The sequence below is a fragment of the Phragmites australis genome, chromosome 11, assembly GCF_958298935.1.
Source record: "Phragmites australis chromosome 11, lpPhrAust1.1, whole genome shotgun sequence".
Lineage (NCBI taxonomy): Eukaryota > Viridiplantae > Streptophyta > Magnoliopsida > Poales > Poaceae > Phragmites > Phragmites australis.
The window spans coordinates 31,903,027-31,972,980 of record NC_084931.1 but is presented as its reverse complement, the minus strand read 5'-3'; the positions used below and the strand labels follow the sequence as shown (position 1 = coordinate 31,972,980).

Sequence of the window (69,954 nt, the reverse complement as noted above, 5' to 3'; positions counted from 1 at the left end):
TTTAATGGAATACACTTTCGAAGAGAGTGGCCATGTATGGTGTTCTTTTTTACCTGTATGTACAAAGGTGTCGTGAAGCTGATGCACACAGCGTTTTCACAAACAATTACGTTCCTCCCATTTCTGCTGGCACAATGCATCTTCGGAAGCACTAAACCGCATACATGGATGAATACTTGATTACAGCAAGAGCCTCAAATCCTAAACGATTGATCCCTTTCCGCAGTACACTACTGGACGCTGATGACGAGCTGCTGGGTTGGTTGTGGCAGCGGCTGCGTGCTCTCCGCTCCTGCAGGTTCTGAAATCTGGTCGTGCACAGCCTGCATCGTCACGCTTCATTTCAGCTTGAACTGAAACTGCATGTTGATTTTTTTTGCAGCATGATCTACCGAAAGATCTTTACAAACCTGCCGTTGTGTGTGCCGATGAAGCAGTTCGGTAACCGCGACCAGTATAATGTACACAGGTATGACGATTCCCGCGGTTCTAAGCATCAGCAGCTGGTTTTTTTCAGACACATGAGTTGTGTAGGTTAGTCAGATTGGACGTACACTGATGCATCAAGGTTGCCTAGGACGAAGTATGTGTGTGGCGTCTGAGAAATCAGAGCCTTACAGTGATCATTGCGACGGTATAGGCATCTTGGTCGCCGAGGTAAACCGAGACGGCGTCATGGAGCACCAAGAGAACCATCAACTGGAGTTGGATGTTTCAGAATGTTACTGTGCAGTTGTTGGAACAAACAGAATGTACTTTTACTGGCACTTACAGTTATAGCAATAATGCGACAAAAGATTACACCGTTAGAAGTGGAAGTTTGGTTATCATATTCATAGCTTGTTGATGTAGCAGAAGTTTGATTTCCGGTCTGCATGGGCCGTGCTTGAATGTAACCAGGACTACTGATATTGAGAAGAGCATTAGGTCATACAGAAACGATCAGATTCAGGCAGCATTTTTGTGATTACAGGCAAAGCAGTAAAACCCTACAAGGTACCTGAAGAAAATTGAGTTCCTTCCATGCTGAAACAACTTTGAAGTGGCAGTGTAGTTTGGTGTAAATTGCTGTGTCGACAGAAATACAAGCTATCGGTTACTTGCTCATCGTATCAAGTTAAATTGAAATGGCTACGAATACTAGATGATTTAAATTTCACCTGTAAGCATATCTCACATATGGTGTCTCCCTTCTCATCACACCACCGCTGAATGCATTTACGATGAGCGTGCTGCAAGAAAACATCGGTTCAATCCAAGTTGATTCCTTTTTCCAGTCACACTTGTCTGACAGTACAATCTAACATGTTTCAAATTGCTGAAAACTTCGTCTCAAAAGAATTTGCTGAAACTGAAGTAGGACTAGCATGATGCTACGTTTTACTACCTTCAAGCTGCCCTTGCAGGAGCAAGGGACCTCCATGTGGGCCTCCTCCTCCTCCTCCTGGCAGATTCTGCATTCTACCAAGACACCACTCTTTGGCCTGCCATCTTGAACAGCCTCATCACACGCGGTCATGGAAGAAGCCACAACAGAGGCCTCGTCAATGGCAGACTGAAGAGTCGACTCCGTGAGCAGTTGGCCAGCCATTACCGCGAAATGGTCTGCCATCCCTGGAAGCATAGCAATGATGAAATCAAAATGCACACCGTTGACGCGTGAAGACGATGGTAGTCCGTAAGAAAGGAGAGGCAGCGAAATGCGGTATCTGAACATGTTGAGGCACCTAGTGATTTCTTCATTTGACGCAAAGTGAACAATGGAAAGACTCATTACCTGCAACCTGGAATTCGAAACAAAAATATCTAAGCCACGAGCTTTCGCGCGATATCTGTCATATCATCATATGTATGGTTACTCCAAAGCTAGCTCTTCCTATGCCCAACAGATAGAGGAGGAGGAAAGCAGAGGTTACGAAGGATCAAGAGGAAAATAGGCAGCAAGCTGAAGGAGAAAGCTTGCAATGAGGGATTTTGATATCTGAAGCACCGAGAGAATGATACAGAGAAGCAAGAGATGGAGTAGGCGCCCCTGTTATTATCGGTCTTTGCTTGCTTATGAAACATCTTACTCTGACATGCTTGATTGTTAGTGCATACAGAGGACAAGGCACCCGCGAAACAAAATGTTGCTTATTGACTAATGAAAGCTATTCTTTTCCACTGAAACTCAAGCAAGCAGTTGAGCACAATTGTTGGGGAAAAGGAAAAAGCTTGCATCCTGAAGTTATACCATATATATCGCTCTAAGCATCCAGCTGAGCTGACCCTTTTGGTCAAGAAAGCTACTAGCATTGTTATGATGATATCTTACAGCAAAATTGGGTTGCTCAACAACTAATGCCATGTTCGAACTCCGGTGTTGTACCTCTCCGATTAAAGCCTCCAATAAAGACTCCAGTAACGGGTCAGTTAAAAAAAAAAAACTAATGCCATTTTCGTGATATCCTCCTCCGACTGCCTACTTTTCACTCCTCCATTTTTACATCGATTTGTGATTCTGGTTAGGAGCGGAGATCGGAGAAGTTGGCAGGCGAAGGTGTTGCATGATGGATTAGGCCTCTAGGAATATCTAATCTCACCTCCGTACACGCTTCCATTTCTTGCTGCCAATGTGCGGAATCTCCTCTCCATGTGACACTTCCTTTCCGACCCTGAAACAATTGATAAGTTACAAGGACTCGCGTGATGGGAACAGGCAATGACGTCCATTGCACATCGTCATACATGTAAAATTAAGCCCAATGTATTCCCTTTATGCCTACATTCTTGTTACGAAAAGATTTTTTTTCCTTTAGCGCTTCAACGATTTTGTTTTATGGTTCTCATCACGAAGAAATTCTAAGATCATTCACTCTAAGACGGGATTCTCTACTTTCACTTCGCAATTTCTCTCAAATATAAGCTGTTGGAGATGAAAGAAAATAAAAATGAGAAAAAAAAATCGAGAAGAGAATAAAATAAAGAGAATATAATTGGAAATTATTTCACATGCGTGCGATTTGGCACCAGGACATAGAAGTTGTGTGCTTATTGAGTGGGAAAATACATAGAATGAACACACGACTTTGCCCAGAGCTATGGACTAACCATAACAAGCACTTTAGACCTGGGGCCGAACCCATGTCTTTATGACTGTGCGCGTGTACCACGGTAAAAAAAAGTTTATCCACGGTTAAACCAAAATTGCCACCTTAAACAATACATGTGTGGTGAAATAGTGCATCATTGACGTTTTTGTTCTAGCTTGGTTCCTGATTGAGGCAGTTTGATCTCCAATGGGTTTTTCAGGGTCGTATAGGCAACAGTCACTACTTTAAGGAGTCTCCACACTCATTTTTCTCCGTAGACACTTTCACCCGTAGCTTATCTCCACATCACAGCCGCCATTAGTCCGGCGTTATCTCCACCGCACTCATAGCCCCACACCTCCCTCTTTCGTCGTCTCTGATGGCTCTTGCTGCCGTATTCGTCGTCACCACCCATCTCCTACCGCCACTACTAGGCTGTCTTGCAGCTGCGGGCTTTTCTCTAAGCCCGCTAAACTCTGGTGAACCACCAACCCGAATCTTAATCTTGCCAAAGTGTCGCCGGAGTCAGAGAAGAAGGGCAGAGCCCTAATCTTGCACATGTCCATGGGCTAGAAATTCGGATGTTAGCCTTCCCAAAATACCAGAGTAGATTTTAGCATTTCCGTTTTTTAAGACTATCTCCAATGGTTTTGTGCTCAACTAAGGGTTTGTTTGTTTTAGCTTTAGATTATGAAAAATAGCTTTTGGATTGTGAATTATGAAAACTGGATTGTTAAAAGTTGAATGACCAAAAGCTGAGGGCTGTTTGGCTAACTGAATTGTGAAAGGGTTGGATGTCAACTTATGTTTTGTAATGTATGTAATGTCCTTAGCTTTTGTAGTATATAATTCACCTGCTTATTCGTTTGTAGCTATTTTAGAAGAGTATATTTCAAAAATCTACAAATATTTTGATACATGTTGAAAAAACTATAACTTCTAGTGCACATGTCAAAAACCTACAACTATTTTAATATATATTAAAAAAACCTCAACTTTCTCACCGTGAGCCCATCTGTCATCCTCATCTATCACAAATGGGCTCACGGTGAGAAAGTTATAGTTTTTGCAATATGTGTCAAAATAGTTATAGGTTTCTGAAATGAGCACTGGAAGTTGTATTTTTTTTTTTGCAACATGTGTCGAAATAGTTGTAGGTTTTGAAATTTACTCACTTTAGAAATACGAATTTGCAAGATAAATAGCAAATAAAACATAATTCATACCGCATTATTTTTTAACCATCAAGTAACAACTGATACATCAATCGTACAAAAATTTTTAGTACATAAATTAGAAAATGCTACATCATTCATATCCTCGTATGAACAATCTAGTTTCTCATTGCAAACAAAGCATCAATAAGGTTATCACAAAAGGTATTTATATGTCAATCTTCATCTCCTAATCCATTGCCACCACTTTCATGAGATGAAGATCCTTTGACTATTGGAATGTAGTTTTTATTTTGATCGCATATCTCAAAGTCTTGATCACTAATAACACTATCTCGAATGAAGTTATGGATAACCATACATGCAATTATTATTATTATTTGCTTAACCATAGGATAACTTGGAAAATCCAATAATATTCTTCACTTCATCTTCAAAACACCAAATGATCCCTAGATCACATTGCGGAGAGATGAATGCAAATGATTATAATTTTCTTTTTTACCACTAGGCGATCGGTCTCGTCGAAACTCCTGTAGATGGTACTTCCCCTCTTTGTATGGAGCTAGATGACCCGGTCGATTAGGATAATATTTTACTAACAAATAACATTTAACATGTGGAATATAATTTTTACTATGTCGTAAATAAGATGATAACGAGATGATACACAACCATACCTTGTGGAGAATGTGGAAAATTATTGCCATATTTGCGTAAAACATTATTGAACACCATTATGTCATATACCGAGCCAGGCCATCCGGCAACAATGAAAGTAAACCTCATGTCAAAGTCATATACGGCCAACACATTTTGAGTAGAATATCCATAGCGTCCTACATGTACAACCAAATTTATGAAAGGCACAACAACATGTATATGTGTACTATCTATTGCGCCTATACAGTTATTGAAATGTGGTGCAAAATGAGGATCTTGAAGTATAGCATGCACCCTCCTGAACTCTGGGTCCCAAGGTTTGATAATATCCGCTGCAAGGAGATTGACATTATCCAACATATGAAAGAATTTTCTACTAATTGTTTCAATTGACCTCTCAAACTGGTTTGTAACTTGGATAAATGACTGTGAAGCCCTAATAGTCCATAAAAACATGTCTAAATATTCAAGTTTTTCATAACCCATTCTATACCTGATAGAACAGATTCCCTCTTCTCAGATTAGTTTAAAAATGTGTCACCATAGTAGATATCAAAAGTACTTACTATTCCTTCATATTGTTTGAGCACATCCAGTTGATTATATGCTAGCTCTAATATTTCATCATCTCCATCACTTTCAGTAGAACTCATCTACAAACAAATGGAAAGATCGGTTACACACTAATATGTAGGTTCATGAAGCAATAATGTAGCAAACAGATAAGGCTCAAGCAAATATTACATAACAGTAGTTAGATTCATGAAACATATAAGGTTACAGCAAATTGAAAATGTATCTAGCCTCTAAATGTGATTTTGGTAATTAATAACAATACATGTGGACTAATAATGTTGTTGAGAATTGTTAGTAGTTTATTCCGTAAGTGATGCATAGAGAATAGGTATGCATCAAGATAAATAAGCTCTAGGTGATGCTCATGAGAAGAAGAAGAAGCTCAAGAAGATTGACAATAAGCGTGAAGGCCAAGTTACTTGTGAAGATAAAGTAACTTAAGGTATAAAGTTATTAATAAAGTTTTATGGACTAACCAATGTGCTTTATACTTGAGAGCGAGTTGGTGTTATGATCCATAAGAATGCATGAGTTGAATCGAGATATCGAATATGCAAAGAGTGAAGAACAAAGATTGGACTCCATATATGATAAAGTGAATTCATTGAATATGTCGGTTACAAAGTGGTTTTCTATGGCAAAGATGGTGGAGGCAAAGCAACGCTCGGCTGCGATGGATCATCCAGTGGTGAAGCGCAAGCAAAGGGCTTGGCATCGAAGGATCAAGACGTTGGTGAAGGGCGAATGCAGGTTTTACGCCAATGAAGCGTGCGAGGCTATAAGAAGTTATGGATGATTTGCATCAATCACATGAAGAATCAAGAAGAGATGAAGTGAAGATTATATGAACGTTGGTAACCCTCAATATTTGAAATAAAGATGCAGTACTTGAAGGTATTCAAAGGCTCAAAGTGGTTCAAACTAGTTTTATATTTGAATTTGAGTATAGGTGTGTTGTACTATCAAGATGGGTGCAACGTAGAACAACTTGACATGTCTCAGTGCTCAAGAGTATCTAACCAACCCAAAAATGATAGACACAAAACACCCACGAACACCTAGAACATGTTTCCATCTTGGGTTTGTGTTAAGAATTCGCTTTAGGAGTCCGATATCGAAAGTGTGGAAGTATCCGAACTGGCTTTTGGAGTGTTCCTAGTTTTTATCTAATGTGTTTGAGATCATATGTTCTAGTGGGATATGTAGCCATGTGAATAAGCTTTCTGTAGAGTCTAAAATTATCAAAATCGGATATCGGGATCAAAAGTTATCGTTGTTTTTTAGAGGGTCCATTGTGTTGATTGTAGAAGTTTCAGAATGAATTTGGAAGTTCTGAATTGGCCAGAAGTTTCAGATGACGTCCAGTTTGGGGTTCTCTGTTGTGGTTTGAAGTTTCAACCCGAAAGTTCCAGAAGTTCCTGATTCTGTGGTTAGTTCGGAGGTTCCGAACTTGATCCGAACAAGGGTCCTCGGTTGGGTCTAACTTGTGTAATCCAGAAGTTCCGAATAAATCCGAAAGTTCCATATTGTACTTTCTGTTAGCTTTAACGGCTAGTTTTTTAGGGTTGAGTATAAATACCTCCTCACCCTCTCTTTATTGTGCTGTTGGTGCCTTCACGAAAATACTCAAAGCCAAAGCCATTAGAGCTCTAACCTCTTCGATTTAGTGTGAGATTTGAGAAGAAATGCGAGTTTAGTTGAGAGATTGAAAGATTTAGTGCAATTAAGCTAAACTGCATTCTTGAGCACTCGAGTTTATTACCAATAAGTTCCTCAAAACGTTTGTTATTCTTGGGGATTCAATCCCTTATATGGTTAGACGTCGCCAGCAAGCACCCAAGGTTGTGGTGTGTCACGAGAAAGTTGTGAAGGCTTGATTTTCTTCTCCGCAAGGGAAGAAATCCAAAGTGAAAGCTCAAGTGTGACCAAGCTTGGTGAGAAAAAGGGTTAAAAAGACCCAGCTCAAGTGTGACTGAGCCTCTCAATAGAGACGTAGGAAACTCAAGTAGAGGTGTTCGAATTCGGAAAACAAATTGACACGTCTCATCTCTTGGTTTGCTTGTTATTTTTGTTATTGAGCTCATTAACCTTCATACTTGTTTGTACATGATCCATATGCTCGTACTTGTTACACTACATGTGATCCGTAGAATAGCTACGAAATGCTTCTTGTAAGCTATGACAACTTTTGGTTTTAGCTAAAACTCATTAGGCGTAGCTAGATCTCATTTTGTTGCTTTGTATAGTCAGAAGTTCCAGATTGAACCTGAAACTGAACAATAATTTCAGAACTTTCGATTAGAGTTTTGTTACATATCTTGTTAGATTTAAATAATCTTTATCACACCCTAGTATTATAACCTTTACACTTATTTAGGGTGATTGTGCGCTAGTTGAGCCTAGCATATTTAGGATTTTTACTTGTGAAAAATTTATTAGTTTATTTTTCGCTACAAGTTTAGACCAACGGTAAAAAGGGATGATTTTTTTTTTTGTAAAAACGTCTATTCTCCCCATCTAGACGACATCATTATCCTTTCACAAATATTACATAACAATAATTAGGATCATTGAACAAACAAGGTCCAAACAAATACTTCTAAATTTTATTTTCCTCACATCACCTCTTCAACCAATTGAGTCTTGTTTCATTTGAGGACAAAGTGTTGAATACATCACGATGTTCAGCTTTGACAAAAAGCTTGCTAGCCATGAAATGCTCATTGCTTCCTTCTATTGCCCCAGAGTCCACCGCCAAACTCGTCACTTGTTTAATGAATTCGGACCTCATTTCACTCTATAGCACCTTGTTAGTAACAAAACTAGAGGATTGCATATTATCCTATATACCTTTCATTATCTTAATTATAGGGTTCTTTTTTTTTCTTGGGCTACTAGCACTACTGTCAGTACCACATCACTTCAATAGATTAGCAACATTTCTAGTGCTGGTGTTACGTTGAGGGCTTGTGACTGTCAATTTTTCGACATCAATCGTATTGTTTGTGTTCCCTCTTACTCCTTCACCAGGAATACAAGAGGAAGAATCATCTACTACAATATGCTCAAACATCTTCTCAAGCTCTGAGAGAGACACATGAGGTCCATTTCGAAGCTTCATCTATTCTCCATGATTAAATCCGAAGAAGATAATTTCAGGTAACTTATGACACGATAGAATTAATTATAGTAATGAGTATATAAAAGGGTATAATTCTTTGTATGCCATTGCAATTTTGCACAATCCCTTATTTGCCACTGTTAGTGACATAGGTGGGTCTCACATGTCATTGACACATCGATGGCAAATAAGGGATCAAAAGTGAGTACTTTTATGTTCTCTCTCCACCAACTGTCATTTGCGCCTATCGTTCCTTTTGTGCTATTCCATCCAAGTCCAGTAGTTTTATTGATGGTTAGCCAAAAAATATACAAACCTTTCAACGAATCTCATCAATTTTTAAATTATGTTTTTGAGTGATGCTTCCTGTCCTATAAAAGAACTTATCATACAAGTTCTTGTATGCTTTGTTAGATAGTACACCAAGAGATCTATTTTCATCATCTATTTCTTGCACATAAATTTCACAAAAGACCATTGTGTGATATGAATCTCAATTTTCCTTATCCCAAATAAAATTCTACATCTATTTGTTATAAACAATTATGTAACTAGTAAGGATGCAACAATTGATAAGTATTATGTAACTAGTAAACAAACTGTAACCATTTAATGACAGTTGAAAAAGAAATAAAACTTTGTCAAGATCTAAAATTGTATTGCCAAAAACAGATTGGTTACAGTTAAATCCATGTAAAATATATTGTGAAAGCAGTCTAGTAAAAATTGATAGAGCACCGTCCATTCTGTTATGCATGTAAGAGAGAGTAGAAAGAAGCTACTTCATATAATCACTTGCATTTCATTCTGTAGTTTCAGAAAAGGCATGTTTTGTGCTGTACATATATTTGACAACCCAAATAAACTTGGCAGTGGAATAGAACACATGACACCAGTTTTCCAAATTGTATACGATCGCCATCGTCTGGCCTTGATCTAACAACCCACTCCTACGACCTCTAGTATCTCCAAAGATAGGAGTCAAAGAGGCCCAAATACCTTTTGGATTCTATAAGAACTACCCGCACTAATAATCCTTATTACTCTAGCATTTGTATATTGTTGATTAGTATTAGACAAAAATTCCCCCTCTTAGATCATCTGCTACTAAAGAAGTGGACAACCCAATAAGCACCTGTGTATGTTTGATGGTGGGGGTTGTGTGGCTTCAATCCAGGGAGTTGGATCTTTCTTCCCGACGGTGATGGAGGCGACAACTTCTATGGAGTGTGGTGGCGACGAGTCTTCACTCCAGGAGGCGAGGCTCTTCTACGGATGGCGGCGGCGGGTGGAGTGAGGAACCAACGATTGCTCTACACTCCAACTGGACGACGGTAGGGGATGATGGGGCAAACCGACGGTGGGGAAGGAGGAGATCATGCCGACAGTTGGGATGGTGGAGAGGGTGGGATCAGAGGAGAGCGACGTGGAGCAGCAGTGGAGGTCCTATTTAGATCTAGATGGAGCAATGAGGGATCAGTATGGTTGGTTCAGTGATAATTACAGGTAATTTTTTACTAATTTTGATGTCTAGATTGGTTTGCCCATCCTACACTATCTACATAAAGTTAAGAAGAATTAGATTGTAGATTGTAACATAATCTGATTTTAGATTGTACATTATGAATTACAAAATCGAACTGTTTATTTTAGCTTTTGATTTTTTTTTAAAAGTAAAAGGCAAAAATAGAAAGAAACAGACCTTAGCTCCATGTGAAGGCCACTCGCGGAGTCACGATTGCAACTGACGTCCATGAATAAGCAATGACACCCAGTTTTTTAGCACCCTACAAAACTGGGCGAAAAAAAAGAGAGAGGCATTCACCCTGACCGTCCGATCCTATCCAACAGTCGAGATCCTCCGTCCACCATTCTAGCGTCCCGCAAAACCCTAGCCCCAACTTCTCCCGACTATAAATTCCTCCGTCTCCCAGCTCCGCCCCTTTCCCTTCTATATCCTTCCCCTGCGCCGCCGACGCCACCACCAGCACCTTCGCAGTCCTAACCCTCCACGGCGACCATGGCCGGCGCGCAGGAGACGCTCACCCTAGCGGGCACGATGCACGGCCACAACGGTGAGGTGACGGCGATCGCGACCCCGATCGACAACTCCCCGTTCATCGTCTCCTCCTCCCGCGACAAGTCGTTGCTGGTGTGGGACCTCACCAACCCCGTCCACGCCAACAACGACTCCACCACCGAGTATGGCATCCCCTTCCGCCGCCTCACCGGCCACTCCCACTTCGTCCAGGACGTCGTCCTCAGCTCCGACGGCCAGTTTGCGCTCTCCGGCTCCTGGGACGGCGAGCTCCGCCTCTGGGATCTCTCCACCGGCCTCACCACCCGCCGCTTCGTCGGCCACAGTAAGGACGTCATCTCCGTCGCCTTCTCTGTCGACAACCGCCAGATCGTCTCCGCGTCCCGCGACAAGACCATCAAACTCTGGAACACCCTCGGGGAGTGCAAGTACACCATCGGCGGCGACCAGGGCGGCGGCGAGGGCCACAACGGGTGGGTCTCCTGCGTCAGTTTCTCCCCCAACACCAACCAGCCCACCGTTGTCTCCGGCTCCTGGGACCGCACCGTCAAGGTATGGAACCTTACCAACTGCAAGCTGCGCTGCACGCTCACTGGCCACGGCGGCTATGTCAATGCCGTCGCCGTGAGCCCCGACGGCTCGCTGTGCGCCTCCGGCGGGAAGGATGGTGTTACGCTGCTGTGGGATTTGGTTGAGGGAAAGAGGCTGTACTCACTGGACGCTGGCTCCATCATCCACTCCCTCTGCTTCTCGCCCAACCGGTACTGGCTCTGCGCTGCGACGCAGGACTCTGTCAAGATCTGGGACCTCGAGTCGAAGCACGTCGTGCAGGATCTCAAGCCCGACATCCAGATCTCCAAGAACCAGGTAAATCTCCACCCATTAAATCTTTTGTGCTGTCTGGTTAGGATGTGCAGTTGCTTGCATTGTGGGTTTGTAGACTTGTAGTGTGTCTGTATTGTTTGATTCAATGGGAATAGTTAGGCCAATAGTTAATACCTCTTGGGGATGTGGAAATGTGGACTGCAGTAGTGTTACGCCCTACCTGTATGTAGCATGGGTTAGTCTTTTAACAGGTCGGATGCTTACCTTAATGTTAAGTTAGTTCATTGATTTCACTAAGTCCACAGATGTTGTCAAATACTCAAGTGCAGAATTGTTGTTAATGTGCGTAATTAGTAATGCACGTAAGAATACATTTTGGATAAGATGATGTGCACCACGGTGGTGTGGCAAAAATAGTTTATCAGGGTCTAACTTGGCTGCTATCAATTTCCATTTGTTGTATTTGGTAAGCAGTCTTGTTATTCAATCCTTTATTGTGAGTTATAACTTATAGCATCATCCAATCTATTGTTTCTACTCAGCATTGTACTGTGCACTTTATGCCGGTATCATATCAGTGAATTCTCTTCCGATAGATATTCTGATTTTGTCTATGAATAGAAGCATTCCCTTTTGTTGTGCTTTAGATAGTGATTATAATCTTTATACTGTTAGTTTCATCCTCATTCGCCTGTGTAGCCTTTGGGAAACTTCTTGTTTGTATTTTATTTTCAATTGCACACTGGAACTGTAGTCTATGACGTATTTTCTACCTCTGAATGTTGTATAATGTGTATCCTGTCCTGCTTCTATCATGTAGACATCTTAGTGCATATTAGTCATTCATGGACCCTATTCTCAACAGTTGCGTATTTAATTGTTGTAAACTGTCTCTCCTTAATGGTGTTATACTATGAAATTGATAGAAACTCCTGTTAATGTGAACCTATAAGCTAGCTCTATTTAACATGATGTGTTTTTACTAAATCATTGTTAAATATTTTAACAATGATTTACACATTGGTCTTATTTTTTCTCTCTCCAATGGATATTTGACTGCTTATGGTACACTTGTTCAGATTCTGTACTGCACAAGCTTGAGCTGGAGTGCGGATGGAAGCACGCTCTACACTGGTTACACTGATGGGTCTATCAGGGTCTGGAAGATCTCTGGGTTCAGTTACGCAGTCTAGATGGTGAACCTCTTGGAAGGTCTAGGAGTCTTGGTTCGGCAAAACATTGTAATGTTCGTCAAGTTTTTAACTGTCCTGAGTTATATTTTCTGTTTGGTACTTTCCGCTTGATCTACTATTTATGCTTAGCTTCGTTAATGAGCTAATCTGTACTATGGAAGAATCTGTTTTGCACCATGGCTCTGTTTTGGCTTCTGGTTTATTATAATATTCTACTTATGCAACTCGACGTGCCTGGTTCTGAGCTGTTAATATGCTTCTCCGTTGCTGACACTTTCAGTCATGCGACTATGTATTCTTAGAAAATAAGTATAGTGCATTGTGCCCGAAGCGAAGGAAAATTACGTGTCGTGAGTTTTTCACATCATAGTATGTACCCTTCAGCTTGCGCTTCATCCCAGATATGCTTGTGTATTTTTCTAGATCCTTAACCATTGGCATTAGTACTTGCAAATATCTACGAGTTCATGTTTTAACTTTCAGGAGCCCTAGATTCCTGAGCACTCATCATCGGTGGAACATGCTGAGTATTTTGTAAGCATGGGTGTATTGGTTTCGCTGGCCTGGAGAATGGCCAGTAGGGTACCAAAATGCGGGCGAGGACTATCGCAGATATCGATTAAAATTCAAAGAAATCGGTCAAACATTGCAATTCTTTTATTTTAAGTTTTGAATTCAAATTTGATCAGTCTTTGCCGGTATTTGGAATGCGTTGGTGCTCGCATCATCGATAAGCGTCCAATATCGCGTATTTTCCATTTGCGAACCCTCCCTTTTGTTCATCGACTAGGCTAACCTTATAGATGTTTGTCCTTATTGAGGTTTGGATTGATTAGTTAGCCTAGCCACGAGGAGATGGAGATCTCCCTGCCTCAACTATCCACTATAGGGTAGTTCGGTTGGATAAGATAGCCATGGCCCAGGAGAAAGACCTTGCCCACCTCAGCAACCTTCATCGAACCCAACCTCCCCATTTCAATTTCATCAAGTCCATGATTTGAAAACTTCTTGATGCTTAATCAAGCTCCTGTACAGTTTCCAAACTTCTAATGTAGCTCGTCTATACCCCTTCACGCAACTGCGCCATCGACCAACCAGAGCCCAGCCAGGACCAGGTCGTCGCTTCCCGGTTGTTCAATTATTCAGCTCAAATGACCTCATATACCAAACTCCCTAGCAAGTGCGACACTCCGATTTGTTCTATAAGCATGCACGACATCACCAGCTAATCGTCCCGGCTGCTATCGCCATGTCGTCGTCCCCCTCCTTCTACAAGCAGCTGGGCCTGGGAGCCGGCTCCCCCTTCTCCGGCCGCCACATCCTCCTCTTCATCCTCGGCGCAGGCTTCCTCGTGTTCACCGTCTTCGTCGTCCACCCCAACGAGTTCCGCATCCAGTCCTTCTTCTCCACCGGCTGCACACCTCCCGGCACGGACGCTGCACCACCGGTCAAGGATGCCAGCGCGCCCCATGCTGCCACCACGGAGGCGACACAGACGCCGGCACCGGACGACGTGCGCCTCCTCATCGGCATCCAGACGCTGCCGGGCAAGTACGAGCGGCGGCACCTGCTGCGGACCGTCTACTCCCTCCAGGTCCAGGAGCAGCCGTCCCTCGCCGGCAGGGTGGACGTCCGGTTCATCTTCTGCAACGTGACGTCCCCGGACGACGCGGTATTCGTGGCTCTGGAGATCATGCGGTACGACGACATCATCGTGATGGACTGCGCCGAGAACATGGACAACGGCAAGACGTACACCTTCTTCTCCACTGTGGCCCGCGCGTTCAACGGCACCGACGGCCCGAGGTACGACTACGTGATGAAGGCCGACGACGACACGTACCTGCGTCTGCCGGCGCTGGTGGCGTCGCTGCGCGGCGCGGCGCGGGAGGACGCCTACTACGGGCTGCAGATGCCGTGCGACCGCGAGAACTTCTACCCGTTCCCGCCCTTCATGTCCGGGATGGGGTACGCGCTGTCGTGGGACCTGGTGCAGTGGGTGGCGGCGTCGGAGCTGAGCGCGCGCGACCACAAGGGGCCCGAGGACATGTGGACGGGGCGGTGGCTGAACTTCGCCGGCAAGGCCAAGAACCGGTACGACAACGCGCCGAGGATGTACAACTACAAGGGAGCCTCGCCGGACAGCTGCTTCCGGCACGGCTTCGTCCCGGACACCATCGCCGTGCACATGCTCAAGGACGACGCGCGGTGGGCCGAGACGCTCAGGTACTTCAACGCCACGGCCGCGCTGCCGCGCTCCGACCTCTACCACCTACCGCTGCCGGCCAGCCCTTGAATTGAACCGTTCTTCGGCTTTCGCTCTCCTGGGGCTCAATCGGCCCAGATGCGTGCGTTGAATATTATGAAGGGTTGGTGGGGGGTCGTTAGAAGAAAGGACGATATACTTGTTCATTTCGTGTTGCTGAATAATGCTGATAGAATACGAGATGACATAGCTTTCTTGTGGATTTGTTAGATTTTTTGAGTCTGTAAGGATGTCTAATCGGATTCGTTCGTCTTATCTGATAAACCACGTGCTTATAGACAGAAAGACGGCTATTGCCGGGATGGAACTGATGCTGTTCTGATCAAAAGTTCGGACCAGACAGACTGGGTTGACGTCTTGACTTTTGACACACACACACACAAAATGAATAGTCAAACCGGCACGTTGCACAGTAGGGCCAAAACGAGCAAAGGCCCTGATGGCGAATCCTGTTTGGAAAAGCAGCCCAAACTATAATTAGCATGGGGGGTTAGCATTGAGGCGAAGCCAGTGTGGCACCGTGGCTCCAAATGGATTTCAGCTCATATCAAAGCAATTTTGTCACTGCGTGCTGAGCTTGATCCGAGGCCACAACCCACAAGTAGCCCCTGCCAGCAATGACGCAAATCGAGGCAAACAACCACACCACACCAGGGCTAGATCGAAGCCAAACAGCCACACGCCGTGATCGCTGGCCCCCATACAGCCACACGTTCGCCGACCGGGACAATCCGTGCGATGGCTATAGTGTAGCCGAGGGAAGCCACGCACTCGTCGTCGTCCCTGAGCGGAGCAGAAGGAGCAGGATAGCATAGGTGTCGAGGACGGGGACGGCGGCGGCTGTGTCGCGAGCTCGCGATGAATGCGAACAGCTAGTAGGCCTGGCTAGCTGGGGATCTGGCCGGGGAAGAGAGAACCCACGCGGTGACTGACGCGGATGCACTCCATCGGTTCTGCGATCCAGTATCCAGGCGCGCCATGTGCGCCGCACTGATTAGGAGCACGACCTGTGCTTCTTCTCTCGACCCTCGACTCGACTGGCCGTGGAGGTAAAAGAGGTTATGCAAAACGTACTCGTGGGGTGTGTTTTATTCGTTCGACGAGGTTTTGTGGAACTATATGATATAAATAGGTAAAGGAGATGGATTGGAGTTATATTTGATAAAAATAAGAGTATTTAATTAGTTGTATCTGTTTTAATAGGTTGAACTGAGATTTGGTTGACTAAAACTAAAATCGTATAAGAAGATACAAGAGTTAAGGTTATAATTAAATTACTTATATAAAGATAATTTTATGATACTAATAAATAGACATCTATATAAATAGATGCAGAGTTTATATTTATCAGATAAGATAAGATTATATATTTATATCTATTAGATCAGATTGTAATAGTAAATATAGATAACTAAATATGATTATATTTAAAATTCTACCTATTCGTGAAGTCAGAATGAAAAAGATACATCAATCAAACACATCCATGAGCTCGTTTCAGACCCAATCGTGTTGCATTTTTTTTGAGAGTATAACCAGAACGTGCACATACCCACACACACTTACACCTCTACTACTAAACATAAACGGACACAATAAGTTTTTTTAAAATAATAATATTTTATTAGAAAATTGTAAAAATAATAATTAAATTTACAAAATTATAAGAATAGATATTGTCGGCACACGAAGTATCAACTAGGGATCTATTGACACTCCATATACTGATGTACCACGTGATAGTAGGTCAGGGGCTTACCAACGATATTAAAAAATCATATTTTTTATATAATATCAAATAGAGATTATCCTTATATAAAAATTATGAATCTCGATAAGAACTATAATTTTATAGTTAAACAATTTTACATTTGAATCCGCTTATGTCGAAGGGTGAACTCCTCAAGCAGGGATCCGGAGGGATCCCTTCGAGATTCGACCGGGGGATGATTCTGAATCTGTTTTGCGGGTGAAATAAATGGCCGTAAATACGATGCAGGTGGAATGTAATGATCGGATGCAGAAGGAGTAAATGCACAGGAGGTCTTTTAGACAGGTTCGGGCCGCACTGAGCGTAACACCCTACTCCTGTGTGTATGCTATAAATGCTTTGAGAATATCTCTCAGAGATGTTGCTGGTTATAAGAATATTTGTTTAGCCTAGAGCTTTGGGCTCCTTGTTCTTCGGTGATCTGAGCTTCTGTGCTTGTATTGAACCTCTGCCTTCTTCCTCGACTTGCTGTCCTCAACCTTCTGTGTCCTTCTCACCGGGAACCCGCCCCGCCTTAAATACCCGCCGGAGCGGTAGCGTGCCCAGAAAGGGAGGGCGCGAGTTCCAAGGCACCATAAATAGGAAGCAACTATCATGGCCTGCTGCGCGAAGTGACGGAAAAGGTTGAAAACGCGCCCCCGTCTGGTCTGGTTCGTCATCATGCCGTTCTGCAACGGGCGCCGCGGAGAGGGCCCACCGGGCAGTCACTGAACAGCCCGGCGTGCTCGCTCGGTCTTGAATACCTGACACAGCAGGGCGGCAGGCGGGACACCTTGGGCTTTGCGATGCTATCCCGAGGCGCGCCGGATGTCCCGCGATGAGACCCGTGCATTAAATATTCCCATGCCTCCTGTCAGGCCGTGGCAGGGACTGACAACGAGCGTGGCAGGAGCAGTTGGAAGCGACAGGCCACACTGTCTCTTAAATGCGGCATCAGGTCTTTCACTGGTTGACACCTCACCGCTGGACCTCTGTGGGGGCCACCGGCGAAAGACTTCTGAGGCCGTCAGGGAACCGAGTGCTCGGGGATCACTGTTCACGGCCCCGAGCACTCTCTCCCGGATATGCCCTTTCTTGGTCCTCGGGGAACCGAGTGCTCGGGGGGCACTGTTCACGGCCCTGAGCACTCTCTCTCGGAATTGACTTTCCTTTGGTCCTCGGGGGACTCGGGTGCCCGGGGGCCACTGTTCACGGGCCCTTCCCGGTACTTATCTTTTCTGATCATCAGGGGGCTTGAGTGTCCGGGGGCTACTGTTCACAGCCCCAAGCACTCTCTTCCCCGCACTTGGTCTTCTCGGGTCGTCGGGGAACTCGGATACTCGAAGACCACTGTTCATGGCCCCGAGCACCCTCTTCCGGAACTTAGTCTTCTTGTACCTCGCAGAGATAATCCCCGCGGGAGGGCGCCATGCGGCACACTGCTGATCTGGCCTCAGAACTCGAGAACCACTGATTCCTGTGTCAACGACAGCTTAGATACCAAAAAGTCGTTATAAATTTTAGATTCGAAAAAATAGAACTTCAACTTCTAATTACTTTTTGAGCATGTAAATAGATTCAAAATGAAAATTTTTTAACTATAAAATTGTAGATTTCGATGAGAGACACAATTTTTATATAAAGAATGTCTCCACACGAGATCATATAAAAAATTATATATTTTTTAAATATCATCTGTATGATATAGAATCTGTCGGTACGCTAAGTGCCAACAACCACAGTATATGAAGTGCCGACAGGTTCTATCGGCACATATTCTTGCAAATTTATAAATTTAACTATTATTTTTATAATTTTTTAATAAAATAGTATTATTTTAAAAAATTCATAATATCGTGTTGGGTTGTCCAGTGGAGAGAGAGACGAGAACGCCGGCGGCTGCGCTAGCTGTTTGTGCGGATACGGGAGGCCCACCCTGTCCGTCCGCGAGATATTTTTAGTGTCCGCCGGTCCGTACGCTCCCCATCCGACGGCTCCTCTTCCACCACCCAGTCGCCGGCCCAACCGATGGCCCCTTTTCGAGGACGTGGCCGTCGCTTTTCCTTGTTCCTCCCCTCCTTTTCTCGACGACGGCTCCTCTGCTCCTCTCCTCTCCTCTCCCTCCGCGCTCGGCTCCTCCACTACCTGCTTGACTGCTTCCTCTGGCTTTAATGCCTCCGCCTCCGGGCCACTGGCGCTAGAGCTTGGTGTCTCGCTGTGAGCGGCGTGGGCGGTAGTGCTGCTCGCGGTGGTTGGGATGGGCGGAATTGGCGAGGGGAGTGGAGGTTGAGGAAGCTGTTTGTGGAGCGCGCGTGTCTCTTTGTCGCCCACAGATTATTTCCTCCTGGGGAATGAATACTGGAGAGCGAGAGGGAGAGGGATTTCGAGCTGTTGGGTCGGGACAGGGGGAGGAGCGGGCGCGGGGTGCTTTGATCCATTTGCGCCTGGGCTGGCATCCTCGCTCGTCGTCGCGGCGCAGATTGAGGTGAGTGCTCTTTTGCTCAGGCCATTTCTGCGTTGAACTGTTGAAGTTTCGCTGTTTCCCCGGGCGGTTTCGAGCAAGAATCGCGACAACAATCTTTATTTCTGGTCGGGCTTTCGCTGCTTTGTTTGGTGCTAATTTGCAGTGTTTCGCAGGAACGAGGTGGTCAGGTGGAGTGGTCGCTAGTCGCTACATAGCTCGGTAGTCGGTACGATCCGATTCTGGTTCAACTGAAAGGCTGAGAGGTGCAGAGCACAACCGTGTGCTTGGTAAGGTAAATTGATGACGTGTTTTTTTTTTTGGCTTTATTGAAGTTGAGAAGTTGTTTATTCTGCTGGTGCATATTAGATCCACTTGATTTATGTGGTCATTTTTGAGAATTCTGTGTATGTGGTTATATTAGCATGAGAAATCTGCTTAAATTGGCGCTTACTGTTTTCCGAAGAGCATGTACTGGATGTTCAAGCACCAAGTAGGAGCTACTGAAATGAAAAACTGAACTAACTCTTTGAGATGAAAAAACTGCACAATATTTTCCCCTCCTTCCACACTTTCCCCAATGTTGTACCCGCATGATTGTGCGGCTAAATTTGAAAACTATACCAAATCCTTGATTTTTTAAATAGTATTAAAATAATGGAAGGTTGCAAAAATAATATCCGTTTTGCAAAATTGTAGTAGTAGTACCTTGTCGGCAAGCGAAATGCTGACAGGGTACCTATTGGCAGGCGAGATGCCGATATGTCCTCTCCTCCTCCCCTTCCCCCCTCTCCTTTCCCTCCTAGTCTCCTTTCCCTCCTCTCTTCTTCTCTCTCGCGCACAGATCTCTCTCTCTTCTCTGGAACAAACAGCAACAATGGGAGGCGCCGCGCCCCTTAGAGAGGCTCCTATCACAGTAATAACCACAGTAAATGCGGTGGCCCACACATATCGGCAAGCGAAATGCTGATATGTCCCTGTTGCAGTAATAACAGCTTGCTGACAGGGTACTATTTCTGCAATTTTCCAAAAAGAAATATTTTTTTTTGCAATTTTCCATTATTTTAATATTATTTAAAAAATCAGTAATCCTTAACTAAAACGCATCACTGCCATCACACCCTTTGTAGGTTCAAGCCAGAATCTTTTATGTTTACCTGATTAACTGGATGTTTGGCTTTTTTTTGTCAGGAGTACAAACTTGAAGAATTCATTATGTCTAATGATTTGTCTTTTGCATCTTTGACAGAAGCTTTTGCAACTAGCATTGCAAGATTGTGAGGAAAGGAAAATCTGATTCTATACTTTGTACTTCAATCATGTCGGAGTGCACCGGGAGTAAATGTAAGAAGAAAGAAGATTTTCAAGTTCTTTTGAGCAAGAAAGATCCTAGAGAGTCGTCTCAACACAAGCATTACTTGTGGATGGCTCACTGGACGAAAGCAAGCAGCAGTGCAGAACCCCTGAAGGTCAGCAATCGTTTAGAGGATGCCAACAAGGGCACTAGTACGAAATTCATGAAATCTACAGTGGCTGAAAGGCTGATGGTAGGAGTAAGTCATGGAAGTGCCTCTGTGCAGCATGCACATCAATTTAACTCTACTATGTGGGGTGTGGCACATAATGTTTGCAAAGAACTGGGACAAAAGGGTAATGAACAATGTCATGAGTCATTTGAAAGATCTATGAAGCAGAATGATATGAACTTACTTGCCCAGGCAGTAGTGTCAGAAACATATTCCATTCGTAAGCTTTCAGAGTTACCATTGGATTTCCAGAAACTTGGGAGCTCAGATGATCCGAATTCAGATCGGAGCCACTTTCCTATGTTTGAAATTAATCGACAAATTGACAAAATACTCAACCCAAAGTGTAGGTCTGCACTTGGTCCTGCATCCCTGAATGTAAAAATGTCGGCTTCTCATGTGATGGCATTGTCATCACAGGAATATAGGATGCAGTCTCATCCGATAGCTGATGAGAACGTGGATATATGCAAGCCTGCAGGAGGCACTGTATCTCACCTAAAAGATCCTACCAACCTCGGTACTGATCCTTCAGGGCAAGAATTAAAGGGACATTTATCGGATACAATGTCATGTCCATGCAACAAGGATGATAATAACTCGTCAAATTGTCTAATAGATGAGCAGCAGACAAGGCACTATTTTGCAAACTCAAATCAAAATCCACCGTATGCATCTAGTGAAAAGAAGTCAAAGTATGCAAGAAGCAACAAGAATCAAATTGCTGTTCATAAACAACAAGATGCTGCAGGAGTCATGTTTTGTGCACCAGTACTTGGTAGAGAATTTCAGAATGAACCAATAAATTGTTCCAATAACAGAAAGCAGGATGGTGCTCTTGAGATGTATAAATCTCACGGGAATGTCGTTTCAAGTTCTTTGTTACCTTATGAGCAGCAGCATTTGAAAACACACAGAATGGAATCTGCAGCAAATTTAAAAGACTCTTACATGCCACCTGATCCAATCACGAATATATTGATAGCAAATAGTAATGGTGAGCCGCTGGCACATGGTAAAGAGCCAACAGAAAAGTCTACAGGCTCTTGTAAACGAAAAAGACCCTGTTTATTTGAAACACTAACAATTCCTTCCAAGTCACAAAGTGCATACCCTAAAAATTCAGTGTCATCAGGAAAATCTAGTGGTTTTGGAGTTTGCATGTATGGCACAAATATTGGCAGTCGTCTATTCGGAACACAGAATCAATCGTCAGCTAAAACTGAAACATTGTACAGTGATACTCTTGTGTCAAAATCTTCAGCAGGTGAGGGACAGTATCTGGTATAATACAATATAAGCTAAAAGGCATCCTTTAGTACATGGCTGCTTGTGCTAAAAGGTGCTTCTTGGTGATGGAATGATACATTTGATCATTTTTTTCTAATGTTAGTATCGCCCAGACTCTAATGTTTCACTTTTCTGGACTGTTGCAGGCATTGCTTCACTGTCAGCACAGAAGGTATCAGTGTTGCGTATCAATCTTATACCCTATCTTACACATAGAACGAATGTTGACTTATATGGTTTGATATTCTCAAAAAATAAAAACTTATATGGCTTTATTTGCACGGTATTTAGCACAACTAATAGCAAAAGACGTTTCCAATGCAATGATCTGCATGTACATGCACATGCAAACTTGCCTGAGAAGGCTTGTAAAGTTTATATTTGTCACGAATGCATTTTTCTCAACATTATTTTTTGGTGTTTATGACTTCAATCATGTATGTGATATATATTTCACACTCACGCTCTTTAGTTAAAATTTTGGTCTTTGATTAGATTTAGGTCAATTTTTCCAAAATATATGCTCGCCTATCTGTTGCTTGTTCTTCTACATGATAATTATTTCGAGCTGTACTGTTCTCATTAGTTATGGTCCTGTAGCAATTGAAAAATCTTTGTACTGATATTGTCATTACCAACAAATGTACCGCAGGACTACAGTCGCCCAAACGAAACAAAAACTGAGCAACTGGCAACTCCGTCCATGAGAGGAGGTTCAGGATACAGTAAAGTAAATGGATTCAGTAATGTAAACGAACACCAGTCCGAAGCAACTACTGCCAGTAAGCAATCATGCATGCCCGGAACAGGAAACACGAACCTTGATCTCATACTATTCCAAATGGGAAGAATGAGAAATCGGATTTCCAGCAACATAGTTCAACCAGCAGTAGGTGCTGAGCCAAGTGATCAATGGCTCAAGCGCCTACAGCTTAATACATCCGATCCTGAACTTCCTAGTTCCAAGAGATCAAAACTTGGAGACAGTCCTCCACCTGGAGAAGCAAGTTGCTTGTTTGGCATGGCACTTCATTGCGACAATGATGATGCCGAAATTATCGGCCGTTTTAAGGAGGACCAGGCATTGGATGAAGGGAGTAAACTCCAAGACAACCAAGAAATACCCCCAGTTCCAGCCAAGAGTATGGATCGTTGGGTAGGAAGATGGTGCCAGGGTGGCACTCCTGCTTTTCATGGAGACCCAGGTCAGGGAAGGCAAGCAACAAAGCCTGATCAGGCATCGGAAAAACTTGGATGTCAGTTCCCGAGCATCGCAGCAATGGCGATGATGGGGCGAGCAATGAACAAGCTTCGGCCGTGTGAGCATCAGAAGAAGGGCCCTTTCGTGGTGTGGAAGATAGAGTGAAAAATGTTTGGGTATTGTTTGGTAAAATGTTTGTCTGTTTGTTTGTAGGGTTCACTAACTTCTTTTTCTAGATTAGAAAATCTTGATGGAGTGACTATTGGATCAGAATCAACATGTTAGAAAAGTGACTTAAAATAGCTATTTTTTAATCACATTGAAAATAGACAATCTGTTTTGTTGTTGTTGTTGTGATAGAACTTCATATCGGTCCCTTTCTTTTCATTTTGCTTCGTGGCCTTAATTTCTTTGAGTAGGTTAGTCTAAAAAACAGTTATTTGGTAGGTTGAAAAATATGAAATCGAGCACCTAGGCATTCCCATTTCTTCACCACCACGAAACGCTCGAAGTTTCGAACTGCTGGCTGTTACATAAAACAGAAAAACCAAAAAAAAGGCCGGTTAACATCAATCCTACTTTGCAAGAGATGGATAACGCATGGAGATATGGCTGCTGGGAAAATTCGACCCTACTTCGTTGCCGCGTCATCAAACAGGACCTCCAGATCAGGCATCCGAAGAACCTGGAGGTCAATTCCCATTCCCAAGCATTGCAAAGAAGGCGATGATGGGGGCGAGCGATGAGCAAGTTTTTTTTAGAGTGAAAGGGCATTTTTGTGGTGTAGAAAACAGAGGGATCCTGAGTCACGAACACTACTCTGTTTTGTTTTGAGCGACATGCTGCTATTTGTTTCCTTAGAAAAACGAGATGTACTGCTACCTGTCATTCCATCTTGTTTCCTTTGAATAGTGTAGAGCATTTGCGAGTTTTGCCCGTCATTGTTTCGAAATAAAAAAATGCCTGTGACAAGTTCATCATAATGGTCAGTTGTTGCTATTATTTTCTGGCGTAGTTAAAACCATCAGCACTCAGTAGACAACTGGATGAACTGACCAACTCATATAAAATGATAGTCTATACTTTCAGTATGATCCATGGAGTTCTCTGTAGTCTATACTTTCAGTATGATCCATGGAGTTCTCTGCTGAATGTTACTACTGTTCTTAACATATGTCGATTTATAATGCATTCAGTCAAACTTTAAAAACTTTGACTATTAGTACACATAAAATTGATAGGTTTCGACACATGCAAATAATATTGGTGGATTCGCCATAAAAAATATTTTTATAAGATTATATATTTAACAAATTTTACTAACAAATAATTTTAAAAAGTAATGTTAAAATATGTGTATAAGAGAACTTGTCGGTGTTCTAAATAACAAGTAAAAAAACAGATTTAGTATATATCTGCATTTTCGTCTAGCACTGATAAACATTTTGAATTTTTCCATGGTCTTGACTATTTGGAAGGCTAAAAATATGAGCTCGTATGCAATTCTTAAACAACACAAAGAAACGTTAGAAGTTCTGAATTGTAGGCTGTTATACAACTAAGTAGAGTCCATTTTTCTGCATGGATGGAAAGGCTGGTAAGTGATATCTTATCTTATCTTATTAAAGTGCTACACTTTCTCACCACGAGATTGAGTCACGTCATCCATAAAAGACAGACCGTCCGATCAATCTTATCTTATCTTATCTTATTAAAGTGCTACACTTTCTCACCACGAGATTGAGCCACGTCATCTATAAAAGACAGACCGTCCGATCAATCTATAAAAGACAGACCGTCCGATCAATCCTTTGAGGAAAATCATCCGTCCGATCTCTCACGTGCGACGTTTGCATCAAGGTCCTTCAAGAAACACCGATTACCTGTTCCCTCCTCTTCTCCCTTGTATCTCTGTCGCACGACCCCCTCCCCGTTCGCATTCCTCCTCCCCAGATCGATCCCAATTCCCGCCCGCCCCGACATCTGCGCCGCTGGACTACGGTGCCTCCACCCCGACTCGCGCCGCCCACCTCCTCCTCCGCCACCGCAGCGCAATCCCTTCATCTGCCACCCCTCCGTGGCCTCGCCGTCCTCTCCCGAAACCCTCGCTCGCCTCCGCTCCCGTTCCATCGGAAGGGGGAAATGCCAGTAGTGCCGCCTCCTCCTGCAGCCACCGCCACGGCCTCCTCCTCCCACCAGGTGCTCTCCACGTCGCCCCTGCGCTCGATCCCCCCCCCCCCCCTGGCGTCTTCCCCATGTCCCACCGGCAAGCCCAGGCCGCCCGCGCCGCTGCCTCCTACCAGTGCGCCTCCTCTCGCAGTCACCGCCACCGGCGATGTTGGAGGCCGTGGCGTCCTCCGCCGGCGTGGGAGGTGGTTTCGGCCGGTGATGGAGGGGGTTCGTCCGTGCATGCTATCGTCGCCGGCTGCTCCGCGTGCGAGGTGCTCCGCTGCGATGGCACAGGTCAGTAGCTTGCAACATCGAGCGAGGCCACAATTGTAGCTCACTAGGTTGCTAAGATATGGTGGAAACAGTGGTGCTGCTATATCAAGTATATTGATACACTAACAGCAGACTGGTATCAGTATCAAGTAGATTTGAAACACGATGTAACATCAGGAATTACAATCGAAAATCTGACAATCCCAATTGAACTGTCAAAATACTCCAATGATTGATGGTTTGCATCAGGTTTATCTGAAGTTCAATGGCTGCATTACTGCTTGCATCAGTGTTTTATGTAGTTCTGTTCTAATATTGCTGCCTGTATTAGTTGCAAATAATTCTATCTGCGTTATCCTCTCCAGTGTCACATATGCTGGTTAGTGGGTCAATGCCTGCCTGGTGCCTTCATAAGGGCTGTCTTCACATATGTTGACCATATGCGCTTTCTGCCATGAGTCTGTCATAATTTAATATTTGAGCATGCTTGCAGCCAAATATATCTCTCACAAACCATTTGATCTCATGTGAGTTCCCCTATCTGAGTATCTGAACAAAGAACCAAGATACTTTTCATTTTTTTTATGAAATTAATATATATACTATAGACTAGCTGCAGGGCCTAAATATGATCTTTTCAGTGATTTGGACTCATTTCGTTGTCAATACTAAAAATGCATGCTCGTAATATCTAAAGTGTGTTGTCTTTTTCTCTAATAGAAGTATGGAGTGTACTCTGTAATGATGTGCCTATCTACATACTTCTTGAGGTTTAATTTACTTTGAGTCAGGAAAACCAAATAATTGTGAATATGAGGTGTTAATCTAAGCAATAAGAAAGATTTGAGGTAGCAGAAAATATAAACTTATTATACATTCACCATTATAAACATAAACCTACTTATATTCTGTTGAATCTACTCAAAATACATAGATGGGTATTCTATCATTTGAACAGAAGAAGCGGGGTTTAATTTGATAGAGGATATCATATTGTCAGCTGTACTCTAATTAATTTTGGGAATAACATGTGACCACCACACATATGGCCTTGTTGATAGCGACAGAGAGAAATAAAACAGCTTATTGTTCTTACTCAATTACAAAGATGATCAATTCACACACAAATCCTTGAATATTTCTGCTTACATCGTGAAGATAATATGAGTTGTAGTTCTCGGAAGAGAACGATATATAAGGCTAATCATATATCCAGAACATACAAACGCTAAGGTTCGCTAGTGCACAATTTTAGAAAGATTTGGACGCAAGAACCTCCCAAACCAGAGCCACGACATGAAAACTACGGCTAAACAAATTTTAAACGGCTAAAATGAAAACTATTTTTTTGGATTTAAATCTAAATTTTAAAAGGCCTAAAAAAATTATTTAAAATTTTGTAGAATTATTTTTCAACATAAAACTAGTTAAAACGATTTTATAGAATTTATTTGCTTTTTAATGATTTTTTCAAGTTTTCAACCAAATTTAATAATAGAAGAATATTTATAGAGAAAAAAATACTTATCAGTGCCGGTTCTAAGTAGCAACCGGCACATGTCAAAGATCACATCACGAGGTGGAGTTACGTCAGAGGAACCGCTTAGTGGAAAATCGCTTCAAACACAAGATAAGCATGCTGCCCACCTCACTATGTGAAAAACAAACAAAAGAGATATGAAATTAATGACATATCGTAATATGACCTATTACTTATGACCAATCCATCAGTGACAGGTCATCCTAGAGAGTCATTAGTGATATGTCAAGTTGTGACCCGTCACTAATGATCAGTTTGATAAAACAGAATCGGTGAAGAAGTTTTATTAAATCAGTTATTAGATGTATTAGTCAATCAGTTTCCTATCATAACTTACTTAATTTTTTGCTTATATATTAAATATGTACATAGCATGATGCTATAATTTTTTTGTTTTTATTTTATTTTTCTCTTATTTTTTTTTTCTCACTTCAGCAGCACTAGATTATGAACCATTGTACATTTATGCTCAAGTTTGTTATAAGAGGTGGCAGCTATGGACACAAACACACATTTCAAAAACAGTGCGGAAGCTTTAGAAGGCGAGAACTCAATCTTCCGGACTATTTTTTTCCCTCGAAAAATTTGGCCAAACTTGATGATATAAAAAAAAAATCAAAATCGAAGTTCGTATACAAAATATATCTATTTTACTGAAGGTCACTCCGGATCACCAATCAAATTACAATTCAGAAAAAACAGTCATAAGTGACGGGTCATAAATGTGACACATCACTTATGACGATGTTAAAAGGATAAACTATCTAGCTTCCTTCAAAACGCAGGTAAGGGTGTGGTGGTAATGGATAATGCACGCGAGCGGAGGTCACGAGTTTAATTCCTAAATATGTAAAATAGCGTGTGACATGTAAGGAGTGTTGATGGCCCCTGCATTGGGATGGTTCCGGTGATTTTTTTTTGACTTTTTTATGTTCAAAAATAAAAAATATTTATCAATTATAAGTGACAGGTCATAACTGTGATCCGCTATTTATGATTTTTTATAAATGACAGGTCACAATTATAACTCTTCACTTCTGATCTTTATTATTGACAGGTCAAATTGTGACCCGTTATCAATAATCTTATTGGTGATGTATACTTATTCATCACTTACGACTAGTCATCAATAACGTGTTTAGATGACGGATGCTAATCATTATGCATCCGTCATTTATGTCCTTTTTCACGTAGTGGCTGTTGTCCGGGCAAATCAAAGTCTCTTCTAAATTCGTGGTCACTTGATTTTCGTGATGTAAGAAACACATTATACTTTTTTTTTTCTTCGACACTATGGTTGGATTCCTAAATAGTTCTGTATGACTTAAGTAGTTTCATGTAAAATGGTTACGGTATTGTTGTGAAATCCATGTACCGATGCTTTCTTCACAAAAAAAAAAATTCACTAATGTTTGCATTTTATTTGAAGTCCATTCTCAGTGTTCATTGTAGGCGGCCGTGAATTGGATTGTGGAGGTTGGTGGTTTGGCGTCATACATCGGAGGTTTGCTTTCGGTGAAGGTGCATTTACAAAAATAGCGAGGTGGGCAAATATGTACAACATGACTGTGATTATCTGGAACTGTTGGCTAGACTGCAGTTACCTGGAACTTTTGAGCTTTGTCCAGTACCACTTGCCAGTCTGAAAATTCTCAACCTGTTGTCAAACCACAAACAAGAGTTTCTTGCAGGTAAGTTCGACGTGGGCATGGATAAATTTTGCTAAGACTGAGCCCAACTAATAATCTACGGGTAGTCTGCGCGGGTGCCAATGAATTTGTCAAAGCTTTTGACATGTTGGTCCGTATAGCACGCTAGAACTGCATCTGAAGGTTCGTGAGAGAAGTTCTAGCGTGACGTCTGAAGCACAAGGTTTGGTAACGAGCCCCCATCTTTTAATTCCATGGATGTTTATAAGGTCAATGCTCGTTTCATCTGCCATCATTTTTGACACAAGAATATTTGAAGTCTGACACTAGTTTCATAACTCCCGAATCAGAAAAGGTCAGAAAGATAAATTATGACTCGTGCCCGTTGGTCTCCCGTTCTGATCAGTCAGCTGTACCATGTTGTTAGGGCATCTCCATCTAGTGCTACAGTACCCTGCAAAGTACTTAAAGCACTAGAAATTCATATACTGTAGCAGTACTGTTTATAGAGGCTGACGGTGGGTTCGGAAGGAGGAGAAGAGTAATAGAAGGTACGAAATAGGGTCTCTATTGGAGATGAAAAATATAAGGATGTTATAATAGTGCTAGGGGATACTGTAATAGTATTATAGGGGACGAAATTTTAAAGTATCTGTTTGAGATGACCTTACCCGCTGAACTTTACTAGCTTGTTGCATGATGAGCACACCAAACTAGTGCGTTCTTGGAGCCTACAATGTGAAGTGCAGGTGGAATACATTTTAACCATGGTCTTTCTACGTACAAGTAATCGAGTCGACAAGAGTTTACACATGCATCTCAAGATTTTTTTTTTAGAAAAAGAGGCAAGCGTTTGCATGACCTAGAACAAAAAATATTACACATGATCTATGGAATTTCTTTTTGACGGGGCCAAACTTCCTCTCTAGAGTTCCGTACCTGTGGGGATGCAAAATACAAGTTGCTTGTCACCGAATAATTGGGGATGCAAACTGTTCCTCTTGCTAGGTTTTCTTTTTCCATGCTCATTTCCTTAGCAAGATACTCATTCCGTTTCATAATATTTATTCACGTCTACCATTATGTATAAATTAAGAAATATTAAAATCGAGTGAAAAAAATACAGTAGGATGATCATACTACCCCTAATCAATACAAGTATGAAAACAAGTAACTCATCAGCGTTGGAGTAAATGTATACATACACTCAAGGGCATAGCAGAAAAATAGATTATAAAATATCATTAGTTACAACAATGAACAAATAATTTGAGAGATACTTCCGAGACCATGGACAAAAATTGCGAAACGGAGGGAGTACTTAAAGACAGCAAGCCGTAATATTTGTCCACGTTCACCATTATATATAAATCAAAAAATATTAAAATTGAGTGAAAAATACAGTAAGATGATCATACTATCCCTAATCAATACAATGATGAAAATAAGTAACTCATCAGCGTTAGAGTAAATACATACATGTACTTAAGAACATAGCAGAAAAATAGATCATAAAGTATCATTGATTACCGCAGTAGACAAACAATTTAAGATAGATAATTCTGAGATTATAGACAAAAATTGAGAAACGAAGAGAGTACTTAAGACAGTAAGTCGAGCGTAGCTTAGTTGGTACCGTCTTTCGATGAGAAGCGGACCCATCCAGGCTTGTGCACACGCTAGAGTGTCACCCCTTTGCGGCCGCGTCCCAATCCATAGCAGTCGTGAGTTGCCTATCGAAACGTTCTGAGCCCTCCTGAATGTGTGGGGAAAAAAAGCATGATATCTATGGCAGCGACAGATTCCGTTACCAGTTACTTCACGGACAAGTCCCTCTACCAAACCGCTTTTCCCACTTCCGCCGGGCGCTTACCATTGCCAGTTTGCCACGAAGCTCGGCAGTAGCTCACGCTTCTAACCCGCCCGTGCACGTTGGACATCTCGGTTGCTTGCGCGGTGCGGTCTCCCCTCGCCGCCACCACGAGGTCGATCGCGAGTTGAAAGGCTTTCGGCTTGACCACCACGCCGTGGTCGCGTCGCGTCTCGCGAGCCGTGCCTGCCACCGTGTGGACATTCCAAGGCCCGTGCCGTGGCAATTGGAGCAAAAGGCCGTGGTGCGGGCTGGCGTGGACACATTGCGCGAGGCACGAGGCGGGATTGATCCGATCCGTCGACCTAGTACCTACCAAAGCCGCTCCATGTTCTCACCACGGAACTCTAGCTCGAATGAATCTGAACTTGCATATACCACGCCGCTGAAAAAGTTTCTCACGGCGTGAAGGATTCACCGGGTTCGCAGGGCCACGCAGCCCAAAAGCACACCTCGGACCCGTAGGGGTCGCACCTAATTGATACCCTGGGGACTAGTCCAATCATCATTAGATAACTACAAGATACATGTCGCTTTTTTGCTTGTTTTGCTACGGTTTCATGATAGATACTGCGATCCAGTCGCTCACGCCTTCACGGGAGGAGTTCGTGTACTGTTACAACAAACGACGAGTTTGTGACGCTGCTGCAACCAAGTCATGGAGAACCTACATGTTGGTGGACTTTTGGCGCCGATGGCCGTGATTGGATTCGTAGACCCCCCCCCCCCCCCCGACGCTGCGGTTCTGTAACTGGAAAAACGACCACATGGCACACAAAAGAGAATAGCTTAACAGTGCTCGAGAAAACGCCGTGGGTCATGTGAGGCCGTCAAACTAATCCTGATTACAAAGAGATCTTCGGCATGAATTCGAGTACACATTGAGAAAAAAACTTGCTCGAAGCCATATCAGTTCTGTTGCGTAATTATTCTTTCTAAAGTTAGTACCAGGAACACATGTATTCATAATTAGATAAAAAGGTTACTTATTTCTAGAACATAACAAAACAGATTCTCAGACAACTGGTAAGTTCTAAGAGCAAAAAACTTCAAATATCTGAATTGGTAAGCTTGTTACTGGCTCAACTGCTTCTATAATATTTGATGTACATATAATGCGCATTGATCCTTTCTCCTGTTTGTTGATTCACTGCTATTGATTTGGCTTGATGCAGCCATAGATTAACAGATTTTGAAAAGATCTGTTGCAATAATTATTTAAGAGTAACTTTAAGATGTACAGTTTTACATTTGTCACTTCAAGTCATTGTGCCAACGTGAGTCCTCTAATATGGCATGGTAAACATAAAAAGAAATATTGTCCTCCAAGAAAATAAACATTGAATAAAACCTGAAAACATTAGCAGTGGCAACTACGAAAGAGTTGAGCGAGTTTCATTTCGGCAACCTGCAATTTTTTTCTGACTAACATTGAGTACAAGAATCATTATTTGAATTTAATAATGAAGCAGGAAATAAACGCCTACTCACGACGCATTTCAAACATAATGTACTTAGAACAAACTTGTATTACAACCCTTATGTATCTTCAGGAACTTTTCCATTTCTCCTCTGTGCTCTGCATGCCAGATTCCACTCACCGCATAAACTTCTAGAAATATCTTACAACACAAATTTGACATTTCAAATATAAACATAATGCTCCACGTATAGACTAAATGCTATTCCCAAAAGCTTCAGTACGTTATACTCTTTTATAAACTTTGTACATGAGCTTTTTAGTTGAGCGATGGTATGTGTATGCTATATTTTTACGGACCATTTACGAATGGATCGAGAGAGATCAAATTAATTAACAGCTTCTGTTCTAATCACCGAATATTTAGCTATGATCTTCGAAACTACTATCAACTGAACCATTTCATATGAAGTGTCAGTTTAGTCAACGAAAGCCATAGCCATTGGGAATGACTTAGGAGCCTTAGAAGCTGATGACATTGTCTATGTGAATCCAGGAGCCGTGTGCACTTTGCAGCCGACATGGCCACGAAAGTCCAAGCAGTGTACTCGGCGTTTCCTTGGCTTCGTTCATGAATGAAAGGCCGTTTCTCTCGGCTTGGCTTTTGAGGAGGTCCATTTGGACAAAGTTTCCAACAGCTTCGAGTCCGACTGGCCGTCTTTGATCGAGCAAAACTTTTATTATGTCACGTTTCAAATGCGTTATATCAGCAGTGACGTAAGAGTATTTGTCACCGTCCTAATAATCTTTTGAAGTACTTGAAACAAACTTATTTTTCAATCATCATCCTAGGCCTTTGGATGGGCATCGACCACTTCTACTCATGAGTAGTTTAAATTCTGGACCAATTTAAATTCTCAAAACACTTGAAAGTACAAGATGATCTCAAAACACTTGAAAAATAGTGAAATTTAAATTCCGGACCAATTTGACTTGGACGCCTAAAATGTCGAAGATGGTGAGGAGAGGAGGAACGATGTTGGGGAAAAAATGGCGGACGACCTATGTTTCGGTAGACACATCGCGCGAGGTCAAGTCAAGATGCTAAGATAACGCACCCGGGACCCGGCACTACCCAACCCTCCTGTGATGATTCGGATGGAAGGTTGCTCGGTTCCCTAGGTAGCTTATATATCCACACCACCAGATCATGTCAGGACGTCAGGTGCACTTGACAGTTCGCAGCTTCGCGGACACTGGCAAAGCACTGAGCCCCCGGTTCCAGCCGTCACACTTAGTCAGTGGAGTAGTGAAGTGAAGCAATCGACCGATGTCGGGAACCAGCGAGCTCCCCCTCCTGCAGCCTCGGCAGCCGCCCAAGCCCAAGCCTGTTCTGCGCTGCCACGTTCTTGTTCGCTTCCTCCTCCTGCTCGGCGCGCTGGTGGTGGTGCACTCCCTCGTCGGCGAGCCGCCCGTCCACGCGCTCGCAGTCGCGGGCTTGCTGCTGTGGTTCCTGGGGGTAGCGCTCGTCCTCTTCCCGGGAGTTGCGGCGGGGGCAAATCTCGCCGTGGAGAAGCTGACGCGTTTCTGCTTCAGCCGGCAAGCTGCTGCTGCGCAGCCTGCGTATGCTCCCGGCACGGCGAAATGATCTGCACGCGTACTGAAATCAAGTAACCAGCCTTGCATCGATGGGCTTATTATAATTGGTATAGCACTTCAGGTTGCTGCTGCTAATTTCGAGTTTGCACTTCAGGTTACAAGTTAGCATGTATTTGAATGGGTGAGATGTTTCTCTAATTATATATATGCAGATGTAAATATGTAATATTTTTCTCTAGAAGCATAATCTTATTTTTACTATTTAAATTCGTAATATTTATTATTATCGTGCTGCAGTGTAATGATATAATATTGTAATATACTTCAACAACTCGTCCACTTCCTACGTACAATTTTATATTAAAAATTACTATTTAGTACCATTTACCCATCGTGTGAACATTAAGAATTTAATTTAATATTGTTAAAACACTATCTTAAACAATAATAATAATACTAAAATATATAATTCGTGAGCATAGCAGTGAACATAAGTACAGAACAGAAAGTCTCGACTCTTGCTCCTCTCGAGCTCTGTCCCCTACCCTCCCTGTATCCCAAATCCTCTTGCTTCCTACCCTGATCCTCTGCTGCTCCATATAAACTCCGTCCAATTCTCCGTTCCAGACTCGATTTTACCATTAAATACTTTGCGTGCAGTGCTTGTTTGTAACAAATGCTCACTTTTGGATTCTTGTGCTTTGAAGAGATAAAACTCCATTCATTTTCCATCTTTTCGTTTATGGCCTTACTATTTGTTTGGCTCAAAATATGAAATCGAAGTCGTGACCATCACAATATCTTCACCACCACGGAACCTCGGAATTCGGAACTGCAACCTTCTACATAAAACTGCGACCACCAGTCAATGTCGTTTTCGACATCGACAGATGTCTTGGAAAGTTGGATCCTACTTGCTCGCTGCATGAATAAACCGCAGGGTCCTGTGTGAATTCTAATCCCATGCCTAAACCCAGTGGTGGCTTTCTGAATTCTGATCCCACGAGGCCATGCCTAACAAACTGCAGGATCCGTTCGCCGTGCCGCGTCGATCAGACGGCCAAGGTTGGCTCACGAGCTGTGGCCCGGAGAATATCGCCCGTCCGTGACACCATCTCGTCTCAATTCAGATCTCACATTCTCACTTTGGCACTGGTTCTTTTATAAGTACCATCTATTAGGCTTACCTTAGCCCTGCACCGTGGATAAAATGTGATTTGGTTCATATGTGATAAGTGATTGATAAGTTTATGTGAATTAAAAAATTCGACGATTTTTTAGATTGCTTATCTTGTATATGTAATGAAATGTTGATCTTGACTAACCAAAATCGCGGAAGAATTGAAGTCGGCGTTTCTTGTTTCTGAGTGCAAGAAGATTATACACGCGGATGATCCGGTGCTGTGGAAAATGAATGCGCTAGATGGTCTGACATTCAAACAGACACACCAGAGTAATGCAACTCAGAAGCAATATTTCAAATACACGTCAGATGATCCGGTGATGGAGTGATATGAATACTGGAGTATTTCTTACGGAGAGCCTGTAAGATTAGCTCTGGTGGGTCAAGTGCTCACTGGATGGTCCGGCAATGCTATGTATGAATGTCGGAGTGATCGCCGAAGCAATTCTTTCAGAGAGGGTGCAAAACTGCGGTCTGTAGAAGTTGAGTGCACTAGATGTTCCAACGATGGGACGAAGAACACGCTGGAGCATTTTGTACAGAGAAATTGCAAAACTTGCCGGTTTGTTAAGTTACACACTGGATGATCCAGCGTTTTATTAATGTGCTTGTGGGACTATCCGGCGTTTACGATTTCTCTGAGATATGCCTTAACTGATGATTTTGATTATTGACTAATCTATAATGAAATTGGAAATACGTATTTACTTGTCTAATGTTGTGCATGTGATGGATGCAAGTTGGTGGCCAACGACGGGATGATCGAGGCCAATCCGGGTGCTTGGTGCCGAACCATTAGGGATGTCGGACGAAGTTAAGGGTGATCCTATTTGTGCACATGGTGCTCAAGCAAAACATAAAATGATGGCTGAAGACGACGTGTTAACAAAGTCAAGCGAAGAGGATATCGGTGCAAGTGATAAGACGGTCTGAGTGATCGAGAGCGGAAGAGACTTACCAGCAGTCAAAATCGTAAGATGAAGTACACACGGCGATATCAGAATGCTTGCTTGAGGTCAAAGCAAGCACCTGTGAGTTACGCTTTGAGAAGCGTTCAAGACGATTTCGCAGCTTGATCTCAAAACCTTCGAAGGCTAGAGTGCACGTGTCATCATCGTAAAGCTTACATCGAGGCAAAGCTAAGTCATGAAGACGTCATGGTCGTCTAATAGATGGAGGAAAAAATAGATTAAAATATCATCAGTGGTAGATAGAAGTGTACTACAAGATAAGGGTATTTTAAGAAAAAACTAGAAAACTTAGAGGTCAAATAATCTAGTCCTATAAATAGATGAGAATCTAGTCCTATAAATAGAGGGATATGGTTATGGGAGAGGAGGAACCATACACTTGAGCTCCCTGAGCTATCCATACGAGAGTATTGTGCTAGAGTTTTAGAGAGAGTAAGAGTGATTAGTCTATGTATTAGGTGAGAGTTTTGTGCGAAAAAAATCTTTATAATCTGTTTAAAATTGGACTGACATTCGGTAGTAATGAAGTTTATTTTTCTTTATATGATTGTATTCACCTCCTTCTAGTTTTTCTCTATTGGTTCCCTTTAAATTTGCAAATTTTTTGGTTTTTATTGTGATTTTCATTTTTATGCTTATGCTATTTTTTTTAATTTTGTTGGAGTCATTCTTCTCTTTGCTAGAGATATAAAATTCGCCTACAAATATATTGAATTCTCTCGGCTCTATATCATCAACTTGTAGAGTTTCATCCCCCGGTGTCTAATTTTTGGATCAAAATATTTCTTCCTTCAAATTATAATCTTTTATGGCTATGACTTAGCAATTTGTTATAATGTAACCTATGTTCATATATCTATGAGAGGCATGATTTCATTTACATTCTTGATTGTAACTTGTTTCTTTTCTAGATTTTGTTTTCGTTTGGGTTTTTAGTGTGTTGGATGAAATAAAAGAAAGAAATCATCCAATTCGAAAGAATTTATTACTATACATATTCACACTCTCTAATTGCGGTTCTGGATCTTAAAAAACACAAGCACTGGCTCCAGTATTCCACTCAAGCAATCGATGGCACGGGTGCATGAATAAACCGCAGGATCAACTTGTGCTTGCTATGCATTTCGATTCCACGAGTTTGCCTACCACAGTTCAGCATATGTTGCTCCTGTTTATGCATATGATTGTGGAATAAATTTTATAATTTCTAGTTCCACCGCTGTCATCTCTGTTCACTGGTCTTCTATAGTCTTTTTTTGGCTGAATGCAAAGCGAACAGTCCAGGCTTATATATAACCTTTAAAACAGAAACGTTTGATAGCTGATACATACAGCGACAGATCTTTAGCACCCTCACCCACCCAAACCATTTGACCGGCGCCCATGGGAGCCCTCGAGCCTCCCTTCAAAGGTATGAATATATTCATTTAGTCTTTTGGTTATATCGGCTACTGTCATGTTAGTAATGTAGATCTGATTTTTTTTATAGAGTTAGATTTAGTTTGACAGAGCTCCTCCGATATTTATATATAATTTAGAATTTATAAGGTAAAATAAAGTAGTTTAAATATATAATTATAATCTAAAATAAAAATAAGATGCTTAAAAAAAATTCTTACTCTATTACAAATTTAGTTTTAAAAATTTGTAGAGCTAAATATGACCGACTTAAAAAAATTTGGAGACGAAGCTCTGCTAACAGACCTTAATCCACTCTAAAAAAATTTGGAGTGAAACTCTGCTAACAGACCCTTAATTACAGATTTGCAGAAGCAGAACAAGTTACTGGACCAACTAATAATACGGCAAAAATGAATGACGATTCACCCATTTTCGTAAGGTAAAGCTACAATTTTCAATCATATGTTATACTCAACCGTAATACACCCAAACAAGCGAAAATATCCCGGCCCCTTATCCATCACCACACCACGCCCAAAACCCCACACGCGCTCCGAGTCTCACCCCATCCATGGCGCCACCGCGCTAAACCCCCACACGCCCCAACCACCTCTCCCCGCCTCAATGGCGCTCTCCGAGCTCCCGCTCCACCACTCCTTCCGCCTCTCCTCCCGCCCCCACCTCCGCCTCCTCCCGCTCCGCGTCCTCTCCTCTTCCCGCCCCGCGTCCTCCTCCCCCGCCGCCGCTGCCTCAGCCTCCCCGTCCTCCTCCAGCGGCAACCGCGCCGCCCCACCCGCTCCCAGAAGTGGCTCTCCGTGGCTGAAGAAGTGGGCCCCGTCCGACCCCGCCCCGGCCCCCTCGACCTCCATCGACCGCATCGTCCACCGCCTCCGCAACCTCGGCCTCGGCACCGACGACGAGGAGCCCTCCACCGCCATGGCCACCCCTCCCCCCGACGGAAACGAGCGCCTTGGCGACCTGCTCGACCGAAGCTGGGCGCGGCCCGACCGCCAATTCGCCGCCTCCAGCTTCGACGTTGACGAGGCCGTCCTCCCGTGGGAGAGGGACGAGGAGACCGCTGGGGGGAGGAGGGATGAGGAGGATGGGGTCAAGAGGAGGCGGGTGAAGGCGCCCACGCTGGCCGAGCTCACGATCGATGACGAGGAGCTGCGGCGGCTGCGGAGGCTTGCGATGACTCTTCGGGACCGCATCACCGTGCCCAAGGCGGGGGTCACTCAGGCCGTCACGGATAAGATCCATGACGCGTGGAGGAAGTCGGAGCTGGTCCGGCTCAAGTTCCACGAGGACCTCGCGCACGACATGAAGACCGCCCATGAGCTCGTTGAGGTCTGCACCATATAGCCCATGTCCTCTAATATCAAATTATATGGCACTGGCAGCTTTTCCGTGAATACCGCTTAATTTGGTGATGCATAGTGACAACGGAACTTGCATTGTTCTGTTTATTGCAGTGATTGTGAGTCTCGTGTAGAGTTAATGGTAGTCTTCCGAAAATGGATCCCTTACATGATGTTTGTGTGTATTGATCAGCGGCGCACAGGAGGATTGATCATATGGAGGTCTGGAAGTGTAATGGTGGTTTACCGAGGGAGCAATTACAAAAGGCCTCTGAAATCTCAAACCCTGAATGGTGCCTCATCACCAGTGAAGGGGGAAGATGGTGCATTGTTCATCCCAGATGCCTCCAGCCCTTCTGAGAATGATAATCAGGGCAAGGATTTGGCTGTGCAGCATGCAAATGTGTTCCAATTGAACACACAGAATGCCGATGACATGACAGAGGAAGAGCTGGAGTTCAATCAAATGCTTGATGAGTTGGGCCCTCGTTTTGTCGATTGGTGGGGAACGGGTATTTTGCCAGTGGATGCTGACTTGCTGCCTCAAACAATCCCTGGTTATAAAACACCATATAGACTTCTTCCAACTGGAATGCGTTCGACGCTTACCAATGCAGAGCTGACTAATTTGCGAAAGTTAGCAAGAAACCTTCCATGCCATTTTGCTCTAGGTATTGATTTTGACAGTGTGCATATCACTTTTTCCGGTCATAGATTTTACCTGTTGGCAGCAGACACCTGCTTATAGCTTTCTAAACTTCATTGAAGGGAGAAACCGGAATCATCAAGGCTTGGCAGCCGCAATTGTTAAGCTCTGGGAGAAGAGTTTGGTGGTGAAAATAGCTGTTAAACGTGGAATACAGAACACAAATAATAAGCTAATGGCAGAAGAAATAAAGGTTTGAATGCCATGCTCTTGATATTCCCTCGTTGACTGTGACCACTTTGGAACATTTATTTCAAGGAACCTTGAAAAGGTAGTTATTGTCAGATTATACTTAGTAGCAAAGCCCATCACAGCTGAATATATCATCGAAACACAGTTTAATCATAATCTAAGGCAACTAAAGTGTCTATAACACTATTCAAGATTTTCTTGGCAATCTTATATTTTTTCTTTTAAAACATCATTCAAAGCAAAGCCAAAAGTTCCTAAAACGATCACCAGAAATTAGTTTTGAGTAACTATTGGTTACAAATTTTGCTTCCCACACATGTAAATTCCTCTACCTTCCCCCATTGAAGTTGAGAATGCTTCAATAAGGTTGCAGTAGAGAATGCTTTAGCTTTATATTCCTGTGTTGAATTTGTATATAGTTCTGAAAGCATGTCCTTACAGATACAAATTAATTCTGTTGATGCACCGTATGTATGTTAAGGCTTCGTGAAATAGCTAATGTCTGACCATGTTCCTTTTCATGTTCCTTCAGAATCTAACAGGGGGTACCCTGCTTCTTCGAAATAAATTTTACATTGTAATATATCGTGGAAAAGACTTCCTTCCAACATCTGTTGCAGCTGTGTTGGCTGAAAGAGAGGAGTTGACAAAAGATATCCAGAACATGGAGGAGCAGAGAAGAAGTATTTTGGTTGCACAACCACCGGATGATGATTTAGATGGGCATGCTCTTGTGGGTACTCTTGCTGAATTTCAGGAGGCCCAAGCTCGTTGGGGAAGAGAAGTGACTGCTAAGGAGCAAGAGGAAATGAAAGAAGCATCTTCGAGATCAGAAAAAGAAAAGCTTTTCAGGAAACTCGAACACAAGCTTTCCATCGTAAGCAATTTCTATATTTTTTTCTTAGATCATTGTAGCTTCAAAAGGGAAAATTGGGCTTACAATTAAATTAGGAAAGCTCATTTTAGTGTGCATTTTAATGTAGTTAGCATGTTATCCATTGTCTCTTATAATTACGAGGTTGAGTTTCTCACCTTCTTCTAGGTATGCAATGGTGGTTGTTTGGCATAGTTTACTTCCTTTAGTTGCCATTACTTGTTTCTTGATTTATTCTTCAAATATACAGGCTCAGGCAAAAATACGTAGAGCAGAACGCTTATTATCGAAGATTGAAGCTTCTATGGTCCTCGCCGATCCATGTGATGATCGAGAAATGATTACAGATGAGGAAAAGTCTGTTTTCCGTAGGATTGGTTTACGGCTTAAGTCATACTTGCCTCTTGGTAAGTTTCTTGAACAATCATCTCGGAACATGCTCCACTGTTTCTATTGACCAATTATTCTATTTGTCAATTTCAGGAATTCGTGGTGTCTTTGATGGTGTCATTGAAAATATGCACTTGCATTGGAAGCACAGGGAAGTTGTCAAATTGATTTCCAAGCAGAAGACCTTATCCTTTGTTGAGGAGACAGCACGGCTTCTAGAGTATGAGAGTGGTGGTATGCTTGTTGCGATAGAAAGAGTTCCAAAGGGCTATGCGCTCATTTTTTACCGTGGAAAGAACTACAGGAGGCCTATTAACATAAGGCCTAGAAACCTCTTAACAAAGGCTAAGGCATTGAAACGTGCAGTTGCAATGCAACGCCATGAGGTTAGTTTCCCTGAAAAATGGAATTCTTCTGTCTTTGTGTTTTCATTGAAATCTCTTCTGCGTAGCATTAGCATCTTTTGTTTTTCCTTTGAACTCATAACTTGTCATGCAGGCCCTCAGTCAGCACATAGCTCAACTGGAAAGCAATATAAAGCAGATGAAGTTGGATTTGGTATGTAATTTTTCATTATCCAGAGAAGTTATACTATATCCTTGAAAGCAACCTTTTAATGTCAGGATTTCTTTTCTTTTCTTTTTTGTTTTTTGGGGGGGGGGGGGGATTTCAACTGTATTTTTTCAATGGCATTAAAGTTGATTTTTGGAGAAATAAAAATATACACCACAGAAGTGGCACATGTCACTATTATTTGTTGATACTTGTTAGCAAATGCATAGCAGTCCCTCCCCTTCCACACTTCGGATTTACCTTAAATGTTCTAATTGTAGTTGCACTAGTAATTATATATGTTCTCTTTGTTAAGAATCTTATTCATTGATTAATGAATGATGTGAAACAAAACAGGGTATCGAGGGCTATGAGGAACAAGAGGAGGATAGCTCAGATTCAGAAAATGAAGATGTCACAGTGGGTACTTCTGCAAGCTATGATGAGGTATGTGTTCTCTCCAAAACTGATGCTGGCTGTTTTCAAACCACCATAAGTCACTCAATACTTAAGTGCATCCAGGACCAAGACGATTTTGATGAGTCAAGTGATGAAGATGAATATGATGATGAAGATGAAGATGAAGATGAGGAGATTGACAGCTAGAAATATAGAATTGTGTTTTTGTGATGTGAAATTCCTCTGGAGTGCTGCCCTTAGGACATTCATGGTAAGAGCAAATATACTTGCTTCTTTTTGTCTACTAGCGCCTTTCTGTGCTTGTATAGCATACACAAAACCATACACGCAGAAAACGCTCAGTTGTGATGTTCATGTTTGTATTCTGGCATTCTTTATCACGGACAATATGTAGCAACACATAAATTTAGAATCAACCAACCTTAATGTAACTTCGCTACTAGTTTTTTGCTAGAACATTTCATTGTCCTATGTTCGGAATAGACTAGTTCTGAAATAACCCCAGTCTTCAGCTATACTTGTATAAATGGAACGCTCTTACTAGCTGTCTACTAAAACCTTTTGATTTTTTCCCTTAGAGCCTTACACAAGTTGCATCTTTTACTCCTTTTGTATAAGTTTTTGATGTTTCACATTCTTTATGCAAATTTCAACGATTGACATGTTACAGGAGCCAGGTTCGGAGATGGACCTTGATGACTGTTTATTCGGAGACGCACTCCCTTTGCCTCATTCTTGGCAAAATGGTTCCTATTGGGATCTGCCTTAGAAGTTTTAGAGCTGGGTTGGGTATAAACGATGATCTGATCTCGGGTCTTCCTTTTTTAACCATTTCTGTTTGTGTACCTATTTTGTAATTATCATTTAAGATGAATCGATGTAGGAGGCTCTTTTTAAACTTCTCTCCAGAAATATACCAGGACACGAGCATTGTGTAACTTATTCCCGATGAAACAAACAGAACAAACTTTATCAACAAGTTGCTGACAGATGTTCCATTGTTCGTTACACTTAGCTTTTGTACTCTTGTACACTTCGTGGATGATTTTGCAGTTTACATTTTTGTTTCCTTGTAAATTCTTCAGGTGAAAGTGTGATGTTTAGCTCGTTATCATTTCTCCTCTCTGTGCTCACTGACCTTCCTTGCCATCCAACGTGTCTGCGGAGATCATATCAGCTCATCTTTGGTCCCCATTATGGCCAATCTGCCAATCCTGTTTGAGAGGCGTACGGATTTTGATTTAGATCTGGAAAGCTTGGACGAGCACATGAGCCGAGGAAAAAAAATATCGAGTTCGAATTCAATACATTTTCCAGGAACACGCTGTATGTACACGATGCATCATTATTTTTATATTTTCTTAATGTGTCATTTACTTTTCATGTGTAAAGATATGTATATTTTCACTATCTTAAGTTGATAAATTTTAGAGATGCATCCTCAGTTCTTTGTTTTTAATTATTTTTTGAAAATTTTTAGCCTCCGACACAATATTATTAATTCAACGTGTATGTACGACGTGCCTGTTGCTAGTACACAGGAGTTGCAGAGAGGTGGTATTTGGTGCAGTTTGAATGAACAGCTTGAAGCTCCCGCAGTACCGTGCGAGGCTGGAGTGCAAAGCATTATGCTTCCTGGATGAGACGGCGTACTAGCATACTGCGGTGGCAGGGATCGGCGGCCGAGGCCCGAGAGCAACCAGACTCGGGTAGGTCCGTCCGTCCGGCGCCCTTGTGGTGTCCGCTCGTGCCGCAGCGGCTGTCAGGTTACACACGACGCAATCACGGAACCCCCGCGGCCCAGCGTTGGAGTTGGACGTGGGTTGGGCACTACCGGTCATTTTATATATTTTATTTTTTTTAATATTTATAAAATTACAGGACTGTTTTAACCTATTCATCTGACGAGATCAAATATCTCCTGTCAATAAAAAAATAAAAATAAAAATATATAGTCAGACCCATTTAGCGTGCGTGACCCCACTGGACGGACGAGTTGCACTTCCATGCTGCTGCCTCGTACTTGTTGTGTTCGTAAGGCCAACTCCAACGGGAGCCGTAAATCCAAGCCGCATCCCTGTAGTTCCGATTTTGCCGTTTCCAGCTGCTGCATTCGGCTCCAGCGGAAGAGGCATCCGGTTCTACAGTGATGCAGACGCGCGACTGTAGCACTAGGCAGCCAGCAAATTTGCCGTTGGTTTTGAGGCTCCCGTAACCCTGTAGACTGAGTATGCGTGTGGGCCCGAAGGGAGGAAGAGAGTAATGTAAGGTAGAAAATAGGGTGTCTGTTGGAGATGAAAAAAATAGAGGAGGCTGTAACAGTGATAGAGGATGCTGTAATAGTGTTATAGGGTGTGGATTTTTAGAGTTTCTGTTGGAGATGGCCTAAGAGTACATGAGTAGTTTAAAAATTCTAAATATTTTTATAAGTAAATTTTAGTAATTTATTTTAATTGGTTTGATCTAAAAATAATTAAAATTCTAAAAAATATACTTTTATAACTGCTAGCAATTTTTAATGTCTCAAATAAATTTTTAAAATTTGAAAAAAATTCACTAATATTCTTTTCATATAAATTAATACTTTATAAAAATATTTTCAACCCTAGCTTATTTGGTGAAAAAGTAAGTTTCTTTTAATGCTCTATTTATATGTATTTTTATCATTTAATGTGATATTCTATTAGTGAACTTATCCTAGGTTATTTGATCATCAATACCTTGATCTCTCGTGGTGGAAAAAAAACAAGGGCATGTGCCTCCATTGCTATAATAATGGCTCACATAAGCTTTAAGTTATTGTTTAAACTTTGGCTATGATTCGAATATAGCTTTTGTAGGTAATGAGATTGCTCTGCACAATAATAAGGAGCTTACCTATTATTCATGATTATATTTATAGCTTATCATGTGCTATATATCTGTCTCAATTATTTTAGTCTAACTATAAGTTAGACATTGAATCTAAATCCTTTCAGTTGTTTTATTGTTATTTTGTTTAGCTTTGTGGTTTCAATTATTTATGTACATTATACGTATAAGTTATTCCTATCATACATTGCAAACTTGTGATTTATGAAGCGTATATCAGTTATCTTTCATGATAATACTTTCTAAATATATGTATATTAGGTATCTATCTCAACTGTCTATCACTTAATACTGTATATCGATGATCTTTTATTTAACTTACCCTAGGTGTGCAATTCTTTATGGTAATCTTTTAGTGAACTTACCCCTTGATTGCGTAGCATTTGGATGAATTTGTGCAACTTAGAATTCAAATTGAATTAAAAAGAGAATATCACATGAAATGATAAAAATACATATAAATGAAGCATTAAAAGGAACTCACTTTTTCACCAAATAACTTAGGGTTAAAAATATTTTTATAAATTATTACATCACATGAGAAGAATATTAGTAATTTTTTACTAATTTTTGGGAATTTGTTTGAGTCACTAAAAATTTCTAGAAGTTACAAAAATAGGTTTTTTAGAGGATTTTAATGAAATATTGGCTTAGTCCTTTTGAATCAAACCAAATAAAATAGGTTGCTACTGAGCTCTAGTTTACTCATAAAAATGTTAAGAATTTTTGAACCACTCGTATACTCTCAGGTATCACGAGTTAAAAAAAAAAGACACGTACGAACACAACAAGTACGGGGCAGCAGCACGAACGTGCCGCTCACCCGTCCAGTAGGGTCTCACCTATTGAATAGGTGAGACTTGGTCCGATCGTATTTTTCATATTTTTTTTAATCTTTTGATCGTCTGTCTATTAGATGAGACCTTAATCTCGTGCAACGGTGGACTATTCTTGCAATTTGTTGCTACAGTTTAATTTTGTGAATATTGAAAAATTAAAATATATATAAATAAAATTTCTACTTGTCTGGTCTCGCAGGGGCATTTAATTTTTTATCACTCTGCTATTTGATAGAGTGAAAAATTTATCATCCAAACCATAATTTATAGACTTTGATGACCTATTTATCAGGCTCAATGAAGAGTTGCTACTAAAAAGTTAAATATTTTGATCTCGCGCGGTCGGCCGTCCCGCCGTGGTAGGCAACCCGCGGCCCCACAACGACGGAAAGAGGCCTCTCGGCTTCTACGCTTTTGACTCACATCGGCTCAACTCTAAGGCCCACACAGTGCCTACGAGGTTCCAGAATGCCTTTCGGCTTGATACCAGAATAGGCCCAAAAAGATGATTCGAAAGAAAAGATGAATATGTGAAACGAGGTGATGGGCATATAAATTGCATCCACCGGGTGTGTTTGGTTACCGAATTTGCTTTACGTTGGTACGGTGGATATGTATAATTTTGAAGGGAAAAGAAAAGTGTTTAATTATTTTTATATATTGTTGTAGTCTGATTTGACAAATGTAAATATACAATTTTATCTTATCTGATGGATGTTGTCTCCTACATCCACTCATGCAGGTGAAACTACTTATCAAAATCATAAGATCATCTTCATTCGAATAAACAATCATAATATTAACTCTTTTATCTACTCATGAGATCTTAAATTCGGTTAGCTAAATAAAAACTTAACTCAGCATGACAAACAAATACAATTAACTAAATATTTTTTTAACAAATATAACTATACTCAGTATATTTTTCCTCAACTTATATATACGATGAAGCTCTACCAAACTTTATCCTCGAGACCATCCGCACCTAGCTTAATAATATTGGCACCCGAGTAACCCGACCCACTACACGGTTTTTCTGTTCAAACATCCCTTTAGCACAACGGAGTTTGTACTGTTTTCAAGAAACCACCTTATACATTATTGGAAGGAAAGTATATTGTGATTGGATCCAACGGGCAAGTTGGGGGGGGGGGGGGGGGGAACCAGCCACGGATTGACCATTGTTCGTGTTGATGCGCAACTTGCCAGGCTCGGGCGAAGGTTATATTTGGGTGTCCAGCTCGTATTGCTACTTGCCACGCGAGCAGGCGACGGCACGACGAGCCACACCGCGTTAAACAACTGAGCAACTGGACTGGGAGTTGGTGCCGGCATGCCGGAGGCCCATCGTTAAGCAGCAAAACTATCAAGATAATGCTTTGGATCTCGTCACTGATTCCTATTTTAGAGGCACTGGTACGTCGACGTGTGAATCCTTCCTCATCCTGACACGACATGCCCTGCGGACTTGTTGGAAGAGAACATATTACCAGAGGGCAGTAGCACAAAGTTATCAGTCACTATCAAGGTCACACAGTTGTTACAATTATTAGGCCAGCCTATAAAATAATTTTAAAAAAAATCTTAAATCTCTATATTATAGAGATAGCCTATATTAAAGTTCACACGCTATTAATACTATATTGATAATATAAATAGAGTGATGATTTTTCTTTCTATATATATATATATATATGAAGAACTCCAACTCATCAGGTACACAAATAATATAAACTGTTAATTGAGTAGCTTTAAAATTAGAAATGCTCTTATTATGTGGGTCTATATAAGAGTTAATATTTTGTTTCTTTCTTTTTTTTTTTGTGCTGCAGCTGTAGTCTACTTTATTCTGGCGTCAGCGTGCATCGGTAACCAGGAGAGCAGGTCTCCGAAACCCTCGCTCTTGAGATCTTACACTGAAAGAGGGTGAATAATGTTTTTAGGAAGCGTTCCACGTAACTGCTCAAGTTCTTCACCACGACTCGTCTTCCTGTTCGCTTGAGCGCCGCCCACTGTCATCGTCAACAAATTCGGCGTGTCATCAGCAGGATCAATCGTGTTGTCAACACGGTGCAACCAGCATCTTCAGCAACCTCCACAACGCATGATCAGTATGTAAAAACCTTGTTACTCGTACTTAATTTTCTGTAGTTACTAATTTTTAGTATAGTAGATATAGTCATATGTAATGCTTTCGTATATATATCTAGATTATGCTCTGATAATGCGATCATATCAGTTTATCAGTTTTTGCTCATCAATTATTTTTGGATTAAATTAAAACTAAAAGTGTCTTATATTCTAACAATCCAAAAACCTTATAGTAGGCAGTTAGGTTTATCAATGGCTGGATTGGTCGATGCACTGAGACTAGACAAGTTTTCTGGTATGCACTTTAAGAGATGCCAAGTCAAGGTCACTGTGTGGCAGACAGCTATGAATATCTACTGAGTGGCTAATGGCAAGACAGAAAGAATCCTTACTGTTGAGCAAGAAAAGACGTTCACAGATGCGAATACACTCTTTGTAGTATACATTCTTAACGTTCTTAGTGACCATCTTTGTGATGTGTATATGCACATGCAAAACACGAAGGAGCTGTGAGATATACTAATTGCTAAATTCGGTGCATCAGATGCAGGAAGTAAATTGTATATCATGGAGCAGTATCATGACTATAAGATGGTTGAAAATTGCTTTGTAGTCGAGAAGGCTCATGAGGTTTAGTGCATCATGAAGGAACTCTAACTCCTCAAGATCAATGTACCCGGCAAGTTTGTGGCTAGAGGCATCGTTGCTAAGTTACGTCTTTCGTGAAGAAACTTTAACATTGTTCTAAAGTACAAGAGATAAGAAATTACTGTTGAGAGTTTAATCACGTCTCTTGATGTTGAGGAGAAAGCTCAGACTAAGGATGTGAGTCCAAAAGGAGACGAGTGGCAGACTAACGCCAATATGATGCAAAATCCCTTCCACAATAAGAACAAAAGAAAAGATAATAAGCCAAATAAAACTACCACCTTAAAGAAGAAGAAGATGAAAATAGCATAATTACCTTGTTTTGTGTGCGGTGAGATTGGGCATTTTGCCAAGGATTGCCCAGACTACAAGGGAAGAAAGGATTCACAAAAACAGAACTCGAAGACCGTTAATGTGGTGACCATTGGCGAAGCTGGAAACAAAGGTGCAGGGTATAAAAATTTACCTTCAGTGTTTCAGTATTTCAGTCTACTAATTGTTGGATTGATATAGGGGCCAATGTTCATATGGCGCTGATATCTCAATATTCTCTTATTATCAGGTCGCATATGATTCTTCTGTCCTAATGTGGAATGGGTAACAGGTTTCTGTTCATAGTGTTGGTACGGTAGATCTGAAGTTTACTTCGGGAAAGATCGTGCAGCATGTCCCTACAATAAACAAGAATCTAGTTAGCGATTTCCTTCTCTGTAGAGATATGTTTAAGGTGGTGTTCAAGTCTAATAAAGTAGTAGCATCAAAATATGGATAATTTATTGGTAAAGGGTATGAGTATGGAGGCTTATTTCGTTTTCTGTTTCTGATTTCAACAATAAGTATGTGAACCATATTTGTGACAATGTTAATGATGATGCTAGTATTGGGCATTTGTAGTTATGTCATTTGAATTTTGGTTCTATGACTCGACTTTTCAGCATGTGTTTAATTCCAAATTTTTTCATGTCAAAGGTTCTAAGTGTCATAGTTGTGTGTAATCAAAATAACCTTATAAGCCCCACAAGGTAGCAGCTGATGAGAGAAATTTGGCACCTCTAGAATTCATACATTCAGATCTATGTTAAATGAATGGTGTGTTAATAAATAGTGGAGAAAGGTATTTTATGACTTTGATTGATGATGCGACTAGATTTTGCTATGTTTATTTGTTGAAAACGAAAGATGAGGCTCTAGATCACTTTAAAATCAATAAGGCAGAAGTTAAGAATCAACTAGAGAGACAGATCAAAAGAATTAGGTCGAATAATGATTAAGAGTATTTCTCTAGTGATTTTGATTTATTATGTGATAAACATGAGATTATTCATAAGAAGACACCTCCCTATTTACCCCAATCAAACGGAGTTGCCGAAAGGAAGAATCGCACATTGAGTGACTTAGTTAATGCTATGTTAGACATTGCAGGATTATCTAAGGCCATGTGGAGAATTGGTGGGGAGGTCATGTTAACTTCATATCATTCCTGAGTAGGGGGAGGTCGTGAGGATAAGGAGAAAATCGCATATGAAGAATAGGAAGAGAGAAAGTCATTACTTTCTTATTTGCACACTTGGAGATGCCTAGCGAAAGTCAATGTACCAATAACTAAAATGCGCAAGCTTGGACTAAAACTGTGGATTGTGTCTTTTTAGGATATGCTCATCGGAGCATTTCTTATAAGTTTTTAGTGGTTAAATTTAAGGTACCTGACGTGCATATCGATATAATGATGGAGTCTCGTGATGAAATATTTTTTAGCACATATTTTATATAAAAGATTTACATAACATGTATAGACTATTTTTTGAGATAATTTCTGAACCTACTCTACCTCTTGAGTTTATTGAATAAACACATAAGCAATATCTTAAGGAGGATGGCAATGATACTCTTAGGAGAAGTAAGAGACAAAGGACTGCAATATCTTTTGGTGATGATTTCACTATACATATTGTGGATGACACTCCCAAGTCTATTTCAAAAATATTTGCATCTCCAGATGCAGACTACTGGAAGGAGTCTGCTCAGAACGAAATGAATTTCATCCTCGCAAAACGGGACTTGGGATGTCACAAAACGACCATATGGTTGCAAATTTGTGGGTTGCAAGTGGGTGTTTAAGAAGAAGCTTAGGCCTAACGGTACTATTGAAAAGTACAAGGCTCGGCTTGTGGCCAAGGATAATATTCAAAAGGAAGGGGAATACTTTTTTGACACTTATTCATCTGTTGTGAGATTGACTATTATCTGACTACTACTTTCCTTAGCTGCCTCGCATGGTTTTATCGTTCATCAGATGAACGTTAAGACAATTTTTCTTAATGGAGAATTGGACGAGAAAATGTATATGGAACAACCTAATGGGTTTATCGTAAAAGGTCAAAAATGCATGGTGTGTAAGTTGCTGAAATTCTTGTATGGTCTTAAACAAGCTCCTAAGCAATGGTATGAAAAATTTGATAGAACTTAAACATCTGCAGGCTTTTCGGTCAATGTGGCAGATAAATATGTGTATTAGCGCCATGGTGGGGGTGAGGGAGTTATATTGTGCTTGTATGTTGATGACATACTGATATTTAGGACAAATCTTGACGTGGTTAATGAGGTCAAATCTTTCTTATCTCAAAGCTTTGATATGAAATATCTCAATGAGGCTGATGTAATCTTAAACATCAAGTTAATCATAGGAGAGAATGTAATTACTCTTATACAATCTCGTTATGTTGAGAAGGTCTTGAGCCGCTTTGGCTACCAGGATAGCAAGTCTTCTCCAACACCTTATGATCCCAGTGTGATACTTCGAAAGAATAAGAAAAGTAGCAGTGACCAACTGAGATACTCTCAAATTATTGGATCGCTCATGTACTTAGCTGGTGCTAAAAGGCAAGACATCTCATTTTTTGTGAGCAAATTGAGCCGGTTTACTTCTAATGCAGGCGATGAACATTGATGTGCGCTCAAGCGAGTCATGCGCTATTTACTTGGAGGGTTATACTGATTCAAACTGTATATTTGATGCTAATGAGATTTTACGTCATAAGTGGATATATATTCACTCTAGGTGATGATGATGTCTCATGGAGGTCTTACGAACATACCATCTTGACGAGTTCAACTATAGAAGCAAAACTCACTGCATTAGACACAATCACTGTTGAGGCAGAATAAGTGCGTAAGTTATTGATGTACTTATCTGTGATTGAGAAACCGGTACCGGCTATCCTTATAAACTGTGATAATCAGACAGTTACTATCGAAGTAAAAAAGTTCTAAAGACAATAACAAGTCCTCATGGCACGTACAGAGACGATGGAAGTCTGTCAGAAAATTAAGAAACTATGGAGTCATAACCTTATATTATATCCAAATAGCTAAGAACCTGACAGATCCCTTTACAAATGGACTATCATGAAATATGATAGATAATGCATCAAAGGAGATGGGTATGAGACTCATGCGAGTTATACTATAGTTGTAACCCAACCTGTGTAATCAGAGATCCCGTGAATTAGGACCTAAGAAGAACAAGCAATTGGTCTAACTGGAGGAGAGTAACTTTATGTTTAACCCACTCGAGTGAAGATGCAATACTCTCAGAGATCTGCAAGACAGGTTGGCTATAGTCTTAATGTATTCTGTTGGCTTTAAGTAGTGAAGATGCTGACCTAGAGGGCATCATTCTTGTAAGAACATACCTATATGAGTCTGATTGCTGGTTATATGCTCCATTCGTGGGGTAGTCAACTGACAGCTAAGTATCCGTTATGACTTTAAGTGAAACTTATTTGCACAAAACTTATAATTCAAGGTATAGTCCATTGTTCAAGTTGTGAATGAGTGTAACTTGATATTCTAATGAATGTTCAACTTAACAGTCTCTACTGAAACACTAGTATATCAAACAACAGTAGAAAACTGACAATTCTCTATAAGTCTTTGAGATCTGGTGAGGGATTGTTAGAATTATTAGGGGTGGTCAATGAAATAATTCCTAATAAATCTCAAAGCTCTCTGTTGTGGAGAGGTGACACATGTTGAGACTCACCCTATATTAGTACCATATTGCTAACGAAGGTAGATGTGAGAGGTTTTTGTCCCTATATATATGAAAGTACCCTCACCTCATTTGATACACAAATAATATAGACTACTAATTGAGAGTAGCCCTAAAATTGGGAACACTCTCATTACGTGTGTCTATATAAGAGTTAGTGTTTTATCTCTTTCTCTTTCGGTTGTGCTACAACTGTAGTCTATTCTATCCCGGCATCGGTGTACACCGGCAACCGGGAGTGCAGGTCTTCGAACTCAATCTCTTGAGATCTTGCACTGGGAGAGGTCGAATAAGGATTTTGGGAAGCGCTCCGTGTGACTGCTCAATTTCTTTACCACGGCTCGTCTTCTTGGTCGCTTGGGCGTCGCTCGTTGTCATCGTCAACATGCTGCAACCAGCATCTTCAGTAATCTCCACAACATAGGACTAGTACGTAAAAATTATATTACTCGTACTTTATTTTCTGCGGTTCCGAATTTTATATACAGTGCTTTCATATATATGTCTAGATTATACTTTGATGATATGATCATATCAATTTATTATTTTCTGTTAATAAATTATTTATAAATTAAATTAAACTAAAAATGTCTTATATTCCAACAACAATGAGTCTAAAGAATTATCTGGTCCTAAAAGAATTAAGTGTTGTCCTCTTCTCTAGCTCAACTTATCTCCAGAAGACAACATGGAACAGCTGCTCTGAAGAGATTAACATGCGCCGCCGACCACCAAATATACATATGACTTAGTACGAACACGCAGCAGCTTCTTTCTGAAGGAAAAATGACAAAGGGAGTGGATAAGCAGGGACTGCATGGGTCATTAGACAGGAAACAGAAATCTAGCATCCATGCACAGGTCCAAGCAGAAGCAGCACAGCAACAACTGCTAGAGGACACGCTTCGGTTGTGGTGGCGACTTTCTGTTTCCCTTGGTCTGCGCAAGCTTTCTCCTACCCGCCAGCTCTGTGAGTATGACCCTGGTCGATCTCGCAACGGTCCAAGGCCGAAAAGGCCGGCGCGTCGTCTCCTTCAACAGGAGCATGCCAACGCAGCGACATGATGGCTGCCGCTGGGATAGAAACGAGTCGAGCAGAGCCCTCGTATTTAGGCGAGCTTAACAGGTTCGGCTCGACTACTTGGGCGAGCTTTAAAAGTGGCTCGGCTCGAGCTCGAATTTAGCTCGAGCCGGCTCACGAGCCAAGTCTGTTGCAGCTAATTTTGATTTGTCTCTTCATAATCTTTGTGTAGATATAATACATTATTTCATTAATAGTATAGTATAATATGTTTCTTTATTGTGTACTGTAACTGAAGTACAAAACAATTGAACAAGTGCCTATACTGACATACACATCCAGTCATCCAGATTTCGAACATCCTGCTAGATTTAACACCTTAACCAGCATCCCAGCAAGGCAGCAACAGACCTAAACCTAACCTGGCTAAGTTCTAACCAAGTAACCTCCCTTCTCAATGCTCACCTGCTGGAGCAGTGCTAAGTGCTCACCATTGAGTAGGAATGCTCAGTGCTCAGTGCTCAACTGCTCATTACCACTTACCACACGCCCAGCAGAAAGGTAAGAAAACAAAACTGCAAAAGCATATGTAATATTTGCGCAGAACTGAACAACTGAATATGCACATTTCACATTTCAAAACATAGGTAATATTTGTGCACCATTTGACTAAACCACACAATCCAAAACATGAAAAGGAATTAACTTTCAATTTCCACATCCACACATCCAGCCATCTGTCCATTCCAGAAGTACTAAGTTATATGAAAATGAAATAGGCTGTAAGCTTAACTAGCAGGCACACACTAACCAAGTTCCAAGTTCCACATTTAATAAGAATTAACTTACAAGTTTCACACATACAGCAGCCACATACTAACACAGAGGCACATACCACAGTCCATAACACATCCAAAATCAAAAATAGTAAAAGCAGTATCAAACTAGCTCCAGTAGACCAATTCTAATTACTCTCTACGACGCTTTTAGGAAATGAAATGCTCTTCACATCATTCTCATCTTCTTCTTCCGGAGAAGTCAATTTCATAATGATCAAGTTAGCCATGAGCTCATGATGTCAACAACAAAAAAACGTTAAAAGACATATATAGCAAAAATGAACAATTTAACATACCACAAGCATTGGAACTCTAAAATCATTACGAGAACCTCTGGTCCAGCCAGAAGCATACACTAATGCCTCCATCATACATGACTGTAGAGAACTTCGATAGCCATCTAAAACTCTACCTCAAAAGTGGATTCTAAAGACACCGAGGTTGTTGGTATAGTCAAGAAGTTCTTTGCCATCTTTGACACTACTGGTAATCTATGTGCATTCAACCTCCACCACTAAAACAAACTAAAATCCTTGTTTTGTAAGATCTCATTCTTCTCATCTAGATAGATGAGAAGCTCGCTCTTAGATGGCTCCATAGAAGATGATTGCTAGAAGGATTGAAACTCATTTGAGCTTGATAGTAAGAATGTATTTGTATGAACCACATTTATAAGCAACCATCTTCTTGTGCTATTAAGCATAAATGAATTGTTTCTGATTTTGAAACAAAATAAACTCATAAATAGTGAATTTGTGCAATAGGCTACAACATCCTTGCCCGAAATCCCCAATGGTCCATTTGTGTGAATCGACCCAGTGGTGTACCTAATTTGTATCCGCTATTGGTGAAGAAGTCCATCATGGTGCCAGATCGGGATGCACTCGCCTTCACGATCACAGCGACCTTGGCACCGACAGACGAAGCGCACCCCTTCCGTCCTTGTGCGGAGGCGGCTAAGCGTGAGACGACGCTTCGCTGCCGCTCCAGTTCCATGGACTGCGGCAGCACGCCTGCGCGGTCAGAGAGGCGGTGGGTAGGCGGCACGATTGAAGTCCAGAAGGGCAGCGGGTTGGCGACTTGAGGGCGACATCCAGAAGGGTGGCAACAACTTTCTCTAGGAAACTAGGCTCTGTCGGGCGGCACGATCTCTGCGGCGACAACGTCAACCTTGGGTGGGTGGTGTTGTGGTGGTATGGATTGCCAGGAAGTGGAACCCTAAACACATCGCAGATATTAGCTAGCGCGCTTGGTTGTGGCCTGTGGGATGCAAGCTTGTGGCCTACGGAAGAGTTTGGGGGCGTGTGCGCTGGTGGGCTAGGCTGCAAAAGAGCCATCGAGCCGCTCACGAGCCAGCTCAAGCTCAACTCAATTTGTAGCCAAGCTAAAGAGACAACTCGAGCTCAGCTCGTTTCGGCTTCGAGCCGAGCTGAACCTTTTTGAGCTTGAGTTGGCTCATAAGTCTCGAGCTATATTTCCAACCTTAGCTGCCTAGATTATACTACTAGGATCTCTCGTATGGATAATAGTTGACGTGCTCCATCGACCTCCTCTTCTTTTTTAATTGCGTGCTTCACGTTCGACGTCCTTTTCCTGAAGCAACTCAATGGTGTTGTTAAATAGACAGTTCGTGTTCATGCATGCAAATCTCAATCGTTGATTGGTTATTATATGGTTGAATGACCAATCATTTTGGCTTGCGCAGCTTGGAGATAGAGTATTTCGTTTTCCTGTTCATCTTGCGTTGTTGTTCTTCGACCACAATCTATCTTAGCTATCTAATGCACCCAGTGGCGCTACTATGAGCATTTCTTTACTCAACCAAACTAATAGATTGTTATGAGGCGATATAAAACCATCGCATGTATAGTGATCGATCTCCTATTTCCTTTTTATAGTCACATAATGCAAAATTCTCCATATTAGTTGGCCATCAGATCTAAGATCTATGGGTGGGTAAGACATCCAACATTTTCGACATGTATCTCCTCTCTAAACCGCCGTCGTCCCAGCACAAATGGGCTGGACCCGAGGCAGTAAGAACCAGTTACCAGGGACCGTTTAGTAGAGCTCCTACAGTATTTTCTCGAGTAAAATTTGAGGAATTTTGGTACACGATAGTTTTTAGTTTTCAGTTTTTTGAGTGAAATATATGAAAGTGGTTCATGAAAATGAATTAGATGTTAGAAGCGGAAAAAAATAACTTCTCCAATTCACTTCGCATATAGAATTATTTTCTTCGTAAAATTTACTATAGAAAATAATTTTTATATAATAATTTTTCTCAAAGAATCATTCCCTCCAAATAATTTAGATAAAAAAACTCTATTAAACAGACCCAAAACATACTATGTCCCGATCTCCATGACATCGCTCAATGCACACGAACGACTAGTTACTTTCACTGTAATTTTTTAGGATATTTTTTTGAGAAAACACTGCAATTAGTCGGTTTCTCTATATATAACATTTTGTCCTGCAGATGGCTACTTCATCACGGCTTTATATATTTCACATTTGGCTTTTTAAATACATGGATAAACACTTATCGTCATCCTCGAAACCTGTCGATTGATTTAAATAGGATGTGAAGTCGTCATCACCTTATAGTCTACTGTCCTACATGCATGCACATAAGGACGGAAAACGAAAACTTGTCAGCTAAATATTAGTTCGAGGATATGATGGGACTGACGAAACAAACAAACAAATCATTTGAAATGGTTTCAGCTCCAAACTTCAGCAAGCATAACAGCAATGATTCGCTAAGTACTGAGCACAACTTATAAAAAACAAATTTTGCCAGTGGTATAAAATAGCTGTGTGCGTATGACGCTTGCTTGATGTAGACAGAAACTTCAGAGACACGTATAGGAGTTTTCCCTGCAGTCCGTGTGTGTGTGTGTTTCTATTGGACGGCTTCGTATTTTTCTATGTTGCTAGAGCTTTCGCTACGTCGAGTGTCAGATGCTATGTACATCGAATATATATATACTCTAGATATGGAGATGTGTTAGTAACTTGGTACGTATATATATGTGCGTGTGTTTTATGATTTTTTGCGATGCGTATGAACCATCATGGACCTGTCGAATCATAATTTATCCCGCAAAACGATCACACGAGATATGATTCCGGCGATGCAGTATGCCAGTACATATATATGTGTGCCTGGAGATAGAAAGTTCTAGCACTCCACGCATACGTTCCACACAGCTAGAGGCAAAATAATCGGGGGGGGGGGGGGGGAATTATTTTAAGAGAGTTCATATGCATGCTAAGGGGTGGTGCTAAGCGTCTTAATTTTCTGTTCAAGATAAATATTACAAAAAATGTATGTAAATATAAACAACTGGTGGCATTCAATGCACCTAAGTAAACCTCAAATAAGAAGAAAAAAATAGAATAAAAGATTCTTAAAAGATACCCTCATTAACGAGAGAAAACGAGAGGTATCGATATATACCGGTTATTCTGGTGGAACTAGATTACCATTATTGTGTGCGTTAATTGGAGCTGTTACATCGTATCACTATACAGAACGTGTCATATATAGTACCTCATCAGTAACGGTTCAATAGTAATTGCTACTGAAGACGTATCAATACCGGTTCTTAAACTCTCGCGCGCGAACAATTATATAGGAGCTAAGAACCGGCGCTGCTAGTCACTATCGGTGTCGGTTTCAGCCAGTAACCGATACTGATACATTAGTGCCGGTTCCAACCAAAATCCGACACTGATAATTGATATTAGTGCAGGTTCTAGCGTAGACCGGCAATGATGCTTCGAACCCGAATAAAATTTTCAATCCAACTTTAGCTCGCGATCCGACTCTCGAGCGCCTCTCTCTCCCTTGTCTCTTTCGTCCACAGCGCCTCTCTCTCTCTTATCTCTTTCCTTTCTTCCACAAGCGGACGGGTGGCACACGGAGATGGAGAGAGAGGCGGAGGGGCGGAGGAGGCGAGAGAGGAGCCAGGGAGAGAGACCGGCTGAGCTCGCTGGTGGCCCGAGGTTGAATGGCTGGCTAGCGGCACGATTCTCGATCGAGCGGTTGGTGATGCAGTTCTCGGCTAAGTGGCTGGCGGCACGGGAGGACACGCGAGCTTCTGGCGGCACGGGATGCCAAAAAGGTAAGTGGAGTGGCTGTTATTGAGTTCTTTAGTTTTGACCACCCCTCATTTCTCATTTGATTCTCACTTTTTTCGTTGATGAGAAGCTGCTTGCTTTGCGTTCTTACACGCCTACCTTAGCGGCCACTTGCATGGCAAGGAGGGCGCTGCGCTGGCGTCTAACCAGGAGCACGCCAAGAGCTCCCACTATGAGCTCTTGGGCGTTGTCCTGCGCAGCGAGGAGAGGGCAAGGGACGCCATCTTCTACTTGTACACAAGGTACATCAACGGCTTCGCCGTGACGCTAGAGGAGGACGAGGCAATGGAGATCTCAAGCATGTGTTCTCTTCGGTCGTATGTGATTCTTCAGCTATTCCCTTGTTCATTTTGATTGATGGTGATCGATTTGGGGGTTTTGATGGCCGAGCTGCTGCTGCTTAGTCGTGTGTGGAAGCTTAAATTACCTATGAATCAAGATCTTTTTATGGTCCCTTCTGAGCTATAACTTGTATGGCATCGTAACCTGATAAAACTATATGGGGTGAGTCGATTTAACTGTGAGATGTGTTTGTATAATGAGACGAGTCAATTTGTGCATGCGGCGGTGGCGGCAGCAGTAGGAGCACGGTGACAGTGGTGGCGACATGAGCGGTAGCCGAGCCGGCTCGTTTATTTTTTTTCGCTCAAGAAACCTTTTCAGCGCCAGTTGTAGGCACGAACCGGCACTGATAGTGAGTGACTATCAGTTAATCAGTGTCGGTTCAAAACTCACCACCGATGATGATTTTAAACCGACACTAAGAAGTGTGCACTGAACCTATGAATTTCTGTACAATTGTAAATAGGTAACAAGTCAAGAAACTTGACTGCATGCAAAGTTGCTAGAGAATCTGATTTTTTTAACCATTTTAACCGTTGATTTTATTTTATTTTTTTATCAAACCGCGCGTTGGGCACATGGAAGTAACCAGTGTGCCAATAACGATTGGCATAGGAACGACGATCTTGCGGCCGAGGAGACACGCACGTTTTGGTTCGATTCCATTGGAGTGGCCGGACACGTCACATTGGCCGTAGGAAATGAGAATCCCTGCACGTCCTTTTGGCAAGATCAAGATCAGGTCCCAATATACCCCTATCGAGGCGTACGTGCTTTGCTGCTTTCCGTAGCAGAAAAAAGCGCCCGGCCGGCAGCAGATACCAATTCACCATATTCTTTTGGTGATGAACAACTCCAATCCGTCACCACCACATATTCCAGCGCCCAAAATTATAGCCGCGCGCAATCGTATCATATCTCCCTCTCTTTCGCCTCATCGTCGCTTGCGTCCTCTTCACTAATGGATGAACTCCTTTGGAGTTTGCACTCTGTCTATTTGATCGATCATCTATGTAAAAATTCAAAATTAGATAATATGTTATTGTATTTATAATTTTAGTATTTATATTCGGCATATCATTTATCGAAAATATAATTTCGGTACATCGTACGCCGAAAAATCATAGACCCAGTTATATTCGGCACACCATCGAAGACCATACGGCAGGTAAAAACCATATTCGGCACACGGTGTGCTAAATATGATACTGTAGCCCATATTCGACACATCGTGTGCTGAATACGGTTGATACTCGACACACGGTATACCGAATATGGGCTACATTGTCGTATTCGGCACACGATGTGCTGAATATGGATTTTTCGGCGTACGGTATATCGAAAATCCATTTTCAGTAAATTATACATCGAATACGGATACTAAATTTGTAAATATGATAATATATTATCTATTTTAATAAATACACTTATGTATATTATCTAATTTTAGATTTTTGCCGTGTGCAAGTTGCGTTGAGCTTTTTGACCATGGCTTTCGAGATTCCCTGCGTGCATCTATAATTGCGATAGATACTCCTCTCATTTTCGTCCTATCTTGCCCTCGAGATCTTGATACCCCTCTCGATTTTCTTCATTTGATTTCCAGCCGAGTTTGTGCTATCTGTCGACCAATTGCAGATGTGCCAATTGTTGTTCCATCGAATGCAAAATGATGCATGTGCTATAACTATAAGCTCATGCATGCACGCGAGGAGGAACCGAATCTATCTATTATCTTATTATTTAAGTATTAAAAGAAGTTTTCATGTTCTCTTAAAATTACAAAATTATCATATTAATCAAAAAAAAAATTAAACAACTCATTATTATGAACTTCTAACGATTTAGATTAAATAAAAATCTATATCAAATATAATTAATAAATAGTTAAATGTTCTCGGCCCCTTTTACAAAGTGTTAAAATTAATAAATAGCTAAAGTGTTAAAAGGAGCCAGACGAACTTTCCAAATGTTCTCCGCCCCTTTTGCAAGTTGCATGTATGTAGGCAGCAGCGTTCACTAGAAGCGTCGCAGTCCAAAATGTCAACAGGCTTAAGACCACCCGCATCTCTCCCTTTTTTTTGTTTTTCTTGGCATTATCTTATATACATTCCTTTTCTTCTTTTGCGAATATCATCTTATATATTTTATATAGGATATTATTAGCATTAGTTTATTACTGTTTTCCCCTCGGTGCGACTCCAAATCCAAGAGTTAAATTGCAAGTGCTTGACTCTAAAAAAAAATGTTTAGTTTCAAGACAAGACCGGGGGACATGAACCATCCAACTAATCCTGACAATTGCAGACAACTCTTGCTACGCTTGAGGCAGGGCAGGACACATGGAGCCACGGAAACTAACGCATATGAAGAGCCTGCATACCTTGGGCGAACCATCGAAAGGACGAGCACCATACCCTTTCGTAGTCATTAAAGTGTATGCAAAGGCTGGCCGAGTTCTCCTACGATGTTTTGTGAGATGTATGTGTAAGTGGACACGGAATATGAGTCTGTGCTACAGTCCTCTGCATTAATTAATCACTGTTCACTAAGGATACTGTAGCTACAGTGTTTGATTCTGCTGTCCCGGCCCTGTACTGCGGCCCCAGTACTGCAGCGTTACTGTAGCAGTCGATCCAATCCATCCACCTCCAAACCAACGGCTGTGGAGTGCTCCTAATGCACTCCACTGTAGCTCTCTGCAGTTGTCACTCTGTGTCCTGTGTAAGTAGGTTGGATAATATTATATTTGTTTAAAAAGAATTTTTTTTAAAGTTATATCTATCTAAATAGTTTGGGCTAGATTTCTATTTATTTGGTTAAATTTGAGGCATATAAACAGATATAATAGTTGATATTATGATTGATTATTTATATAAATATAATTTTTATGATACTGACAAATAAATCAGTCTACATGTGACTATATATTTATATCCGTCAAGTCAAATTAAAACAGTAAATACGAATTATTAAATTTTTTTTTAAGGTTATAGTATCTATTCTACCGGATAAGAAAAATTCAGACATCCAAAGAGCCATGCGGAAATGGCTAAGTTACCTAGGACACGCAAGCCACTAGACACTAGTGGCCTGATAATAGTACTAGGACGAGTAAACATGTGAGTGGCCCGGGACTGATGGGACCCGCGGCTCCAGAGTCTAGAGTCCAGACGTAGCATCAGATTGGGGCTCATCGGGGAAGGCACATCCCCCATGCCCAGTCTCCTTTCTTTCTTCGGCTTCTTCCCCTTTCCATCGTGTGCCAGAAGGGCGCAGTGGGGACTGGGTGAAAAGCTTTCCTTTTCCTGTAGGAGTTGGAGTACGCCCACGCTTCACAAATGCGTCGGTAACCGCTCAAAAATCACGGTTACTGACCTTCTCGCTTCGGTCCGATTTCAAAAACCGAATGGTAACCGAAATTTGAATTCAAAAAATTTTAAAAAATAAAATAATAAAAAAATTCAAAAAAATCTTTAAAAAACTAGACACAATTCTAAGACCTCCTGTGAATTTTTTTTTCAAAAATAATATCGTTTGTATCATATTCTATAGGGAGAAAGTTTGAAAAAAATGAAAAAAAATTGAAACGTGCGGCTCAGTTATTAACTCATGTTAAGAAAAAAGTGTAACATACAAACACATATTTTTCTTGTGTAAAACATATTTTAAGAGAATCTTTAAAATTGATTTCACTTTATTTAGAGTTTTATTAAATTCTCTATGATTTTTACAAAGTTCACAAGCATAAAGTGAATATGTTAAGAAACAACACTGTAATTAACTTTTTCATGTCTACTATTATTTTTACTACGTAAATCATAGTATAAATAAGCTAATGAAAGTGGTTTCACTAATTTTTGAGGTGTGATGGGTCAGTTATGAAATAATCTAGTCGCAACACATTTACACAATCATGCATGTTACAATAACTAATAATGAGTTCATGTATTTTTAAATACATAGGATCATGTAAGAAGACTAAAAAAATTAGTTTCATGATTTTTGGATTAGCAAAGAGTAAACTATGCATTTAACTTGGTTTAACAAATACAATTTCTCACAGAAAATTTTGAACTTTTTTATGAGTGTAAATACTTTTATCATGTAGATCATGTTACAAGGAAACCAACAAAATTTGTTTCACTTGATTTGAAGCTCAGATGAATTAGTTATTGATTTTACAAGATTAAGCCATTTTTTGGGTTTTTTTTGTTGAACTGCGCTGAAATTCGATAAAACCGTTCGATAAATCGAGAAAACCGAGCGGTTACCGACCCAAACCGCTCGGTAATCGACCAATTCAAAAATACGAGAAAATCGCTCGGTAACCGACCCAAACCACTCGGTAACCGACCCAAACCACTCTGTAACCGAGCGATTACCGTTTTCAAATTCTCGTCGAATTCTCTCCGAATTTCAAATTTTACCAAGTGAATTTTGAGTGAATTCTCATCGAATATTCTCCGGTTATCACGATAACCACGATTTTGTCGGTAACCGTCGGCGAGCGATTACCAATACCAAAACGATTTTGTTAACCTTGAGTAGGCCTCGCCCTACGCGGACCAGAGTCTCAGCCCCATCCTCGAACCTAAGCATCAAGCGTGACACTCCCTCCGTACACACACCCGTTTCTCTTTAACAACTTCACCATGTAGTGTAGGCAGGCCATTTCGGATCGTCCGATGAAAATCAACAGCTGATCGTGCCGATTTGGAGGACAGCAGAAATTACTTGAACCGTCTCGCGCGGCATTTTTTGTTCTAGGGAAACTGGAGGGAACAGGGCCCTACAGATTCGCGCGGCATTGTTGTTGCGTTCAGTTATGTTTGCTTCGTGCGTGCTCGTCTCTATCCTCCACAGCTGACTTTGAACCAAAGACTACTAACTAGTTCAGCACTCGGAAAAATGAGTGGACGGTGCGGCACTGCCATGCCGTTGCATCAGTGAAACAGAGGACTTCATCTGCTTCACCTCGCGGTCAAGAATCCCCTGGACGAGATGCGACCGTCCATGATCCATCCCCTGGACAAGAGCGAACGCCCACCGTACGACACCGGAGGCAAACCCAACCGAAAGGCGGGAAAAAAGAGAGGCAAAACCAGTCGTGCGCGCGGGAGAATATAGCAATCCACTCGCCCGCCGACCAAAACTGGACGTCGACCCGGGACGGAAAGGCGAGTCGGGACCCCGATCGAGCAAGATGCGGCCGCGCGCGGACCCGGCACGAGGGAAGAAATTCCATAGGACCTTTAACACAAAAACCCCCCGAGATCGAGATCCTGATCCATGTACGAGAGGCACTACCAACTCACCAGGATGGGTTTGATTGTCTGAATTATTTTTAATCTAGTTCAGTAAATACATATAATTTTTTTTAAAAAAATGTGTTTGTTTGCTTGTATTTACTGTTTTTGTCTGTACGAGAGAATGTAAATATATGGTCACATATTGGCTGAGGAGTGAAGTTCGATTTGAGCTTCACTCCTTATCCTGGTTGAGCGGATGCAGACTCATACAGGTGAATCTATTTATCAATGTTACAAAATTATGTTTATACGAATAAATAATCACAAACTCAACTTTTATATTCACTCATACAGCCTCAGATTCAGTCAACTAAACATAAAATCAGTTCAGTCTGCCTAGACAGATACAATTAACCAAATATATTTTTTAACACATATAACTCTACTCAGCCTGCTTATACAATATAGCTCCTAAAAACTTGTTCAAGTAGCCAAACACACTTTTAAGTGGCCCGTGCGTATAGCTAAACTGGCAGGGCAGAGCTGGTTTGCAAAAGTCCAATGTCGTGCCCGTACATGCACGGGCCACCACTACAACTCCACCCGTGTGCGGCCCCTTCCCATCGGGATAGCCACCACGCCCATAGCAACACACCAGTTCGGCTCTGGTCGGCATGGGCAGGTGACCGTGGCACCGCCCTTCGTAGGATTGACATCGTTTATTTAGGGCTAGTTTGGTAGTGTGATCGAGTGCTCAAGCTAGGCTTCGATCGTGCAAAATCCCTGCACGAGCCAGGTCCTGCAGAAACAGATTTCGATTTTGTTTCCGTCGGGCCAAGCTCGCTCGATGCAGCTTGTGTATGTGGGTGTACATGTGTATTTTTTTATTTAACTCTCAATTTTATCTAGGAATACAATAGTGGTTCAAAAATTCTAAATATTTTCATTAGAAAACTAGAGCTCACTAGCAATTTATTTTAATTAGTTTGATCCAAAAAATCTAAGCCAATATTTAATTAAAATTCTCCAAAAAAAAAATCTATTTTTATAACTTCTAACAATTTTTTATACTTAAATAAATTCCTAAGAATCTGAAAAAATTCACTAACATTCTTATCGTGTGATATATTAATTTGTAAAATATTTTTAATTCTAAGTTATTTAGTGAAAAAATAAATTTCTTTTTATGTTCTATTTATATGTATTTTTATTATTTCATATGATATTTTTATATAAATAACTAAATATAATATCTTTATAATCAAACTAAATACATATAACTACCTAAACAGACTTCATTATATCTTCTCAACCTAACTACTCTTATCCTGAATGAAGCATTAGGGACTCTGCAGCCCCTGTCTGCGAATGCGTGCGTGCCCTCTGTTTGTTCGTACTCCCTGCGCACGAGCAGAGGAAGCGATCGCGGCGTAGCAGAAATGCAGAATGACGGGCCACGCATGGTGGAGACACCATCATGAACTGACAATCTAGTTGAATATACCCTATGCAATGTATCATGTCAATCACTGTCAAAGTCTCAACAAGTACTGCTCTCACCTGGCCTGTGTCGCTCTGTCGGCAAAAATCCGAAATCAGACAATATACTTTGCCAAAATAAATAATATATATAGCCATATTTACTAATTTAGTATATATATTCAGCACATCGTATACCAAAAGGTCACATTTAACACACAGTGTGCTAAAATATAGCATTGTAGTCTATATTCGGCACACCGTGTGTCGAATACAGATCGTATAAGCACACAGTATGCTGAATACGAGCTACAGTACCGTATTCTGCATATGGTGTGCCAAAAATGCTTTTTCCTGTGCGGTCATGTTGCGGTTCATATTTCGATAGAAAAAAGGCATACTCGGCACATCGTGTGTCAAATACGATATTGTGGTGTGTCGAATACGGTTCATATTCGGCACACGATGTGCCAATTATGACATTGTAGCTCATATTCAGTATACCGTGTGCCGAATATTATTTTTAGGTACACGGTGTATCGAAATTTATTTTCGGTATACGGTGTACCGAATACAGATACTATATTAGTAAATACGACTACATATTGTCTATTTCGGCAAATATGCTCATGTATATTATCTAATTTTAGATTTTTACCTTATGTCTGGCCTATATAGGTACTCGTATACACGGACCGGCACACCCCCCGCCAGCCAGCACCAGCGAATCTTTAGATTTGGGACATTTTTTTAAAAAAAATCCACTCATGGACACATGATAAATAATGTTAAAAAAAATTCTACGGCACTATAACTATTAACATCTTTGTTAAATAGCACATCATCGTAACAATTAGCGCTATCATAGCTATGAGCTAAGTTCAAAGTAGAAAACCATATATGATAGTTACCACGATACCGTATTATTCAAATACGACGTCAAATATCATGACACCATTCAAAATGATTTATTTTCAAAAATTATTTTCGCATAGATCTATTTATATAATATGTTTTTAAAAAGGGCCAACGTGTAAAAATCCCAGCCGTATATAGTACCAGGTACTCCTCCCTGTTACTGGTACAGACTACAGAGCAGAGCCCGAGAACCAAGCAAAGCGTCCACAAAAAAACGCAGACTGAGGCATTCAAGAGAGGAGGCGGTCGGGCAGAAATACGGGGGGGAAACCTGCCAAAAATCAAAAAACAGGCGCGCAACGCAACAACAGAAGCAGAGAACATGAGCGAGCGAACGCCGTGTTGATTTGCCTAGGCAAGACACGGTGTGGCATCGCCTCGTGTAGAAAGCCCAAGGCGTATTAGGAACAGACAAAACAGGGTCATCGGCGGCTGATTCGGATCGGGGGCACTGGCTACATGACCAGCCTCCTCGCCAATAGGATCACTACCCTCGTGCGCGCTCCCATGGCCGTCGCGGGGAGGCCATTGCGGATCCCGCCGTGGGAGGAGGAGCACCGCGCGTACCGCGGCAGGGGTTTGCGTTGTTCGGCTTGCCCTGCTCCATCTGGCAGCGAGCGGGTGGTCGTGGGGAAGCAGGACGAGGCGGAGGCGACCGGGATGGTGGTGATCGTCGGCGCGACGGGCACCGGGAAGACGAAGCTGTCCATCGACGCCGCGAAGGCGCTCGGCGGGGAGGTGGTGAACGCGGATAAGATCCAGCTGTACGCCGGCCTTGATGTCACCACCAACAAGGTATCCCTCGCTGACCGCCGCGGCGTCCAGCACCACCTCCTCGGCGCCATCCGCCCCGAGGCCGGCGAGCTCCCGCCCTTGTCCTTCCGCTCTCTCGCCGCCGCCACGGCCGCCTCGATCGCGGCGAGGCGGTGCGTCCCCGTCGTCGCCGGTGGGTCCAACTCTCTCATCCACGCCCTCCTCGCCGACCGCTTCGATGCCTCCGCCGCGGATCCCTTCTCGCCCGCCGCCGCGCGGTATCACTACCGCCCGGCGCTCCGGTTCCCTTGCTGCCTTCTCTGGGTCGACGTCGAGGAGGCGCTCCTCGCGGAGTACCTCGACCGGCGCGTGGACGACATGGTTGACGCCGGCATGGTTGAGGAGCTCCGGGAGTACTTCGCCACGACCACAGCCGCCGAGCGCGCCGCGCACGCTGGGCTAGGCAAGGCCATCGGCGTCCCCGAGCTGGGCGACTACTTAGCGGGGCGCAGGAGCTTCCGCGCCGCGATCGACGACATCAAGGCCAACACGCGGCACCTTGCCGCCGCGCAGGTGTCGAAGATCCGCCGCATGGCCGACGCCTGGGGCTGGCCCGTCCACCGCCTCGACGCCTCCGGCACCGTCCGCGCCCGGCTCGACGGCGCAGGCCCCTTCGCCGAGTCCGCCTGCTGGGAGCGCGACGTGGGCGGCCCCAGCCTCGCTGCCATCCGGAGCTTCCTCGGCGACCGAGCACCGCGATGACGACATCCATGCCGATGAGATGGATGCAATGCTGCGATGTGGTGGGGTGAAGCTGCTTTTACATTTTGGGCGGAGTTATTCACGTTACGGCGCAAAGGGTGAGGGGCTTTTGGGTTCGAGGGTTTAGGCCGCCGATTTTGCTGGGTCCCGGCGGCGCCCTCTGCCGCTGGCCGATGGGGTCAGAGAAGGGCACAGTCACAGAGAGGAGAGAGATAAAAAGCTCGGTGTGTGGGGGAGAGATAAAGGGCGCCCTCTGCCGCTGACCCGTTTAGATAGTTTTTTTAGTTTTTTTTAAATAGTCAGAAGCTATATAAATAGTTAGTTTGTGCTCTTAGTTTTTAATGGCTTTTTACTTACCGAGAAAACGGACGTGGCTGAAATGTACTAAGTACTAATAAATAGGTTTTTGTTGGGTTTTTTTAACTTTTGGATATATTGAGAATCTAAAAATGTATTATAAAAATAAATAACTAAAATTCAACAGTTACTATCATTTTCTCAGCTAGTCAGAAACTACAAAGTACAACTTATATAGACAGGCTCTGAGAGAGCCTATGAATTCTTTGGTGGAGAGAAGAGGGGATAAGAGGAGAGAAGGGGTTTCTTCTTTCTTTGGTTCGTCCGTTTGCTAACTGCACCACTGTATGTGCTGCTAATCCACTAGACTGTTCAAATTTTGAAAATATATCTTGCACAGCCTCCTTGATTTTTCAGAACGTTTGTCCCGTTCCGAAAGCGCATTTCTCCGTTACCGTTTCGGCTTTCATGGTTCGGAATTTGCGTCGGCTCACCTGCTCCATCTCTCAAACTTTTTATCTCTCAAACTTTTTAATCTGCTAGAAGTTTGGTTTTGACGTGGCGATGCCATGGTGGATGCTGGAAATAAATTCTATGCAGCACAGGTGTATTCTCAGGTAGCATCACCAGATTATCGTTACTTATTTTTAATATAGATCTCAAAGGGATGTTGAGGTTCACAAAACGCTGATTATATATATCAAGTAATTAATATATATATAATAATTTTTTTATTTAGGTGAGATCTACCGTTTTGAGATACACGTTGGGTACAAGTGACGGTTATCTAAGTAATGCTGCACGAGGATACATATACAATGTCACTGTATAGAATTTATTTCCGTGGATACTTGATGTGTCCCAGCAGGGGTTGCGGTTAACCAATTTTTGGAGCTACGCAGGGATGATCATCCCACTCCCATGCTTAGCGTGTGATTTGCTAATCAGGGGGAGTTGGGCGTATGAGTTGGTGCCTGGTGTTCTTGCTGTTGCCAGCTAGGAAAACAGAGCAGTTCAAGTTTGCTTCCATCCTTCCTACTTCTTCTTTCACTCTCCCATTTTATCGGTGTTCAAGGCTTTTTTTTATCGGGGTGGATAGGCATAATTCAATTCAATGAAAGAATTCGCTAGCATTACGAGGTTTTACAGTCATCCTATTTAGGTTTATAAATTTTCTTAGTTAAGGAAAAAATAATCTAAATAGTAATATAGAACTATTATTAGATACCCACTTATATCTCTAATTTTTCAGAATCTCACCAGTTGCGTACAATCCTATGCTGGTTATATGCTTTCTGGATGGTTACTAGATCTCTAGGTTTTTTAGAAACAAAGGTGTAACCCCTTTCGATTTAAGAAACGAAACCGTCAGTGTGATGTTCATTACAGTTCAGGCGCACCCGGCGCAATTTCTACCGACTCCTACTCCCAGAGCACCGATCAGAGTTTAGTACGTACATCGCAGCAAACATGTACACGATCTGCACTATTCCAAGGTTTTGACAATTTCTTGTTTGGATACTCGCACAATCTGCATTCTTGTCCTCGGACTCGTGGCTTCCAAAACACATGTGAGTATTTTTTTTTTTCCCCTTCGATAAAGCAGTACTCCCCCTCATCAATATAAGACATATTTTTATTTTTAAAAGTCAAATTTTATAAAGTTTAACTAACAATTAATCAAATTATGTATATGTTTAGTTTACAAAAATTGTAATAATAGATTCATATTCCAAAGTATTTTAAATATTATGATATTAATTTTGTAGCAATTGGCAATATATCTAAGAGAAATTAGATGTCAAAATCTACTTTTTGAAGTCTTTTTTATTTTAAAATACGCTTTACATATGTCGACGAAGGGAGTTCGCCGACTGTTGTTGTCGTCACGTTGACGTGGGTTCGCTAGTGTTTAGTGT

At 41.8% G+C, this 69,954-nt stretch overlaps 7 protein-coding genes across 13 annotated transcripts in view; 6 read left to right on the top strand and 1 right to left on the bottom strand.

Moving 5' to 3' along the window:
• The window catches only part of LOC133885523 (uncharacterized), a 2,247-nt gene extending 172 nt beyond the window's left edge, over positions 1-2,075 (bottom strand). The window contains exons 1-8 of one of the 2 annotated variants that reach the window (XM_062325249.1): positions 1,778-2,075; positions 1,388-1,614; positions 1,161-1,232; positions 1,001-1,068; positions 773-905; positions 619-699; positions 411-503; positions 1-323 (exon numbers count right to left, since the gene is read on the bottom strand). The exon at positions 1-323 is cut by the window's left edge and continues 172 nt beyond it. In XM_062325249.1, coding sequence (XP_062181233.1) covers positions 231-323; positions 411-503; positions 619-699; positions 773-905; positions 1,001-1,068; positions 1,161-1,232; positions 1,388-1,612 — 765 coding nt within the window. In that variant the 5' untranslated portion in view covers positions 1,613-1,614; positions 1,778-2,075 and the 3' untranslated portion in view covers positions 1-230. The remainder of the gene's footprint in view (positions 324-410; positions 504-618; positions 700-772; positions 906-1,000; positions 1,069-1,160; positions 1,233-1,387; positions 1,615-1,777) is intronic. The other variant, XM_062325250.1, reaches the window with a different exon arrangement.
• An 8,472-nt stretch (positions 2,076-10,547) lies between these two features.
• Positions 10,548-12,886, top strand: LOC133884806 (small ribosomal subunit protein RACK1z-like). The gene is made up of 2 exons (XM_062324366.1): positions 10,548-11,511; positions 12,549-12,886. Exons 1-2 carry the CDS (start codon positions 10,627-10,629, stop codon positions 12,660-12,662), a joined length of 999 nt encoding a protein of 332 aa, XP_062180350.1. The 5' UTR covers positions 10,548-10,626; the 3' UTR covers positions 12,663-12,886.
• Positions 12,887-13,580: 694 nt separating this feature from the next.
• On the top strand, positions 13,581-15,235 carry LOC133885590 (beta-1,3-galactosyltransferase pvg3-like). Its single transcript, XM_062325319.1, has one exon. It carries the CDS (start codon positions 13,912-13,914, stop codon positions 14,956-14,958), a length of 1,047 nt encoding a protein of 348 aa, XP_062181303.1. The 5' UTR covers positions 13,581-13,911; the 3' UTR covers positions 14,959-15,235.
• Positions 15,236-18,664: 3,429 nt separating this feature from the next.
• On the top strand, positions 18,665-23,543 carry LOC133884803 (uncharacterized). 2 transcript variants are annotated; one of them, XM_062324363.1, is made up of 5 exons: positions 18,665-19,163; positions 19,316-19,429; positions 20,389-21,932; positions 22,102-22,127; positions 22,608-23,543. In XM_062324363.1, exons 3-5 carry the CDS (start codon positions 20,459-20,461, stop codon positions 23,319-23,321), a joined length of 2,214 nt encoding a protein of 737 aa, XP_062180347.1. In that variant the 5' UTR covers positions 18,665-19,163; positions 19,316-19,429; positions 20,389-20,458; the 3' UTR covers positions 23,322-23,543. The 2 variants fall into 2 exon arrangements, with proteins under 2 accessions (XP_062180347.1, XP_062180346.1); XM_062324362.1 differs by having other exon boundaries at positions 18,695-19,163; positions 19,316-19,434.
• Positions 23,544-24,832: 1,289 nt separating this feature from the next.
• LOC133883892 (uncharacterized) lies at positions 24,833-29,316 on the top strand. Of its 4 annotated transcripts, XM_062323283.1 has the most exons (3): positions 24,836-25,619; positions 28,579-28,681; positions 28,830-29,316. In XM_062323283.1, exons 1-3 carry the CDS (start codon positions 25,412-25,414, stop codon positions 28,831-28,833), a joined length of 315 nt encoding a protein of 104 aa, XP_062179267.1. In that variant the 5' UTR covers positions 24,836-25,411; the 3' UTR covers positions 28,834-29,316. The 4 variants fall into 4 exon arrangements, 3 of the variants coding, with proteins under 3 accessions (XP_062179266.1, XP_062179265.1, XP_062179267.1); XM_062323282.1 differs by having other exon boundaries at positions 24,833-25,619; positions 28,591-29,316; XM_062323281.1 differs by having other exon boundaries at positions 24,834-25,619; positions 28,579-29,316.
• Positions 29,317-37,725: 8,409 nt separating this feature from the next.
• Positions 37,726-42,731, top strand: LOC133884802 (CRM-domain containing factor CFM3, chloroplastic/mitochondrial-like). 2 transcript variants are annotated; one of them, XM_062324361.1, is made up of 11 exons: positions 37,726-38,578; positions 38,783-39,260; positions 39,358-39,488; positions 40,020-40,364; positions 40,612-40,768; positions 40,845-41,137; positions 41,250-41,309; positions 41,661-41,750; positions 41,826-41,844; positions 41,923-41,973; positions 42,394-42,731. In XM_062324361.1, exons 1-10 carry the CDS (start codon positions 37,856-37,858, stop codon positions 41,931-41,933), a joined length of 2,307 nt encoding a protein of 768 aa, XP_062180345.1. In that variant the 5' UTR covers positions 37,726-37,855; the 3' UTR covers positions 41,934-41,973; positions 42,394-42,731. The 2 variants fall into 2 exon arrangements, with proteins under 2 accessions (XP_062180345.1, XP_062180344.1); XM_062324360.1 differs by having other exon boundaries at positions 37,727-38,578; positions 41,826-41,973.
• A 23,672-nt stretch (positions 42,732-66,403) lies between these two features.
• LOC133885132 (adenylate isopentenyltransferase-like) lies at positions 66,404-68,125 on the top strand. The gene has a single exon (XM_062324784.1). It carries the CDS (start codon positions 66,683-66,685, stop codon positions 67,736-67,738), a length of 1,056 nt encoding a protein of 351 aa, XP_062180768.1. The 5' UTR covers positions 66,404-66,682; the 3' UTR covers positions 67,739-68,125.
• Positions 68,126-69,954: the final 1,829 nt, after the last annotated feature.

Excerpts from the sequence above, each read along its gene's own strand:
- LOC133885590 (XM_062325319.1), top strand. The coding sequence starts at position 13,912 with ATGTCGTCGTCCCCCTCCTTCTACAAGCAGCTGGGCCTGGGAGCCGGC.
- LOC133885132 (XM_062324784.1), top strand. The coding sequence starts at position 66,683 with ATGACCAGCCTCCTCGCCAATAGGATCACTACCCTCGTGCGCGCTCCC.
- LOC133884806 (XM_062324366.1), top strand. The coding sequence starts at position 10,627 with ATGGCCGGCGCGCAGGAGACGCTCACCCTAGCGGGCACGATGCACGGC. Across the intron at positions 11,512-12,548 it reads TCCAGATCTCCAAGAACCAG|ATTCTGTACTGCACAAGCTT; the intron begins GTAAATCTCCAC and ends ACACTTGTTCAG.
- LOC133884803 (XM_062324363.1), top strand. The coding sequence starts at position 20,459 with ATGTCGGAGTGCACCGGGAGTAAATGTAAGAAGAAAGAAGATTTTCAA. Across the intron at positions 21,933-22,101 it reads TGTGTCAAAATCTTCAGCAG|GCATTGCTTCACTGTCAGCA; the intron begins GTGAGGGACAGT and ends GGACTGTTGCAG. Across the intron at positions 22,128-22,607 it reads CTTCACTGTCAGCACAGAAG|GACTACAGTCGCCCAAACGA; the intron begins GTATCAGTGTTG and ends AATGTACCGCAG.
- LOC133883892 (XM_062323281.1), top strand. The coding sequence starts at position 25,412 with ATGTCCCACCGGCAAGCCCAGGCCGCCCGCGCCGCTGCCTCCTACCAG. Across the intron at positions 25,620-28,578 it reads GCTCCGCTGCGATGGCACAG|TGTTCATTGTAGGCGGCCGT; the intron begins GTCAGTAGCTTG and ends GTCCATTCTCAG.
- LOC133884802 (XM_062324360.1), top strand. The coding sequence starts at position 37,856 with ATGGCGCTCTCCGAGCTCCCGCTCCACCACTCCTTCCGCCTCTCCTCC. Across the intron at positions 41,310-41,660 it reads AGCAGATGAAGTTGGATTTG|GGTATCGAGGGCTATGAGGA; the intron begins GTATGTAATTTT and ends GAAACAAAACAG. Across the intron at positions 41,751-41,825 it reads CTTCTGCAAGCTATGATGAG|GACCAAGACGATTTTGATGA; the intron begins GTATGTGTTCTC and ends AAGTGCATCCAG.